This window comes from Electrona antarctica, assembly GCF_951216825.1.
Source record: "Electrona antarctica genome assembly, chromosome: 6".
NCBI lineage: Eukaryota > Metazoa > Chordata > Actinopteri > Myctophiformes > Myctophidae > Electrona > Electrona antarctica.
Window position 1 is genome coordinate 32,235,522 of NC_136811.1, and position 72,089 is coordinate 32,307,610.

The following is a 72,089-nucleotide window of genomic DNA, read 5'->3' on the forward strand; positions in this document are numbered from 1 at the left end:
ACCAGCCAGGTGAACTGAGCAGGAGCTTTGTACCGGGAAGCAAGGGATTCAAACGCTGGAGGTCAAGGCGCTCTGGTAATCCAGCCAGCTGTGTTACCAGGATTAAAGAAAGCAGAGGGCACTGTTCTCCACCTGACACAGGAGCTCCTGCTGCTATGACGACAATCTGGGGTGACAAGTACAACTGCTGCACCTGCTGATGTTTAGTAGAATTGATGTTGAACGGAAAATGTTCGAAAGACTAAAACCAGTGTTTCTTATACTTTATTATATTTTCATAGGTTGCGATAACCCCAGACGTCTTTAGTGAATAGTATAGGTGAAAGAAATGAAGGTGAGACGATATGGAGGACGGTAAAAATGAATGTGGGGATCATTGGGATGTAATGTAACCAAAGTTATCATCTAACATACAACTACATAACATTGTCACATTTTTGTAAATGACAACTGGGTTATTTTGGAACAAGGCATTTCATATCTGCCCTCTAAGCCAAAATACTATTATATCCAGCTTTCCAACATACACAGAGTAACTGCCGGGACAGACCTCTACAGCCCGCCCCCTCTCTCACTCACACACACAGTCACACAAGCACGCACACACGCACGCACGCACGCACGCACGCACGCACACACGCACGCACGCACGCACACACACACAAACATACACAGCTGATTTGACAGCCACTCTCCCCTGCTGCCAGATTGATGCAGTGTTACGCCCCCAGGCCCCCGGAGAGAGTTAATTGAATTGGTTTCCAGAATACTAATGGGCCATAATGTTGAGATAACTGATACCCAAAGAATAAGTGATCATTGACAGCATGTGTTTCTGAGCAGTAATAAACATGTCACAGCAACAGAGGGAGCCAGTTGGGCCATAATTAACCCCCTCTCCTCCTTACACACATAGACACACACACACACGCACACACGCACACACGCACACACACACACACACACACACACACACACACACACACACGCAATTACAATATGGTTATTTCATCCATTAGTCCATCAATTTTACAGTTTTGTAATCACTGTATCACAAAGAATTCATAACACAGACAATCCCACTGTCCCATGGTTTTTCCAAGCTTGCCGCCTGGCCAACCTGCTCTCCTCCCTCATCTGGGACTGGGAGATGTTTGTGCAGCAGATGCTTCAGTGCTCTGTAGCACAGAACATAATAAGCTGACACCTCAGTCATCATGCGCACTGACGTGTGCTAACACAGTCAAATCCTATGTTCATTTTCATTTAAACCATTTGGTTCCATTTGTTTACTCTGTGTGTGTGTGTGTGTGTGTGTGTGTGTGTGTGTGTGTGTGTGTGTGTGTGTGCGTGCGTGCGTGTGTGCGTGCGTCACGTGCATGCGTGCGTGCGTGCGTGCGTCCGTGCGTGCGTGCGTGCGTGAGCGTGTAATAATAAATAGATAAATAAATAAGCAAACAGTATTATATAAATAATTTTAAGTAAGTACACTACAATATACACATTTACATATACATAAAAATATTCTTGACTTAATTGTGTCTTATTTAATTGTTCATCTCATATTATCTGTTTTACACAATGTTGAGGTAAGCTCGGAGTGCAAGAACTTATTGTGACAATAAATAAAGCACTCCCTAGGCTACTAAACCTTGTGGGCAGGAAGTCTAGTAATAATAGTAGTAGTAGAAGTATCAGTAGTACTACTAGTAGTAGCAGTAGCAGTAGCACTATCAGTAGTGTCATCATCACTGCAAAATCTCTCTATTCCTCTCTCTCCCTCTCTGAGTATGCCTCCCTGCCAGTAAGTCTATCTTTTACTGTCTTCCTCCCAAGCCAAGCCAGCACTGGCGCTGTGCTCTGTTTAGTGAAAAAACAAATTCCCACAGTGTGGCAGCAAGCTGAGCTAACAGCACAGCACTTTTCAATGGCTCGTTCTTTGCCGACATCCCTGTGCGTGTGTGTGACCCTATGTATCTGACAGGCCTGGCCAACAACTCTGCCTTAGTTATTGTATTTAAGCTCAATCTAGCGGCCATGAATCAGCTGAGACATTGAGAAAATGCCACCCTGAGCTTGCCGGAGAAAGGAAGTGAAGGGTGGATTGGAAAGATGGGGTTGATGATGAGGGCTTGGCATGCAGGGTTTATGCCATGTGATGCACTTGTACTGCTGGCACATCATGTCTGGCTTCGGGCTAATGCACAGCAAAATCATTTTAATTTACCATGGGTGTAAAAAATGGACAACTCTATTTTTATACCCTCAGATTCAAATCGACATTCAGGATTTTACCAAGTGGGGAAAAATAGAGAAGGGTAACAGAGGGAGGTGATGTACAAAATGTGAGGCGCTCCAACATCAACTCCTCCCCGGTGGTATAACAATAAGCATCCTGTCAGATGTGTGTATGTGAACGTTGGAGAAAGAAAGTATTGGGCTGGTTATGGTTGCACTACTGCAATATAACCATATTATTACACAACATATGAAATCGCACAGTATGGAAACAGTAGTCCCATTTTATGAATACTTTGTTAAATTAAGGGAAATAACAGAACAATTGAGAGGCAAACCTTTTTTTCTGTAGCTGAGGGTTTTACACTATAGTATTAGATGAGCTCTTGTAAAAGACATGGGAGCCCAGAGAAAAGGTACAGTAGGAAGTAATTTATATTAAAGATGGAGTGCCGTGATTTTGTCTATGGAGAACATTACTCTAATAGACCCCCAGGTGTGGTTATAATATTCAAATATGTCTTCCCTGTGTATTTTCGGTTTCTTCCCGAAAGCTGAAAGCCTTTGGTCAAAAGGCCCAATCGAAATAACACCATTTTAGTGTCATCATAACAGCTGTGGGCGAGGCTTAAGTTCAGGTGGGTGGTGAAAGGTGAAAACCAGGTATACTTAATGAACTGGTGGGTGTGGCCACATAAAAACATAATTTTAACACTTTCTGTACCCTTTTTGGAAAGAAATCTTCCTCCTAGTATAATCATAGTACCTGATGATCATGTTTTAGGGGGGGGAAAAATCACGGCACTCCATCTTTAAATAAATGAAACACAGTAGGAAGCACTATCCTCTTCAACATCTGGCATTCAGACATGACATCATGTGGCAGCCAAATCTATATGGACTTTAATGTTTGTCTTATTTATGCCCCCAAAACTCTGAATGTTGTCTTTAAGCATGCCCCCCGTGACGTGCAAGATAAAACAAAGGCGCCCCTCACTTCACACAAGTGTGATTTTTTAAAAGCTTGTTTTATTTTATGAGAAAATAAGCCTCTATTTCATTTGACGGTAATCAAAATGAATGCAAATAATATCCTGAGAAAGAATGTGGTCCAAAATCTCTATGCACAGTCACCTGGACAGCCAGACCACAGCCCTGAAACCTAGGCCCCAAGTTCTTAATCGTACTCATCATCAAAGATTCCCATCAGAAACAAGCAGCTCTTGGCTCCCAGGACCAACTTGACGGAGAAAACAAACATACCATCCCCTAAAACCTCTCATTCTCTCATTTCCTCAATGCCACCACAACGCCCCTAAGCGGGAAACACTGTGCCGATTCCCCCATGGTGTTTGTTTGCAGAGATGGTGCGAAGCTGTCATGAGGTCACCGCTAGAAGTCCGCTTTTCTCCATTTTTAGTCAAACCCAAGTCAAACAGATGAGATCAGCTCATCTTTCCTGAGGTTCCTGTCTCTGTAATAGAGGATTTGACCACTGACCTGCAGTTATGGTAACCATGTCTTTGCCCAAAAGCACTGTCAAGGCAAAAGGCTAAAATAAGGTCATCCTCATAATCTGAGTAGCCATTTAAGACCATTTAATTTGTATGTTAAACCATAGGAAAATAAATGTTAAGATAATGAAGCAATATAGTCATTACTATAAAAACAGCATTGTAAAGTTGAAGTCATATGCTCACATTAAACAAATCGATACTAAATGCATTGTTATTATAGTCTGACTGACTCTGAGCTGTAATGTTGGATGAAAGAAATGTAAAAGGCAAACTAACTTATTATCACATATGGATCTTTAGTGACATCTACTGGTTACAATTATTTACCAGGATTTGACCAGGTGTTCTTGATTGCTTTTCAACGTTCTCAGCATGGTTTTAAGTATGTGGAAAATAAAGTGTAAAAATGTAAATAGGTGCCAAAAGGTGTGTAATAGGCCTACTGGCTCTCTTGTGGGAGACACTGTTGTCAATCATCTCATGTATGCTGATGATTTCGTCATATGCAGTCCATACAGTGCTGGGCTTCAACAATTAGTCCGGCAGCCGGGGTTATGGGGTGAGAAATTTGGTATATAGTCTTTTTTATTGGCCTAAAATATTGTCTATATACATACATTCATGAATCCACTTGCTGACCGGCTGTCACTATTGGGCAATCTTTTTTTATAGGGGTTTCTTGTGACCCTACCATTAACATCCTATGGCAGGCAAAAATGTCAAACTTTCCTTTTGCTTTAAGTAGCATGTGAATGTGATATGTCAAACTAGGGTGTTTTCATGATTCTGAATCCATTCCAAGCATTAGTTTTGCACAAAATGCACTCCTTGGGCTAAATACGGCCATATACGTCATGACAAATGTGATGAGGTCAGCACAGTGTTTTTTGTGCAAAACTTGGAATGGATGCAGAATCATGAATACCCCCTAGTTTTACATGTCACATGCTACTTAAAGCAAAAGGAAAGTTTTGACATTTTTGCCTGCCATAGGATGTTAATGGTAGGGTCACAAGAAACCCCTATAAAAACATTGCGCAATATTGACAGCCGGTCAGCAAGTGGATTCATGAATGTATGCAGATAGACAATAATTTAGGCCAATAAAAAAGACTATATGCCAAATTTCCCACTTTAAACAAAAGAAGCCTGTCGGCTGCCGGACTATATTGAAGATCTGCACTCAGTATGGTAAAGGTTTTGATATAAAATATAACATCATGATTGTCAGAAGCAGAGAGGACAGGAATGTATCTTTCCCTTCCTTTCAATTGTGATAGTCCTCTCATAATATGCTGCATGCAATGTCATGTCCTCACTGATGATTGGATGGATGACAGAGATGTCTACAGACGTCGTAACATTTTATATTGCTCCGTACATTTTGTGTTCTGTTGATGTTAAGTGTTCACGATGAGGAGTATGCAGTGGCTCAAAGTGGCCTATAATGATGCTATGAGGTTGTTGCTCCACATTCCTAGATGGCATAGTGCCAGTCAAATGTTTGTGACCGCTGGTGTACCCACCTGTGATGCACTGTTAAGACAGTTGATAACCAACCCCATGAAAAGCAGCTACAGATACTCATCCTATAGAGAGCATTGGCCTAACAGCCTCTATACTTTTTAGTTATTTAACTTGCCTGCCTGAATCTTGTGGAGTTGGCACTGGACAGCCACATTATGACATGTACTGGTGGTGTGAGGTACTGTAATGTTGATCTGACTTGATGTATTTTATATATTGTATATATTTATATACCGCTGTCTTTTTATATTTTGTGCTGTTTTCTTTATGGACCCATGGGTCTGAAATCAAGTGTATTATATTATTATTATTATTTAGAGACATACAAATATACACTTCTAGATATATATAAAAATAAAAATAAAACAGGAAATCATGAAAGGAGGTAAAGGAGGTGTATGTTTGGTTTCATTGTACAGGTATTCTTTTCTACTGTTAGACGGATGTTAGATTCTTATATCTAGCTTATGATCCTTGCTTACTGTAAGTCGCTCTGGAATGGATTAAGAGCGTCTGCTAAATGCTTAAATTGTAAATTGTAAATATGCAAGATAAATAGGTAGGCCTACAGGTCAGTGGGATAAATGGCTATAGCCTACAACCTAAAAGTAGGGAAAATATTGAAAATTGAAATACTGCATATTAATTGAATAGTCACTCATACATTGTTTTCCATTGAAGAAATACATTGCATGGATGCACCTGGTACGTATCCTCAGTGATGTATCCCAAGGTCATCGGGGTTTCGGGTCTCGCAAACATCATACCCCTCACTCAGCCGACCCAGCCGGGGTGATCAAGTCCCACCTAACGTCCCAGTATAGCTACCCTTGATCAGACCCACTAAGGAAAGACCAGGGCCACACAACTACTCTGCCGGGACTGGGAGGCACAATTCTGGCATGTGGAGGGACAAGGCTCTGTGGGTTGACTCCTGTCCGGGCCCCTCCTACGTCTCACCAGGTCCACTCCTGCTCTCACCAGGTGCAGCCAGGACCTGTGCGTACTGCGTTGCACCAGACTCCCAGCACCAGACACTTCATTCAGGAATGGTTCTGCAGGCTCCACCTCGGCAACGGTGGTACTGCAGGCTCCGCTTGCGGCTCGAATGGCACTCCTAAAGGCCTCACCGGTCACCAGACTATACCTGGTTGTCACATAGTCTATTCCTATGAGTCACTATAAAATGTATAAATAGAATACCTCAGAACGAAAATACATCGCATGGATGCACCTGGGACGTATCCTCAGTGATGTGTCCCAAGGTCATCAGGGTTTCGGGTCTCGCGAACATCATACCCCTCACTCGGGTGACCGGGTTAGGGTCACCCTAGGTGACGACCTGTGGCCATGAGTTCAGCTTGTTACCGGCTGTGCCACATACACTAATACTTGTTTACATCATGGATGACCCTGATGTAAACAAGTCTAGGTGCTTTTTCTGGTTTTATCCTCTTTTGACCTGTAGGCTACCTTACTTGAACTGTACCTATTCTGCAATCTGTTAATACACATTTCGAATCGATCAATCGATCAATCATACTGTATTTGTAGTAGCCTAGGTGACCACAAGTTCAGCTTGTTACGTTACCTCTGGTGATGCGAGGTGAATGTGCCATTCATTGCCATTTACTCTGTCTGTAGGTGACGAGCTGTGACCGCCAGTTCATCTTGTTACCATGGTTACTAACGCACGCGTATGTAGTCGTGCAGAAGCTCCAGTTGGGGGCGCAGTTTCATAACATCTGTAGTCAAGTGTGAAACGCACCAGTCAGGTAGCGTAGATACATAATCGAATCTGGCACACTTCATCACAACGGAGGGGTAACCCAGCAGAGCTGAACCACGCCGGCTGCACAACGGGTCCCACTGCCTAAGACGGTTTGGGCAAAGATGGTGGTTAAAAACAGAAAACAGACTGGGAAAACGCAAGCAACCCAGGCTGACCGAGAGAAGAGTGCGTTTGTTGTTCCTCTTTCTGGCAAAAGTAGACGAACAGGCAAAGATGGAAAAGGTTCCCATGGGTTTCTTCCAACGGGACTGTCGAGCATCAGGATCAAACTGGGACTGTCTCCCTCTGCTTTCATGAAGCTTGGAATCACTCTGCTTCTCGGTAAGTTCACGCAGAGAGAGGGAGCGAGAGACGTGGCTGGTTGTTAGCTTCCCAAGCTAGCCGACGCTTGGCTTGTCTGTCTTCAGATCTCCACTCCACCAGTAGCGTTAGCTGATTTGCTAAGTTAGATTCCGTGCCCACTGCCCAAATCTCAATGATTGCTAATAGCGCTAGCTAGACTAGTGTAGTGTAGTCATTTCAAAGCGGCACTGCTGTATAAACCTGCAATTACTCATTCGAATCTACACAAACTCGTTGGAGTTAATGCAAACGTCCTGAATCCTGATGTTGTCATCCCAAACTAAGTAAAACATAGCAGCCACATATCCGTGGACCAGGGTCCTACATTGGTAATCAACAGATTAAACCACCAATGTGTCCTGTACCAGGGCTAAGTAAGCAGCCAGACAACTTTTACACATTAAAATCATCACTGTTAATGTAATGGATGGATATAACTGCTTGGTACAGCAGAGCAGAGTAGAATGAATACAAGTAAAAGTGCACAATATAAAATGCAGGACCAAACCATACAACTTGAACAATAGTACAACATCAATATGACTTTACAGTACTTGCATACAAATATAACCAATTGGATTTTGTACATAGTTATAAATGTATACATTAACACTGAGGAATTTGTGTATAATCCTAGTCTTATTGAATCCAACCCTAAACTAATTTGGGTTTGATGGCTGTGACACTGATCTTCCATGACATCCAAGTTTATTTCAAGTTATCTCTGTCTTTATTCACAGCCGTTCTGGCTGGGTATCTCCATTGGTAAGCCATTATTTGTTTTCATTCTGTTGATATATTTCCATACCAGCAATGCATAATACTTCTACAATAAATCGTCCCCTCTCTTATGATTAGGTATCATCTCACGCTGCTCTTTGAGAATGACAGACACTTTTCACACTTGTCTAACCTGGAGAAGGAGATGGCTTTTCGGACTGAAATGGTACAATTGAAATCATTCCCTTGCCTTTTTTTTTTGTTCAGCATACTTTGTTTGTTTTCATATCGGTATTATGTGGAACATAGCCCCTGTATGTTCCCTCAGCACTACGCTCATTCTGTATCTCGGAGCTACAGAATGAGCGTAGGGAGAGGACGCATATGTGGCTATGTGGAACATAGCTCATAGTATTATACATTGTTTCCCTCTAGCCGCAACATGAATGAATCTAGAGTTGCAATACCCTCCATTGACAGCCCATTGATCCAAATTGAATTTCCGATCTGCTTGTATTAAAAACAACGTTAAACTAACCAACATTGCAGCTGTAGGGCAAGCTTGAATTATCCTCTTTCAATCTGCAAAGCGTTTGCTTCATAAAAATCCACCATAGACATGTTATGAGCTACTTTCTGCTAAGAAATTCTGTGCTGTAATATTTTTTTCTAAGTGTTTTTCTAAGAGTTTGGAAGCGCTCGTTTTTATGAATGGGTCATGCTGATGCTTCCTGCAGTATGTGCAAATTCGAAACAGGTGGTACGCAGGGCCGTTCAGTGACTTCAACGAGCACTTCCAAACTCCAACACAGAAAAATAATCACCTGCACAGAAAGTAGCTCATAACATGTCTATGGTGGATTTTTAAGAAACAAACACTTTGCAGATTGAAAGAGAATAATTCAAGCTTGCCCTACAGCTGTAATGTTGGTGAATTTAACATTGTTTAATACAAGCAGATCGAAAATTCGATTTGGATGAATGGGCTGATAATGAAGGGTATTACAACTCCGCAAATTGCGGCTAGTTTCCCTCGCAGTCACTAGAAAGTACCTGTGTGTTTTCATGCACAAAATTAAGTTGTCCTTTTGTCCTGGCGGTGGCATCATACTATGTAAATAAGATGTTTCTTCTTTCACTGGATTGTCTACTCTAGAACAAAATGGGCCATGAGCCACTGCCATCTGCTCAACTTGCCTCTCTTAAGGGCCGTTCACACTGAGCACTAACTATGACAATTAAAATGGTGAACGATATAGTTATCGTTATAGTGCTCAGTGTGAACAGTCCTTTATACCTGATTATTCGTAGTTGCGTGCCGATGTCGCACACAGAAAAAAGCAAATGGCAATATCAACAAGCTCACAATGCGGCGTGTTGTGAGCTTATAGATTGGCTATTTTTGGTTTGAGACACAATGTGCAAGCAAGTATAAATCAGGCTTTATTGTGCGTCTCTCTCTGTGTGACAACATGCCGTGTCTATGTATGCATGTCTTTCTTTTGTTCCAGGGCTTGTACTACTCTTACTACAAGACCATCATTGAGGCACCCACCTTCCTGACTGGCCTCCACATGGTCATGAATGATCACCTGACGGAGTACCCCCTGATTATTAACACATTGAAGAGATTCAATCTCTATCCTGAGGTAATATTAATCTTAGTATTCAACTAAAGCCAGCATTCTTGAAGACTCATACGCTGAGTTGTCTGTACTCTGATTTGAACCCATGACTTTGTGTCCCGAAGGCGAGAGCCCTACCTACTGAGCTAGAGCTATCCGGACACAATCAGTTGTTGTATTGTTAACAGCAAAATCATTCAAGAAGGCAATAAGCAAATATACTTTGAGTACCAACGCATAAGTACTCAAACAGATCTACATGTGTAACACCTGGGATTTGAACTCTGGCCTCCCGTGTGAAAGTCCAACATCTTAACCACTAGACCGAAGGGATATCAGACTTTTAAGGCCATCAGGCTGAGGCTCTGAGCCACTCTGCTACACTCACCTCCCTTTTGACCTCCTGTTTTTTTAAGGCTGGTTTCAGTGCTATTTGGCATGACCCTCTACCATACTGTAAAGTTGCAAAAGCATACAACGCTGCATGTATGTATTAGGGACAAAAGAAGAATTTTCACAAAACGGCAATTTTCATTGGCTCATAAAACCTTAATTTTTTCACTTAAAAAACGTACTAAACTTTCCCATGTCCGTATAGGTCCAAAGTTCACGTGTCAAACTATTCGTGCATTTTGATCAAAGATCCTGGGAGGAGATGCATTTGAATTGATTTTCATATAATTCAAAATGGTGGGTGATCTAGACTGATCTAGACTATATATATATATATATATATATATATACTGTATATATTATATACACATACATACACATATGTATGTATATGTATATAGATAGGCCTATACACCGTATATCTAGGTGTGCCCTGAGATTTTTAGGCTATGAAAAGTGTGCCCTGGGACAAAAAAGGTTGGGAAACACTGATCTAGAGGTCAGAGGTCAAAAGTAAGAGCACGATACTTGTTCGGCATGAGGAGACGCATATGTGTATCGAAGTTTCATTGCTGACGGTCAAACAGGCCCGCGGGAAGTACTTTACACTAGTAGGGGCTGAGCGGCCAGTAGGGGGTGCGCGTAAAAAGTGCATGTGCCTCGTACACGCGTGTTTTCACGCATTTTCACACGGAAAAGTGGCTTTTACTTTCCCTCTCTACACGCAAGTTATATGAACAAACTGACAAAATGCATCATAAAAAGGCATAGGCCTATTTAGGCTACACATGACATTGACAAGGTGCCAATATCAAAACAAAACATGTAAATTATAGCCCTATTATACAACAGACGAGCTGACAGCGCAGCGCGCTTGGGCTCGGCGACCCGGGTGTTGTATCGTCATCATTCATCATAGATCCCTCCCCGTCAGAATCTAATATCTAACATTAAATTGCAGCAGCATTCAGCAGTTCAGTTGGCACGGTGGCCATAGTAATTAGTAAATACTATATTATTTCTCACTGCATTAGTGACTATTAGAGAAATAATATAGTTAAATAGTAAATGCTTTACCTTAAACCCCAAATGTGCTCTTGCGCTTTGGGGTTGTTAATTTCCTCATCATGGCATTTACTGTATATCCAACGTGTGTTACGTGTCCAGAATGTCATTATGTACGTGAGGGTAATAACGGTAGTCGCCTGGCTCATGGCTGCAGGTGCAGGGGCCGGGGCCGCCCGGGCGTGCAGGTAGACTCGAGCTCGGCCCCGGCTGAACACTGCTGCTGGTGCTGCTGCTGCTGCTGCTGCTGCTGCTGCTGCTGCTGTTGTTGTTTTTATTATTGTCCTTCTCCGACGACGACAACTCCACGACAATGTCCTCTTCAAAGTTAGCACTCGTCCCCTGCTGAACACTGCTGCTGGTGCTCATGAAGGGTTCATGAACTAGACTTGATTTGGGCTTGGACCCACCGAAGAAATTACTCATTCTCTTCTGAGCCATGTTGACAACAACAACACACACAGTCAGGCTGACCGGAGAAATTCAAATCCGTGCGATCCGTGCGTAAAGGTAACCGGAAATAGCGTCAGCAGCAGAGCAGATACGATGATAAATACGATGATAAATATAAAAACAAACCAAAAAAGTCACACAAGTGTAGTTTAAGAATACTATTTATTTTATCCTCCAACCAGTCTACTTTTTATTTATATAAATAATAACATTTCTATTCATATATATATTTTTTAATTTCCTTTTTAATTTCCTGCTCCAGCCCCCAGAGCACCCCTACTTCCCTCAGCCATGCGGTCAAACGGTTCATGAGCTATGTGTGGTCAAGTTTGCATTTTCAATTGAGTGCTATAGCGCCACCCTTTGGCCAATGGTTGTGGGCTTCGCATCCTCATTGTTTGGCATGGCCCTCTAGAAGAAGGAAAAAAAATAGCAATAACAATAAAGGACTGCTTGGTCCTTTAATAATAATAATAATAAAATGTACTTTCTTACTAAATATTTGTATATAAATATTTTGCTTTCTTTGTCTTTATGGGGCAGTCAAGTACTCAAAATGACAATGCAAACAATGGAATGACGACTGGGATCAGAAGCATCATAAACAGTTTTAGTCATTTTGGCTTGTTGAAACAGCTGAAATGCAATGGCCACAAAGCCCAGTGACGGAAAAGGACTTGCCAATATACATACCGGTATGCTATCAGAATTGTTATTCATTTTTATCCCCCCCCCCCCCCCCCCCCTTACTACCTAGGTGGTCTTGGCCAGCTGGTACAGAATCTACACCAGTACAATGGATTATTTTGGGATTCCTACAAAGATGTGCTGGTCTATCAACAGGGGAGAGGGGCTGGCCCCTGTCGACAGCTGTGAAGGTACAGTCTGTCACCATGACACTCGGCAATCACACTCGTGCATGTGCCAGGGCATACACACACACAACCGCCCGCCCGCCCACACACAGACACAAATATTCACCGACCAATAACCTGGAACTACGCATACAGAACACATGCACTATACACACACTGATGACCCCCTCGAAAACGAGTTGCTGCAACTCAAGGGGCTTATGCTCTAGTGAAATTTAAAAATACAAATAAAAACACTGGCAATCTCATGCTGAGTGACTGGATGACTGTATAAACCTTTATGGGTTTCTTTGCCTCTGGCCAGATACCATAAATCCAGCCCTATGGTGAGACAGCAGTTCATACAAAATACATCATCATTGAACCAAATTTGTATTGTATATTCCAGACGTCGCTTTTCTTACAAGAAATGCGTTAAGGCTGAATTTACATTTTCTCAAAATATAATAATCATCTTATTAATATTGAAAATGAATTTGATTCACTCATGGCTTTACTTCTTCCATCAGTGCCCATTGAAGCACTTGTATTCTAATTTACAGCATCTGTTTATTTGTCGCAGTGATATATTAGAGTTTTAATCTGATTTGGATCAAACTTTGCAGATGATTCAGGGTATGGTCAGGAGCTTTGCTATTGATTTCATTTTATTTATTTTATCAGTAAAAGGTCAAAGTTACAATAAACTAGAAAAAGTGCCCTTCTGGGCACAGGTCTCCACCAGGAGGATAGGAGTGTGTGTGATGTTTGGCAAAATGTTTAGAAGGATGTTTTTTATTTGTTTTTGCAACAATTTTCTTCATTTTGTTGAGGAAATGCAGAGCCAGATCACTCATAGAATCTCTGAGGATAGAATTCTGGATGAGCCGGACATGTGCAGCATTTTGTACAAAACGGGCCACTCCTGAAAACTTTGGAAGGCAATCTTAGCCAATCAGTGTACAATCTGGGAAATCCAACAGACTCGTCTTGATCACATGACTACAGAGATCATGTGTACCGATTGCCATTTCTTCATACGCCTTTGATGGCAATTGGATGATTTGAGGCATTTTGTTCCAAAAATGTGTTTTGCAAAAATCAACCTGTTGGTGGCGCTATAACAGGCCAATGTGAAAAGGGTGGGATATATTCCTCAGCCTAGTAAGAAAATGTGTGAAAGATTTCACATAAATTGCATGCTGCGTTCATGATTTGAGGCTTTTGTTCAAAACGGGGCAATCTTGCAAACTGTGAAAGCCAATTATAGCCAATTAGGATGGAATATGAAATATCGGACAGATCCGACTTGAGCACATGACCATAGAGATACTGTGTAAAGATTTGTGAGATTTTTGGAAAGAATCTGGAGGAGTAATATCAAAAAATGTGTTTTACAAAAGTCGGCCTCCTGGTGGCGCTATAAAAGGCAGATGCGGAAAATGCAGGTCAAAGGTTTGTCCTTGGCCTCTAGGGAGTGTGCATGCAACGTTTCACGCAGATCGGTGCAGTTTTAGGTACAAAATGTGAAAAGCTGCCTCATGGTGGCGCTATAACAGGCCGTTCTGGAAAATGTGGGGCAGAGGTTCATCGTTGGCATCCAGGGAGTGTGTGCAAAGTTTGGCATCGACCAGGTTAACGGTGCCGGAGATTAGCTGTTCACAGACGGACGGAAGGACGGAAGGACGGACACACGGACGGAGTGCAAAACATACTCTCTCCCCATGCCTTCGGCCTGGTGGAGACAATAACTATTTGTATAGCACCTTTCATGACATGACGGTTAAGAGATCAAGGCAAGAAACCAAAATTTAGAAGGTCGTTCCACACACAAACGGCACACTCTTAGGATCTTATTTACAATATGCCACAGCCGTTGTTAAGAATTAGTGAAAGTATAGTAAAAGTAGCAGATCTACGAGCTCACAACGTTACGCGAATCGACGTGGTTGTGAGCTTGTAGATCTGCTGTTTTCACTAGTTTGGGTCCCGGGCAAACATCTGATTTCAGCAGCTTTGCAGCATCAACTGTTATGAAGGCCAGATTTGTTTAAAAACATTCAAGTTCAATTGAATTTTGTTCATCACTTGTTTGATGTTTGATGTTTGACAGGTTTGTGTCCAAAATGACTCCAAGGTACTTTATTCACATTGCGTCATTGGACATTGGACCCCTCAAGGGCAGGCAGGAACACGTTGGACCTATTCCATAATGTCCTGGTGGTAACCCTTCCATAATGTGCTTACAGATCAATTTCAATACTACTAGATAATTGTGGTTGCAGGATAATGGATAAGAAATTAATTAATAGTGATTCAAATAATGACCACTGTGACATTGCATGCTGGAGTTCCTCTTTACATTACCACTTTGTATATTTCATAATCTCTAGTCCCTTTTCAATTTATGAAATGAACACGCTCAAAGCAATGGTTGACCACATCATCAATTTACCACTATTTGGTAGGCATGTAACGATTCACTCAACTCTCGATACGATTCGAATCACGATATTAGGTTCACAATACGATTTTTCACGATTTCTTTATACATCATTTTCCAGACAAACGACGAAACATATATTTTTTACTGGTTTTGCAGGGAAAGACAGATCAATTATCTCGGGAAACTCGGGTTTATCAAGTGTACTTTTCATGTAAAAAACTTAATTTCTGTGCAACAACTGTAAACATGCTTTCTTCTTTAGAACCTAGCTAGGGTTAACGTGTAAAAAAAAAAAAAAAGGGCTGTGGCTTTGAGATCTTAAGGCGCTTTCACATTCACATCAGGACTGTTTGATTAGTTTAAAAGGGACCATGGTCGGTCTGAAAATGCAGAAGTTGTTTGTTACGGGTGTGAACGCAGTCGGACTATAGAGGACCAAATATAAGAAGTTAGCCAAAATAGCGTTCTAAAAGCATGTTTTTCTTATGGGAATCACTATTGATATAATGAAGAAAAAAGTGGAATGTCCGCACACGATATATCTGCTCCCCGTCTTTTTTTTATTACAACCTATAAATACAACAACGTTTCGCCCCTCCGGGCTTTCTCAAGTTGCGGACATTCCACTTTTTTCTTCATTCAGTAATTTTTTGGGTCCAGCACCATATTCTGAAACTTGGATGTGCATATCGTTTTCCTGCTTTACATAATCACTATTGATATCACAGCTTTCTTCATAATAGTAGACCATCTTCTCCCTGTATGAGCAAGCTGCATATGCATGTAGGAGGCGCAGCGCATTTTTAACGGCAGAGTACAAGGTTCACATGCGCAAAAAGAACAGATTTACAAGCTATCGACATGGTACAGGATGTTAGTGTGGACCTGTTCTTTTTAAGCACAAGCTTCTGTTGACGTTTTGTAGTGACGTAATTTTCAATAGAAATAGCTTATTGTGTAAGTAGAACAATTTGGCCTGTATGACCAGTGACCACGTGTCATTTGTTTACATATTTGGTTCACTTAACAAAGTCCTGTGTGAACGCTAAACAGACTAAAATAAAAAAGCAACAACTTTAAACATTTGGTCCCTGATCCGGACCTTCTAAATAAACAATCTTTGGGTGTGAAAGCGCCCTTAGAATAGACCTAGACCTATTTGACAGTGCAGATACATAATTGCCTTAGTGTATTCACTAGCCCCTCTCATTTAATCATAAACAAAAAGGATTATTAGATTTTTTTTAAAAATGCGATTTATTAATTAATTCGATTCATTTATTTATTAATTTATTTATTTATTTTTCTGTTTGAATCCATATATTACGATATATCATTACATGCCTACTATTTGCCTGTTTATTTGATTTCCTATTATGTACAGTAATTTGCATGTGTTGGTGATTGACCAAAAATCCAAAATTAAGTACATTGTTCTACTGCTACCATAGCAGTAGCAATCTTTTGGGGGATAATTTATTTGGGAAAATATGTCCTGGGGATCTTTTTCCTCCATCATATGATGTAAATTCGCCATCCTAGGTTACAATAATAGCATTGCATTTGCCTAACTGGTTTTGAGAAATAAACATATCCTCAAAAACAATTATTTGAATAATCGATTATTCCTGCCTATTAGGAATGGGCGATCCAGCATACTTCTACGTGACGATTGTATTCCTGCTGAACGGCCTGATGATGAGTTTGTTCTTCATTTATGGCACGTACCTCAGGTAAGTCTGTACCTCTGGTCACTTTGACCCTTATCTTGTTATGGTCAGATGTAGCCTGACACACAATTATTTTCGAACGACACTAACGCCACCGTAGGCAGAGACTCCAGACCTGAATCGCCAGTTTCTTAATGGGCGTGGCTAGCGATTCAGGGCTGGAGCCAGGCTAGGTCAGATGGGATGAGCCAATCATTGGCCAATCGTTACTGTTACTCAGATCATTGATTAATAACGTGCTGTACAAAAAAGAAAAGAAACATCATGGTTCTAATAAAAGTAAACACATTTGAAAGATGAGAGTTGAATTTCATCTCTCTGTACCTGTATGTCTTGTCTTCCCAGCGGCAGTCGGCTAGGAGGCTTGGTTACAACTCTGTGCTTTTTCTTTAACCACGGTGAGGTGAGTGTACATCTTATTTGTTAAATACAGAAAATGAATCAATAATTTGCTGAACTTGAGGCTGGTTAATGAGAACTCATTACAGTAGTCAAAAGTGTGTGTGTGTGTGTGTGTGTGTGTGTGTGTGTGTGTGTGTGTGTGTGTGTGTGTGTGTGTGTGTGTGTGTGTCTGTGTCTGTGTCTGTGTCTGTGTCTGTGTCTGTGTCTGTGTCTGTGTCTGTGTCTGTGTCTGTGTCTGTGTCTGTGTCCGTGTCCCAGAGCACTCGTGTGATGTGGACCCCACCCCTGAGGGAGAGCTTTAGCTACCCCTTCCTGGTGCTGCAAATGCTTCTGCTCACCTACATCTTGCGGTAACTCGTCTCCCCTTCTCTCTTCCATTGATACAATTTTAATTCCAGTTATTATGCAAGATGTTGTGATCATTTCATGACGATCACTAGCTTTGACCATTTCAAAACTGGGAATCTCTTTTTTTATTAAAAAAAAAAAAGAAAGTAATCATGACTTGTAGTAATAATTACAAAGAGGTCTGTCATTTTCTGCTAAAAAACAAAACAACACGACAACAGAGCAACAAAAAAAAACACACAAAGTGGTCTGTTTGACACATCTTATTTTTCTTTACTGGCATAATGCTATTTTAATGATTTGAAATTATTGTAGTCTTCTAAAGGGGTGCCTTGAATTATAGACGCTGAAACTAAAAGTGTACTTAGAAGAAGTATCTTTCTCTACGTTGACGGTGGCTGAGTCATTGCTGCATGCAGATAGGATACTGGCAGCAGAGGCTACTGAAGCCATAATGCTGTGTTGCTTACCGTGTATGTGAGTATGCATTTGCACACTCACTTGTAGTGTAAATCTGTTATGCAAATTGTTATCCAGTTTGGCACTTTTCTCATGAAAGTGAGTGCACATCCGTACCTGCGTGCACATGAAAAAATAAATAAAAATTGCTGTGGTGCATGTGTTTACTTTGACATAACAATCAGACACACCATGAGTCAAGACACCCTCCCCTTACCGTAACCTCACACAGGAAGCCACGGGTGGTTTTAGCCCGCAGCACGGATTAGTTTTAACCTGCCAGACATGTCGGGAGCCATGGGTGATTTTAGCCCGCAGCACGGATTAGTTTTAACCTGCCAGACATGTCTGGAGCCATGGGTGATTTTAGCCCGCAGCACGGATTAGTTTTAACCTGCCAGACATGTCTGGAGCCATGGGTGATTTTAGCCCGCAGCACGGATTAGTTTTAACCTGCCAGACATGTCTGGAGCCATGGGTGATTTTAGCCCGCAGCACGGATTAGTTTTAACCTGCCAGACATGTCTGGAGCCATGGGTGATTTTAGCCCGCAGCACGGATTAGTTTTAACCTGCCAGACATGTCGGGAGCCATGGGTGATTTTAGCCCGCAGCACGGATTAGTTTTAACCTGCCAGACATGTCGGGAGCCATGGGTGATTTTAGCCCGCAGCACGGATTAGTTTTAACCTGCCAGACATGTCGGGAGCCATGGGTGATTTTTAACCCACAGCATAGGTGATTTTTAACCCAAAGACGGGTTTGTCTGATATGACTGTAGGGCCGCTGGTATGTCCAACCAACGGCTGCACCCCGACTGAACAAGGCCCTGCCTTTGATCATAATTGAATGCAATCAATATAGTGTTGTTTCTCCCAAACATAGTTTTATAGGCGAAGACCTGGTTAGCACACTGCTCCAGGCAGCGCACCCCTCCCAGTTCTTCTGGCCCTTTTTCCATACAGTTGTCACGTTTTCATTTTACTTTATACCTGATGTAAAGAAGCCTTAGTGCTTTTCTGGTTTTATCCTCGTAACAGTTTTTGTATTGACCTATTTACAAATGTCAATCAAGCTTGTTTGTTAAATGTAGGCTATATAATTGTACATACATATGCGGTAGACTATATTAACGTCTGTAGTTATTAATGCCTGTAGTTATATGTACATAGCCTACTTTATATGCGGGATTCAGTGTTTTAGCCAAAGCTAAAAGATAATTTAAGCATAATAACAATATAATTTGAAAATGTATACTGTAGAGATGTCTCTTCAACAAATGGGAGCCTGCGGCAGGCTTTTTCCAATTGCGGTCCTTTTCATAATTCAGTGTTTTAGGCAAAGCGATGCAGGCCTAATTATTATATTATGTCTGTCGCATGCGCACAAGTGTGTGTGATTCTGATCTGTCATCTCTGCGTGTGTTGACACTATACACACACGCAGAAGAACTGGGAGGCACGGGGGGTGCGCTGCCTGGACCAGTGTGTTAACCAGGTCTTCGCGTTTTATAGTGCTTCAAGCTCCAAGTCTTAGCTGGTCATTGTGTAAGGGGAGTATGTTTTATATTCTGTCTCTGTCTGCAGTCTTAATTCATAATTTCCTTATCTGCCACCACCTCACCACCACCCTCTGTCTCACCACCACCAGGGCACGGAACCCAAGCAAGATGGCCATGGTTGGCCTGGGCATCTCCAATGTGTGCTTCATGCTGCCCTGGCAGTTCGCCCAGTTTGTGCTGCTCACTCAGGTAATAGAGGTCATAGTGAGAGGGGAGAGATTAGAGAGAAAATGGAGACGCAGAGTTGACTGGGCAACAGCAAGGAATGGGGACAAAGCACACGCCAGGGAATAAAGTGACAAGAGAAAGAGTTGGCACAAAGACCCAGAAACTGCACATGAGGAAATAAATGTAATTAATGCTGACATAATATCCATTATCTGATTATGTATAGAGGGTATGCGTGTGACATCATCATTATACCCGGATGTTATGTGGGAACGCCTACTGAGTGGCAAAAAACTACTTTCTTGCCACTCACTTTATGCATGTGCATACCCTCTTATTTATTTGTGTATGTATGTCACATTGCAATCTTTTTTTACTTAATTGTCTCCTTTGTTTGGTATTGTTGGAGGGAGAGATTGTTTCAAAGAAAAAAGCATATTGTGTGGAGGTTATAAAATTGAGACGGTGCAGGAGGAAGGAATGTGTGAGATGCAAAAAGAGACATTTGGAGATTACATATCAGAGGTCGGCAGGCAGAAGGTGACACCAAACCTTACATTGTAATGTAAGGTTTCATGTGTTGCTTGAAACAGTTTGATTCACATTGTGAAGATAGCCCTGTTAGGGTGGCCCTGCGGTTTCTACTGCACCATCTGAGCAGCTTAATGTGGTAAAGCTAATGCAAGACAAAGACTCATTAAATCACACTGATCCATTTCTCACTATTTTTAAACCGCTAATGAGCCCATTTCTCTACAGCTAAGCTTAGCGTTATGTGAGACTAAATGTGCTTGTACGGTAGGCATTGGGCCTCTATCAAAGCCTTGGTTTGTCGGTTGAGTCATATGGCTGTGCTCAATCTGTGTCAGAAAATGTCCCAGCGGTGCAATGCACCGACTACTGTGAGCAAATAATGTGCATGTTATAGGGAGTTGATGTGTGTATGCCCTCTGCGTATTATTGATCATATTTGTTTTTGTGTGTTTCAGGTGGCCTCTTTGTTTGCCTCATACATCCTGGGTTACCTCAGCCCCACCAAGATGCAGTCCATTCTGGTGACTCACATGGTAGACAACGTTACCAAACAAGACACGAATAAGAGTGACAATGTTGAGAAAAGTAAAGATTTGTCGATGTGTGGCAAGACAGAGCGGCTTACGCACTCGAACACTTTAGATGGACAGAAATGGAGTACTGTATGGAAGTACTGATTATAAAGTTTTAAATTAGAACAGTGGAGATCTTTCTGGACCACAACTCGCTTATTTACAAGGATGCCAATCATACCTCCCATTTTGTGAAAATGGAGAAATAGAAATGGCTGGTGTGAATTTAATGTAACGGAAGGAAATGTGACTAACTTGTACAGGTGGAAAGAAACCATTTGAAAGCATCTTGCTTTTTTTTTTAATATTTTTTATCCCACGATTTTGTAACCCATTTTTCACCCCTGTGTCAATTATCTAATGTGATCCTGGGCTCTACACACCCTCCGCCATCCCCATATATGGGGAACATGGGGAGAGCAACGGACTTGAACTCATGCTTCCTTCATGCCTGAGTGTCCAAGTTGCTCCTTTACACCTGACAGGGGGAGTTTCCCTGGTTGGACGTAGCGCGTGGAAGGAACACGTTATTCCAACCAGTTCCTTTCCCCTCCATCAGGTGCCCCGGCTGGCCAGGGGGAGGCAGTTTAGAGACCAGGATTACTGCATGTTTTTTGCGAGGGTACCTACTACCCTAGGGGACACGGGGAGAACATGCAAACTCCACACAGAAAGGCCCGTTCGCCAAAAGCATCTTGCTAAACTAAAGTTCTACTGATGGTGTTCACACACCACAAACCAGCGCATAACCATGTATAAATCAGGCTATACTTTGTGTTTGCAAACTCTGCTTTACCCTCAAAGTACTTAGGTCGGTGTGCCAAAAGAATCTTGTTTGTTCTGCCAAGGACAGAAGTGTGACTATGTTTATGTTGTCTGTGAGCAGCATTCTGTGGTCTGTAGGCATGCTTTTCCGTCCTCCACATTTTTCACATGTAATCGTCTCAGCAGGCCAGGTCTGTGTGCTCAACTGATAAGCAGACTGCAGCAGCCGTCCCTTTGTATTAGATGGTGGAGATTTGTTAGTGGGAGGACATATGGTTCTGCATAATTCAAAAGAATATTGTGGCGAGTGTGTCTGGGAGAGGAGAAAAAGAACATGTTCTACTTTACTGGACACATTCAAATATAGCCTTGTGTTTCCTGCATGACTTGGTTCTTCCATCCCCAGTGGGGTGGGGAAATGTGAATGTGGGATTAAGAGGATTAAGAGTCAAACTTGCCATTGAATACAGAGTGTTTGAAAATGTACATTCTAATTATTATACTAGTAAAACTACAGTACATATCCCTGACTGAGCGTGGATCCATCAGAAGCTATCTGATGCCAGTGTACACAACAATCCACATCCATATCAAAGAAGCAGGCTCATGATGAACGATGCCTTCTCAACTCTCCTGTCTCTTCCTGCAGGTCACGCTGGGTGTGTGCTTCCTCTTGATGTTTGGAAACTCTATGCTGTTGACCTCCTTCTACGCCTCCTCCCTCGTCTCCATCTGGGTGAGTTGGACCCGGCGTGAGATACCCTCATGGATTCCATGCATTTTCTGGGATTGACTGAATTCAGGTCTTATAAATAATACTGCCCATCATGACTTTTTTTTTCCAACACAACACAACACAACACAACACGACACACAAGAAACAAATAACACACACACACACACACAGCCATTTTGGTCACACCGTAGCTTCACCACTTGAAGTCCAATTGATATAACTCTGGATTTCTTTGCAGGCCATCATCGCATTAAGGGACAAATTTGCTGAAGCCTTCAAACCTGGCATTGTGACATGGGTATGGAGAAGCTGTGTGTACGTGTGTGTTATCCCGCCCTCCCCCACCCTTCCAAAGTTGGTAGGAAATCCCCATAAGCCAAACACTTGACTGGTTGGTATGTTTGTCTCCGTCACCAGCCATTTAACCAGCAATAGCATTTGGATGTGAAGACAGTCTGCCGACACCTTTAGATTAGCCTACAGTCCTGACATTTCGCTAGCTACTGTACTCCTGACAATTAAAATGTTAGATCAGTATCTCCAAAGGATGGTCGAATAGATCTGTGGCTTATAGAAGCCATACTTGCCAGATAATTCAAAAAAGCATTTTCTTGGTAGCTGTCGTTAATTTCCCATGTTGGTGCCATCTTGTTTCTTCCTTTAGATCATGCAGGGACTGGCTTGGTTCACCTCCACAGTTTTGTTCAAGTTCATGTTGTCGTCCATCCTCGGAGTCTCTGATGACGTAAGTGTGTGTGCGTGCGTGTGTGTGTGTGTGTGCGTGCGTGCGTATTTACAAAGTGATATAAATCGAAATACAAAAGGGCAAAATAAACTCCTTCAAACACATTGCTTTGTCTCCTCTTCTTCCTCTCTAGGCTCACATTAGTGGCCTGATCAAATCTAAGTTCACCAGTTACCAGGACTTCCACACCCTGATGTATACTTGCGCTGCTGAATTTGACTTCATGGAGATGGAGGTACTGTATGGCTGTGGTGTGGTCCTTAACCATTTCTATCTTTGAGCACTTTAATTCAAGTGAAAAGTCAAAATCATCTGTCATCACATGATCAAGAAACTGCATCACCTTAACATCCCTCCACTCCTCATCCACTGGACTCACAACTTCCTGAGTAACAGACCACAAACAGTTAAAGTAGGTACATCTTTCTCATCAACTGTCATCACCACCACAGGGACCCCCCAAGGTTGTGTCCTCAGTCCTTTCCTCTACAAATGACTGTATTAGCCCCTCACCCACTAACATCACATACTTTAAATACTCTGATGATACTGCCATTCTCGGACTACTCCACGACAATAACTCTATTACGGACTATTAGAACACCATTTCTCATTTTACACAGTGGTGCACTGACAACTATCTAGAGTTGAATGTGGACAAAACAAAAGAACTGGTCATTGAAACAACCCACACTGGACTTAACCCACTCCTCATTAATGGTAAAACAGTAGAACAGGTTGACAGTTTCACATATCTTGGACTCACACTGGACAATAGACTTAGGTTTGATCAACACATTACATCTATCCAGTCACGCTTTCAGCAAAGACTCCATGTAATCCAGAAGTTAAGATCATTATCTGTTGCTCCTTATCTTCTGCTATTATTGTACAAAAGCATTATTCAACCTGTTCTATTGTGCTGTTCTGCATGTTTCTACACCATACTGTCCATGCCGAACAGGAACAAACTTTTCAGTATTACCCTTACCCGTATTGCTTCCAAGATCAATCGGACTTCCTACACCCACACTTTCTGATATGAACAATAAGGCCATCACACAGCTAGCACTTTCTATATCAAATGAGACTGATCTTCTGGACAAAGATACAGAACCTTGCCTTGGAAAAAGGTCCGTTTTACTAAGAGTTTTGTTCCCTCAGCCATCGCGGCATTAAACAAACTGTATACTGTGGGGACCTCATGTTTTTGTATTGTCTTGGTGTTATGTGCTCTGTGTTGTTTTTGATGTGGGTGTTTGAACAGACTGTGAAGACGAATATCCTTCGGGACAATAAAGGTTATCTCAGTTATAGTATTTGACATTTAGCTCCATCCAAGCTGCAGTCAAGGAGTGATAACTGAGTGATGATAAGGTACAAGTGTGTCAGAGCATAAGGAACAGTGTGACAATCTCACAACCCTCCCTGTCGCTTGAAAAATGTCAACTGCTCTGCACTGAAAATAAAGGCCTGCTGTTTAGTATCAGTAATTACGGTATTATCTAAAACACAGATTTTTGGAAATTTCCATGCTCTCTGTACAAAGAAAAAGAGTGAGAGGCCAAATTCACAGCACTTACTGTACCAAGCCATAAAGCCTGATTCTATGTCACTTAATATGGTGACAAAAATATGATCTGTGTGTCTGTCTGTCTGTCTTTGTTTTTCTTCTCATCTCTCAGACTCCACTACGCTATACCAAGACATTACTGCTCCCTGTCAATGTGCTGGTGATTGCTCTCATTGCTAGACAGGTACGTTAACTACTGTAATCATCCTGTGGCTGTGAGAAGAACGGTTATCTTAAATGTTGTGACAGTTAATACAAATGACACACTGAGTGGGTACAAACAGATAATGTAAATTCACACGGCCGGGCTGTTTATCCCACACTTCTATTGGTCCAGACTGTCCAGGATATAGTGAAATTCCTAATGGAAGGCAAGAAAGCCTCAGAAGATGATGATATTAAGTCTGAGGATGAAGATGAGTCTGAAGGGTAAGTAACCTACAGTATAGGCTCCTCTTTCAGCCTGAATGCATTTACCTGAATGTCTGCGTTCTCATTCACTCATACCCATTTAATGTACTCACTCACTAATTGGATGCTTCATGGATCGTTGCTATGTCAAAATGGCCTACGGTGGCTCTTGACTGTGAACCGTTAGAAGGGTCATGACTCATGAGCCATGACTGGGCCAGGGCTCGAATAAACAATGGTGTTACAATATTATGTTACATCATAGATTGTAAACTAGCAGTAGTAGGAATTAACAGGTTGGGTGGTATTCAAGCCAATGGCAACCTCCCCCAAAAAAGGCACACCCAAATTTGCGGCCTGCAGGACCCCCGCCCCCCAAAAAAGGGCTAGATTTTACGGGTGTGCAAGTGGTACTCATGGCAATGGCCCCACTCACCTGGTTAAATAAACAAATCAGTTTAGCGTCCTTGTAAATGATTTTCTGTTAGACTTGTTGCTAAATCCGTGCTGGGAAATTACAGAACCATTTCCAATCTGCCCTTATTGGGAAAGTCCTATCAGTCCTATAGAAAAGTATTATCAACTAGATATGATTATACAGAACAACAAGGTGCACAACAAATTTCAATCGGACTTCAGAAAAGGTCACAGTACCGTAGTTTATGGATGTCCGCCAACAAGAAAAATGTGTCTGTCCTACTCCTGGATTTAACGGCTGCATTTGACACAATCTGGAGCACTGGATAGGCTTGTCGAACACAGCCCTGTCTTGGTTTTCCTCTTACCTGTCCTAACAGGCAGAAGCTACTTTGTCAATCTAGTAGCCAACTTTGAGTCTGACAAACACGACATCTGCTCTGGCATTCCACAGGGCTCAATTCTTGGTCCTCTATTGTTCTCTCTGTACATACTGCCACTGGGAGAACTTACTGTATTAGCGCTCACAGAGTGAATTTCAACTTCTGTGCTGACGACACCTAGCTTTATCTTTCTGTAGCTCCAGATGACCGCTGTGCTCTTGACCTGCTGTTTACCTGTTTATGGTCTTGCATGGTCTTTAAATGGTCTTGCACCCTCCTAGTCCTACCTCCATGACTGCCTGCCCAGACATGTCCCAAACTGCCCTTAGGTCCGCCACTGCTGGCCTTTTTAGAGGTGCCAAAAAAAGGCATCTAAAAAATATGGTGAAGCAGCTTTTTGCTTCATTGCCTTTTTTAATGTTTTTGTCTTATAGTATTATTGATTTGCTTTGATTTTGATGTTTGATGTTTTTTTTGCTTCTCTTTTCGTTATTTGTTCTGTAAAGCACGTTGGGCTGCATTCTATGTCATGAAAGGTGCTCTATAAAGTTTCTTCTTCTTCTTAAAAGAATTCTTTCCAAACTCGTGGTATGGTATTCCACATTTTATAGGCTCACATCACATTTATATAATTGTTATAGTGTACTAATGTTTTGCTTTGGTGTTTGTTATTTTTTCAGAACTGAAAATGAGTGCGAATCAAATGTGTTAGTCATGTTATGTTATCCCACACCTCACACCTTGTTATAATTAATTCTGTTTTATTTTTCAGGCTTGAAATGACCGCAAAAGCAGAGGTGAGAACTTAGTCTGTACACATGGCTGTTATTCTATTCAGTGGCTTTGTCACAACAATATGACTGTTTTGCACTCTTGTGCATTTAAAAGCTGAGAGTCCAATCTCTGAGCCTGGCACTGCACTCAACAAACCTAGCCAAGTTACAGTATCTTGTGATTTGTATTATTAAACTCATTGCTGGGGGTTCACAAGCAATGTTCCTCATGGTATTACAGTATGAAATCCCCTTTCATACCATGAGGGCCCATGCAGAGGCGTATCTACAATAAGGCGAGGGCAGGCTTCCGCCTGTCCAAATCCATTTCTGGCCTGGCCAAAATCCATACAATGAGAAAAAAAGAGGACAAAAACAAGACCTGAGAACTATTAAAATGGACAGCTGATTGGCCGTTGCGGTAGAGCTGACCCTCAATCACCCATTGGAATGTAAATGCATGCCTTTCAGCCTTTGTATCCCACTCGTCTGGCAGGTATATCTCTTTGAAAACCTTTAGTGCTACGATTGTGCGCGGGGAGACGACAAAGAATTGAGAAGAAATGTCGAGACGAAAATGGCTGCTTAATTTATGTACATGTATAATTTTTTTGGTTTTATCCAAGCAGCACAGCACCTGGACTGAGCTGCATTTTTGGTGTGGTGTACTGATGCAAAAGTTGAGAGGTTTTTTTAAGGCGCTAAGAATACTGCTTTTTCCACACACAAGAACAGCTGTGTGTACTGTGTACGCTACCTAGGCTACCCGTCATCTGAGTGGCTGGTAGATTAGAACGGGGGACACCACCCTCAGCCAAGATTTAACAGCAAGTTCTTCTGTATGTATGCATTCACACTCTCTTTCAGCTGGTGTACCACAGTCTCCAGCTGGTGTCGTTTACTGTGTTGGCCATACTAATCATGCGCCTGAAGCTTTTCCTCACACCCCACATGTGCATCATGGCCGCTTTGGTCTGTTCTAAACGGGTCAGTACTGTACCACTTCCACACTGGTTTTACTCAACAGGTATTAAACATTGCAGTACATCATTCATCATTAGTATCATTCATTTGTATAATTTCTTTTCGCCCTTCAACTCATCCTGAATCTACTGTATGCCCTTCATTAGAAATGTCCCGTGTTCACATTCATAGAGGCTATGCTGATGTGTTGAAAGGAAAGGTTATGTCCATGCCACGATTTGTCCCATAACATTTATTTTCTCAATGTGTAACTTTTCCCATTTCCATTTCTGTATGGTACTGATTTCTCGCTCTTTTTTTTCTCTTTCAATTGCCCACACCCGTGTGTGTTTGTTTGTGTGTGTGTGTTAGTTGTTTGGATGGATAGGCGAGAGGGTGAAGCTGCAGCTAGCGGTGTTTACCATCGTGTCCATCATGGCTGTGCAGGGAATAGCCAACCTTCAGGCCCAGTGGGGGATCATAGGTGAGTTCAGCAACATGCCCCAGGAGGAATTGCTGGACTGGATCCAAGGGAACACCCATCCAAGTGAGTGTGCTGCTGGTCATGATGCCATTTTAACCCCTTTGAGTTTAGTTGGATGGTGACGACATATTTTATGATTACTGGGCACAAACCGATACATTTTGTGTGTGTGTGTCTGTGTGTGTGTGTGTACTCTGCAGAGTCTGTATTTGCTGGTGCCATGCCCACCATGGCCAGTGTGAAACTGTCCGTTGGACGACCCATCGTCAACCATCCCCACTATGAAGACGCTGGTCTGAGGTCAGCACTGACATCTCACTGTACACAGCCGTTTTTTATGATGGCAAGATGAATAGTATGATAAACAATTGTGTAATGGCTGCACACCCCTTAACCCTTGTGAGAAAGAAATCCAGCATTCTAGTATAGATCAAAAGTATGGTAAATTTGAATTGCCCATTTCTAGGGCTTAAACTCTTGGGCAAAGGATGAGATACAAAAAAGTATTAACATTCAGTGCCACCTGGTGAACACCAGTTTTGGCCCTCGTTGCCACCGAAGCCCATTATAAATAAAAGAAAGAAAATGAAATTATATTGTGCATGTAATGTGCATGTCATCACCTGACATGCAGATTGGAGCAATTTTCAAAATATGGATAAAAAAAATAAAAAAATAATATTAAAAAAAATAAAAATTCAAAAAGGCGTCCAAAGGCGCCAATGGCACTCGCGGCCACCAGGGGCAGGCGTCCAAAGGCGTCCTGTGGCACTGAGACAGTTAAGAGGCAAATTTGAATATTTCCAAAATTATTATAATGTCAAAACCCACGTCAAAACTGTTCCTGTGTGTGGGGAAGAAGGGGAGAATGTTTAGGCCTGTCACAAAAATGCAAAATGATATTACATATTACATCTGATTGACATTTATACCCCTTAAATAGTGTAAAAGATCGGCTTCTCTAGATGGGGTAAATTGTCGATCAGTGGCCGCTTATCGGAGCATCGCTAATTCCCATGCCATAAGCACATCTAAAATACACATGCAATGTTTACATAGCAGGTCAACATCTTCATGCTGACACAACCTAACAACCTATTGAGCTTCTTCGTTTGTTTGTGATGTGATGTAATTTTCCCATTATATGAGCATCACCAAGATGGGAACCTAGCCTCGTATGGCCAGAGCCGCTAGAATGATAAGTTATCAGTCTAGCGGCTCTGGCCACACGAGGCTAGGTTATCAGTGATAACCTAGCCTCGTGTGGCCAGACTATATCACTGCATGGCCCAGGCCAATTTCTTTTGCACTGGCAGATTCGTGTCTTGCCACGCGAGGCTAAAGATAACCTTAGCTTCTCTGAGGACAACATAAAATGTATTTGAAATGTCTACCTGAAAAGTTCTTGGAGGAGAGATAGATTTTTGAACAAAATTCAAATATCCATGATTTATTAACCGATAGGAAAATAACATCGCCTGGTGTTATTTTCATTCAGTTAATACATTTATAAGTTAGATTTATTAACTAACTTTAATTATGTTTATTTAGCCAACATTGACCAAAATCTTCAGGTACATTTGGTGACTTGAGTGAAATCTGAAAATAAAGCCACTAATGGGAGCATATTATTGCAAAAGCTGTGCATGTATTGTATATGAGTGTAGTGCTGGCATGGTTAATTTGACCAAATATTCTGTTGTATCCTCTCAGGGAGAGGACCAAGCTGGTGTACTCCATGTACAGCCGCATGCCTGGAGAAACAGTTAAAAGGAACTTGATGAAGCTGGACGTGGACTACTTTGTCTTGGAGGACTCATGGTGTATCAGGCGAACCAGGTAAATGAACACCACAGGGTTCTTAGTTTAAAAAGGATCCCTAGTTTTTGCACTGCACATCACAATGTATTAGACATTTTGGGGATTTCTGTTGTCATCCAGACTGGCAGTTGCAAGTATCTGGTATTTCAGTTACAGGATGGTAGGCATTAGAATTAATCTTTTAGCAGGATGGTACCCAGCATGCACGGAATGACGAATTGTGCTGAACAAAATCAATCTGTTATTAACTACCCCTTTTGTCACTAGATCACATGTTTTTTCCCTTGGCTCCCTAACATAGTCTTCACTCCTTTCTGTCCTGTTGTCAGGCCAGGCTGCAGTATGCCAGAGATCTGGGATGTGGAAGACCCCCAGAATGCTGGCAACACCCCCCTCTGCAGCCTCATGTCAAAGAACTCACGGCCACACTTCACCACTGTCTTTGAAAACAGTGTTTATAAAGTTCTAAAAGTCCCTAAAGTTGCCAAAGAGGTCAGATAACAGTTGGATTGTTCTGTTATCTAATCAACACTATCTAGGATTTCTTTCCACACTGGTCTCCATGTGGAAGGGGCCTAAGCCTGTTGTGTCTTGGGGGTGAGGTTCCTTTGCCTGTAGGGCCAGTCTCTCTGTTGGAGCAACCACTGCCATTGCTGCTTTCTATTTCGCTCCCCTATGACTTCAGAAGACCCAGGGGTTCTCCATTATGTTGGTGACTTTAGAGAACCCCAATGCCCCCATAGTTCATTAATCATGCCAGTTGCTGTATTCCCGTTGACCCAAAACCTTCACATTTCAGTTGATTTGGTGCTCAACTATGCCAGACATGAGGCATTGCATTTATTTGTTTACATTTGTTGGTTCTTTTACACAAATTTGTTTTGTATTTGGCTTGAAATTGATTTATTATACTTGACCCTGAGGTCAGACATCAGTATTTTATTAATGATTTTCATTGGCTTTTGGATTTAACTTTTTTTCTGCCAGGACCAATCAAAGATGTCCACAAACTGTGAAGCAATACCCTTGCAAACATGATGACAACTTTATCCATTCAGTTGTTATAATGTTGAACTGTTCATTATGCCATTATTGATATTGAAAGATTTTCGGTAATACTATATTTTTTTATAATTTATTTGTGTTGGCATTTCTATATACAAATGTGTGCTGAAGCTTGTTGTGACATCTTTGTCAGTGGAAAGTGTTCAAAGAGTCACAGGGAAATTAAGTTTGGTTCTATAAGCCTTTTAATAATTCATCTGAATAATAATTCAGGATTGAGGTCCGTTCATTTTGAATTTTCATGTCCTAATTAAAATCTACTCCATAAATTGATTTATTTGAAAGTGGATTGACCCCAGTACAGACATCCGTTGAACATACTCCATGATACATACATTTTGCACATGGAGTCTCCATGTGCAAAATGTATGCTTTGTGCATACCCAAAACATATTTTAGAATATGCTAAACCTTTTTTTATTACGGTATTATTCTTGCCAAAGCCATTTTTAAGTGTGCCAGCTCATTACATATGTCAAATATTCTTACTTCCATACAGCTGGAAAGTGTTTTAATCCTGGATTCTTTAAAACAAACTAACCCAAATATTTGGTAGCGGTGAATTTTCTCAAAATAGCACTCTTTATTTTCTCATTAAATATTGTAACAATGATGTATTGCAAGCTGATTTCAAAGCTGTGATGCGCTCTCCAAAAGGTAGAGCTCTTATGTTATCTGTAGCCTTTACAATGCCAATGCAGTGAAAGTAAAGTGGCCTTTAAAGCAGTAAAATCTGGCACTGAACTTTGGGGCCACAACAGCAATTCTACATTGATGATAATGTAATACTTTTCAGTCACTGTTGTCACTGCTTTCTATGTTTCAATGTATTTTAAATGTGAATGATTATACAACAGACAGATCTTGCTCAGAAAATGCAGTTCTTTGACCCTTACTCAGCAAGTTTTGAAGTACAGTAAATGCAGTTCTTTGACCCTTACTCAGCAAGTGTTTGAAGTAAATGCAGTTCTTTGACTCTTACTCAGCAAGTGTTTGAAGTAGAATTGCACTGTTAGTTGTGAAAGGGTACATGCATGTCCCAAAAATGTATACAAAAGCTCTCACAATCCAATGTAAGAAATGAAAAGAATGGGCATTGGCTGCAATAGTGAATTTAATTATATAAATGCTGCAGGTTTCTTTTTAGGTTTGTGTTTAAATAGCATCAAGGTACAACATATTTTGATAATACAATAGCATTGATGCCTAAAAATAATACAAAATGTGCCAGAGCTTAAGAAAGCATACAGTATGAATGGCTTACATTTGATTTGTTTCACCATGTTATAGTTTGATTATGCACATTTCACATGTAAGAGTATTCTTCAAAGAGCCCATTTTAGGGAGTGGGCTATAACCACACATTGTTACATTTTGTTGTAAATAATAATTCCTATGGCAAGCCTAGCTTTGTTTCTTATGTCTTTTATATTATGTCTATTTTGTCTGTATTTAAAACAAAAATAATAAAACCTTTCTTATCTGTATTTGGCCATTTTTATTTTAAGTTTCTGCTCATGCTGTTTTTAAGTTCATGCAGTCACACTTGGGAGCTGGCCAGTACAGTCTGATCTGTTGGACACTCATGACTCGACCTGCTCACCACTACCGGTTCCAGAGGCCATATTACACCAGTCCTGGCCTGGGCGACCTTCACTGGCTCCCGGTCAAACAAAGAATCCATTTCAAAATACTACTAAACCCCTACATGGCACTAAACAATCTGGCTCCCCCTACCTCTTCTATCTCCTCAAACGTCATGTCCCCTCCCACTCGCTCAGGTCTGGTGACGCACACTTCCTTGAGGTCCCCAATACCAAATGGGCAAATACTGTACCTGGGGCAACAGAGCTTTTGCTTTCACTGCACCAACCCTGTGGAATTGATTGAGTGAATATTTTATTAGACAGAAATGCAAAACAGTACAAGTATAGTGAAACACTTTGTCTAAAAGGATTACACCAAAAACGTCATTGTGGTCTTGTTTCCATTGGGGTTCTACATGCATGCCCCAAAACTGTCAGAGATGCCCCCACCCTCAAAACCTACCTCTTAAATATTCCCCAGCTATCTCATTCCATTCCTTCTGTTTCCGCCCCCTAATGAAGTTGTTTTTACTTGTTTCCTCATGTAAAGTGTCTTTGGGTACTCAGGTAAGAAGAGATATCATTATTAACTAAGCTATGGTGAAAAATCAGACCCATCTGAACTGAGTGGTACTGTACTGTACTGTACTGTACTGTACTGTACTGTACTGTACTAGCTCTCCTCCCTGGCCTCTGTGTAAGACGCTGCCCAACAGTGCCATCCAGAGGTATTGGCGAGGTGTTTCAGCTTTCCGTGCTCTGACACATCTGACACATACACACATAGCTACGCAATGGAAGTCGCTGCACCACTAAAAACAATCTGACCAGTCTGAAGTGAGTGGTACTGTACTGTACTCGTGCTGTAGTACTGTACCGTACTGTACTGTACTGTACTGTACTGTACAAACCCTCGTGTGTGTGTGTGTGTGTGTGTGTGTGTGTGTGTGTGTGTGTGTGTGTGTGTGTGTGTGTGTGTGTGTGTGTGTGTGTGTGACAAAAAGTAATAAAAAAAAAGACGGGGTCATCCCTATGTTGGGATGCCTGACAATGATGTCACTGGTAGGGTAGAGTGTTCCCTTAATGATTAGGTAAGCAGAAAAGTCTCCTTTTATTGATTTCAGCTGTTACAATTCCAAACATGCAAACATGACCCACTTTAATTAACTTCCGTCTAAATTAGTAGCTTATAATCCTCATACATGGGAATGCCCCCGGCCCATATATGAATGAATATAGCCGAGAACACTGAGAAAATTGACAGAAAGAAAACAGGCAAAACCAACCTTTTGCATTTCAAAAGTTGTATTCTGATTAAATACTTTGGGGCATGTAAAAGAGGGTGACATTTATTTATATAAATATCGTCCATGTTAATGGAAAACAACTATCCGCAAAACATACTCTCCACATGCCTTCGGCCTGGTGGAGACAATAATGGACTCGGTGTTGCAAACCACTGCTCTAGTCTAGTCTATACCACCAAGATGGCCACCAGGGTGCCCTTAGGTCGCCCAAAGGGCAGTTTCTGATAGTAATTTCTCCCCAATATGTTCCGTTATGTGTGTTTAGAGATGATATTAATAATTTGAAATTCAAAATTAATATTTCCTGCATTTTTGGTTGAGCGGGGAACATAGAACCTTTTTTTAGAGGAAAATGGGGAACATAGAACCTTTTTTAGTTGAGTGGGGAACATAGAACCCTGGGAACATAGAACCTTTTTTGGGTAAGCGGGGAACATAGAACCTTTTTTGCGGGGGTAAGTGGGGAACATAGAACCTGGGGAACATAGAACCTGGGGAACATAGGTACGCTCCCCAAAAGACATAGTAGCGTAGTGTCTTTGAGCCGTCTTTGGGCTGGTGTATACCACAAATGCCAGGGCCGATTTTGTGTGTGTGTGCATAGGCGGATCTAGAAATGATGGGCCCCTGGGCCACCGTCATGCAAAAGCCCCCCCCCCCCCCCCCCCCCGTGCTTTTTTTCCCCTTCCCGACGTGGCGCATACTGTCTGCACACGTGTACGCATAACAATTATGACATATAGGCATGCAATATTCTGAATTTACAGCAAGGGATTGCTTAAAAATAATAATCAGCCAAAAACGAAGTCAAATAAATGCAAACTGAGGGTTTAAAGTACTTGCAGTAATGTACCGTATCATGATGGTTTAGGACTTTTGGGGTTATTTTATTGACACAAATGACCGTATGCATCATTGTTACCCCTTTTTGGGGGGGCCCCTGAGTTTGAGCCTCTTTGCGGTCATGCGGACCATAGATATATATATATCTATGATGCGGACGCTCAAACTGGGCCCAACAGGCCCGCTGGATAATCCTCCCCTGTGTGTGTGTGTGTGTGTGTGTGTGTGTGTGTGTGTGTGTGTGTGTGTGTGTGTGTGTGTGTGTGTGTGTGTGTGTGTGTGTGTGTGTGTGTGTGTGTGTGTGTGTGTGTGTGTGTGTGTGTGTGTGTGTGTGTGTGTGTGTGTGTGTGTGTGTGTGTGTGTGTGTGTGTGTGTGTGTGTGTGTGTGTGTGTGTGTGTGTGTGTGTGTGTGTGTGTGTGTGTGTGTGTGTGTGTGTGTGTGTGTGTGTGTGTGTGTGTGTGTGTGTGTGTGTGTGTGTGTTAGTTCATCTACTCTTGTCCTAATGTTAGAGGTAATTCCAGATAATCCCAGCCATCCAGCAGATGGCAGCAAGTGCGTACTGGAGCACTCATCACAGGTTCACAGCAGTTAAACACTAAACAGTGGGTGGAATTCGTTTTTGTGCAAGCTTCATATTCTATTCCAGTGGGTGACAATCTTTCTCATAAGCTCCCATGATCATTTGCAGTTTGAAGAAAGTGTTAAAACTAAAAGAATAGAGAAATAATGAAACAAGGAAAGGATAGTCAAATATTCTTTATATGAAAGAAATATGAATTCTTTGATATTTCTTCAAACTGCAAATGATCATGGGAGCTTATATATATGAGAAAGATTTTCACACAATTTATTTTAGTGATCTGTAGTGGTTCTCAAACTTTTTTTAATTTCAAGGACCCCCAGTTTGGTATTGCATATTAGGCCATGGAAAAAGTGGAACAAGATGAACCCATTTGGTTAAATTTGTATTTGATTCCTCAACAAATTAGTTAGGGGACCGGCCCTTAGAGTAAAAGGACCGGGACCGGCCGCAGGACACGTGCTATAGGTAATCTCGCGTTGCCAGACGTACGACTCCGCGATCGACATGTTTGCGGCTGCGCAGTACCATTCGAAAACTTGCACGGTGAGGGACGCCGTGGAGGAGAAAGACAACGCAGTGGACGAAACACAATGGCGACAACGGCAGCCACAGCAGGCGGAACGGGTTCGGGGGGACCGGCGGCCGGCCCACTCGGCGGCAGCACCGCGGTGGGACGAAAGAAAGACGGTGGCCCGTCCTCTAAATTCTGGGAGAGCTCGGAGACTGTGTCTCAGCTGGAGACCGTGCGGCTGTGGATCGGGAAGCACTACAAAAAGGTCTGCAGGCTTGCCTTGCACTAGCATTGATTTCAATGAAGGCCCGCGTCCCCCCGTGCACAATGGGATGCTAGCTTTTAGCTGGTCGTAGGATAGTCTGATCAGACGATTGCAGGTTGTTATTCATCCAGCCGGACGGGCAGGTGCTGTGTTGTTTTTTTGTACCAAGCACGTGTCCGCAACTCCGCACGCAGGCAAATACCTGCCACGGAATTGGACTTTTCGAAGATAGATCCGGCTGAACCCCGCTAGCATTTTGCTAACACATAGCTAAACAACGAGCCAGTCAGTAGATGAATATTCATTATGTGGGGCAATGTTTACAGCTAATTGAATGTATCTACACAGTGTCTGGCTGTTAAGCTAAATTTATTTGAACTTTCTTGTCAATAAACGATGAATTTGTATCTTCGTGGCAGCCAGTAGCATTGACTGAGTACCGAACAAAACTAATGGTGGTACTCGTGGTGGGACCCGAATGCATATAACTTTAAACAACTGTTGTTATCGGCGTTAAACAATTGGCTTACATGACTTGAACGAAGTGTAGAGAAAACACCTGTAGCTGGATTTCTCATGGAAGAAGCGTCTTGATCTTCAGGCGCTACTGTTATTGTCAACAAAGCTTCTCACATAGTGCGCGCAAGGCGGTGTTGCTGCCTTGTCAAACAAAGAATGCAATGTACCCTGCTTTGATAGTAAACTTCGCACACTCAAATACTTTATTTGAATGTAATAATGTTCAAGCGATGATGACTCAAGAATACTTTTGCATGATTGAAGAATGACACATTGTTCAAATACCGGTAGTTGACTTATCATTGGACATTCTAAGCATTATTTATAATCACAAGTAAAATTAGGCTGTAAATTAGCCAAGTAAAAAGCACAATGTGACTGTCGTTCCACAGAATGTGTGTGTGTCACTAGTTTCTAGTGTCATAGACAGATGGGAGAGCTCAGAGCTGTCATAGACAGGGCATTTCAACTCATTGTGTTCTGCAGTACAAGAGAAATGGATTATAACTGCTATGGTAGAAAAATACTGAGACTGAGAACATTTAACGTTTTAACCAGTCACCATCCAAGATTTGTCTGAATGAATGGTGATATAATGTGACTGCAGGCGTAATGCTTCCTGTGAAATTCACTCGTGGTCTTAACATCAGACCCTAAGAGAGAGTTTACATGCAACGACCAATATCTGGCAAGTAGGGCTGTCACAGTTGACGAATGTCACACAAATAATTGTGATTAACGATTTAATTGTGTTTTGGGCATTTAACATTGGAACATTATGAATAAAGAATACATTTCTGTGTAAATACCTGAAATATACAAAGAAATTACTGACATGTTCATTATTTTTATACTTGGTAAGCTTAGTAAGCTTGTAGATCAGCTATTTCAGCTTTTTTAATGTATGAAAATGTTTCAACATGGAAACGATTATGAAGATGATAATGAAATAATTGTGATTATCTCAAATAATTGCTTAGGTGGCCTTACACTAGCCGATTTTTTTCAATCTGAAATCTGATAGCACACACACTACAGGATAATCGGAGCGGGGCAGAGCAAATATCAAACATTCTTGATGTTGATCGGGCCGATCCCGATCGCACTTTGAGCGGCACCCCCTGAGCGTCAAAAATGCCTGGATTAACTAAATGCCTAAATTGTAGACTATTATGTAATAATTGTGACAGGCCTAACTTATCTGACCACTAGATCTGCATGATTGTATATCGTTTTTGAAACTTTAATTGCAATATGAACTCCACTGCAATCCAATCACACATGGTCATGTGACATGCCTCGTGGTGTAAACATAAATAGAGAGGATTGCCGAAGCTACATAATCAACACAAAATGAATAATGTGGACGAAAATGTGAATGGAAGTAGTGGTGCATTCAATTAATCGATATGGCAATTGGCAATATATCGATAGAACATCCGGACGATAGGTGAATCGATCAAGAGGCTGCTGTATCGATACGGCAATAAACGGCATGAATTATCTGGGTGACGCAGTGTTTCCAAACGTACCAGTTCATTGCAAGTTGCAATGAACTCCATTCCCAGACCCCTTGTTAGGATGTTTAGATCTCTGTGGGCCTGAAAGTGTTTTATTTGTGCAACATGGTCATTATTTTGAATAAACGTATAATCGATATATATCGTATCGTGGCCTCTGTATCGTGAATGATACATATCTATCGTGAGATTGCAAGTAATATCCACCACTAAATGGAAGACTTTCATACGGTGTGTGTTATGCCATACTACCATCACAACATCCAATAGGTCATTGTTATTATTGCCATATCGTGCCACCCTGCTGTCAACTAAACGGAAAAGACAGAAACATGCACTAAATAATCATTAACCCCATAACATCCTGAAACCCCCCCATGTGTAATATAACATGTCTGATGTTCCATCATACATCTCTATATCAGATTTCACCCTTAATATGACTGTGACTGCTCTGTCAACGCTGTGGTTTGTCTTGTTCCAGTATGTCCAGAATGACTCCCCCTCCAGTAAGTCCCTGGCTGGCCTGGTTGTGCAGCTGCTGCAGTTCCAGGAAGACTCCTTTGGGCGCAGAGTCAACAACCCTGCCCTCACCAAACTACCTGTGAGGACGGACACACACACACACACACACACACTAAATGTTAAACAGCTATCTCTAAAGCATCATGTTTCAGGCCAATCATTCCTTACTTGCCCCAAATCCTCCAGCCTTTCAAAGTTTTAAATTTGTGTTAAAATGTAGGCATTTAGCAGATGCTCTTATCCAGTGTGACTTACAAGTGCAAATCATAGTAAGCAGATTAAACACTATTAATGCAAGTGCATCCACTTAGTATCATAATGCCTTTGCCCCTCTCTTTATACAAGTGCATCCACATAGTATCATACTGCCTCTCTCTCGCTCTCTCTCTCTCTCTCTCTCTCTCTGTGTGTGTGTGTGTGTATTAGGTACACTGTCATACTTGGCCAAATGTCTCCCTCACTCTCCTCCTTTAGGCCAAGACTTTCCTGGATTTCAAAGCAGCTGGAGCTCTCTGTCACATCCTTGGCTCTGCCTACAAGTTCAAGAGCGAGCAGGGCTGGTGAGTCTGGTCTTTACACCAGCCGGTTCAATTTAAGTTGACAGAACCACCTGTCCCATTACCTTGCACCCGTATAGAGTCCTGACATGTAAACAAATGGGTTATCATTGCACAGTAGTAGCTGTCTTCCTACAAGATTCCCATGCTTGTGGAAGATCTGAAAGTCATTATAAATCACTGGAAATGTTGGTGTTTTGGAAGTTTCAGAGGAAATGTTCTACATCAAGCTTGGCTTCTGCTGGTCAAGGATGTAGCAATCTTTTAGAGGAGTAATAACACAGAATTTCAAAGATATATGAGATCATAGTCATTGATAGACAAAACAAGACCTAGTAACTTAAAATCAAATCACAATAATCATGTTAGGGGTTCCCCCACATCTAATATTTGTTATCTATTTATATGTAATCTTTTTGCTGTGTGTCCTCCTTGACCAGGCGCCGGTTTGATCTACAGAACCCTTCTCGGATGGACAGAAATGTGGAGATGTTCTTAAATGTAGAGAAGACTCTGGTCCAGGTACAGCTATGAACAATACAAAATAAATGTAATTTATTGTGTGTGTGTGTGTGTGTGTGTGTGTGTGTGTGTGTGTGTGTGTGTGTGTGTGTGTGTGTGTGTGTGTGTGTGTGTGTGTGTGTGTGTGTGTGTGTGTGTGTGTGTGTGTGTGTGTGTGTGTGTGTGTGTGTGTGTGTGTGTGTGTGTGTGTGTGTGTGTGTGTGTGTGTGTGTGTGTGTGTGTGTGTCCCATGCTAACCTAGTTGTTCTTGTCTGTAGAATAATTGTCTGACTCGGCCCACTGTGTACCTGTCAACGGACATTGAACAGAAACAGGCCAATAAGCTCAAAGATATCATCAAGAGACACCAGGTGAGTGCTTCCTAACTGAATCCAACCAACCCAGGAGAGGACTGTCTGGACTGCTGCTCTATTTACATTGGCTTTTCACCAGTCATTTATTTTTCTCCAATGCCTCCCTTCTGTTTTCTCTTTTTTCAGGGCTCCATCACCGATGATAAATCCAAGGCCACCCACCATATCTACCCCTCTCCCTCCCAGCAAGAAGATGGTAAATTATCATGTTCTTTTAGTACTTATGCTCTGTTAGCCCTGGATTACAAGTAGTCATTATGTGGCTGAATTTGTAACTGTGTTCCTGTTTGTGTGTGTTGCAGACGAGTGGTTGCGCCCAGTCATGCGAAAGGACAAGCAGGTGCTGGTCCACTGGGGCATGTACCCAGACAGGTGAGCATGGACTGTCCTTAAATGTGCTAAACAGTTGTGTAGTGTTGAGTAGGAAAAACAATGCTGTAGCATTTAATTTTCTATTTTAAAGGTGTTGGCCTCCAAAGAGTCATGAGAAGAGTGAAAGAGCAGCCGCAGACTCTGCGATGGAAAATAAATGCGTTTACTTTTGAATGAGAGCTGCGAGTGTGCGGCTGTACATTTTGACACATTTCACTTACTGTATGTGTCAGAAGAAAGTGAAATGGCTGGAATGAAATCTTGTAATGCACAAATACTGTATTAGTGAAAAGGCACAGGTCCCATCAGATCGCTTTTGTTAATCTGAAGATAGTGGGCTTTTTTGCTGTGCCTGTTCAGTCTACTACTTTTTCTGTACATTGATTCACTCTGTGCTCAGTACTAAACTGTGACTGTTATTCTGTCTTGCTAGTTATGACACCTGGGTGTCCGCCAGCGAAGTGGACGCCGATATAGAAGATTCACCCAGCTCAGAGAAGCCCTGGAAAGTAAGCCCACACCAGTTATACTGCAAGATGGGGAACCCTGTTTACATTTAGGGCAGATGTAGTGCTGACTGTAATACCCTGCTTTGAAAGCATATTATTTGACACACAAATAAATACTCTTGAGCCACCCAGTAAAACATATTTTATGTCTTACTCTCAGCCACTTTAGTAGCCAACTCAACATTAAGACACATCAGAGGCTATAGAACTACAGAGGCCATTACATACCATATCACCAAAGATGTGGCACACATAAAACACAATTGGCAAGAGCATCATGATCAATAATTGTACAGTATGAAGTGAAATGATCATGATTATCCTGTCAGCCATTATTGTGCAGCCCTAATATAAGCTAATGGTTAATTTATACTTGGTCATACCACGTCTGTCACTGAAAATCTGTTATTGGTGAGTGACACAGTCATACAGCAAAGTATAAATTGGGCTTAATTCTCACGGGTACCCAGTTGGACATCATCACGGATGATTGAGCTCCTCTCTCTGCCTTCTTCCATTCTGCCTGTCTCCTCCTGTCCTGTCTACTCTCTCACAGGTACATGCTAAGTGGGTCCAGGATACAGATGCCTTCAACGAGTGGGTGAATGAAGAAGATTACGAAGTGGATGAGAACAAGAAACCAGTCAGCTTCCGCCAGAGAATCTTCCCTCGGGAGGAAGAGGTAGGATGCGTGCCGTGTGTGTGTTTGAAGTTTCTGTCCACAAGGCTTGAGTATGCCTTGTAGATTGGACGCTGTCTGTATGTCTTTCCACATGTCCGTTTGTCACCCATCCTTTCCTCGCTCTCGCTTTCCTACCTCCCGTCTTCTCCCCACCACCGCATCCCTCCTGCTCTCCTTCTCTCCCCCTCAATCCCCACCTCGTGTGTGCAACCGTTCCATTCTCTCATTCTCTGGCTCTTTCTCTCTCTCTCCCATCCTCCATCCCTCGCTCTCTGTGCCACGTGGGGTTTGTCTGATCAGTCTTCCCGTACACCCGATCGCAAGGAGCGCAAGGCCAACTCGGCTGGCAAGAAGAGGAGGCGATCACCCTCGCCACCCAGCACCCCCGTTGAGTCCCGCAAAAAGGGAGGAAAGAAGGGGTAAGGGTGTCACTTTCTTATTTGGCAAGTGATTAAACACACATATGATGGTATAAAACACACGAGGGGATAAATAATATCTTTATAAATATGTGGATGGGATTCCTTCCCCCAAAATAAATATAATTCACTATGAGTGAATTATGTTACGTACATTTATTACTGTTTAATAAACTGGATTGATTATTGTATTTTGTCTCAAAGTAATTACCATTCATGTCATACAACTGGATTATCTAAAAAATATATTTCTCTGATCTGTATTTTTCACTGACTGTTGAATCTCTTGGAGTTGACATTTATCCCTCTCGTTTTCTCTTTTTCTGTGTTATAGGAACCCATCGCCGCACTGGAAGCGCCGCGGCCACCGAGGTGAGGATGACGACACAGAGGAGGACCTGACTAAAGACATGGATGACCCTTCCTCTGTCCCAGGCATGGAGGAGGTCACACTGGGCAAAAACGGTAAAACACCAATAGGACTTTGTCATTATTTTCTTGTCTGTGTCATTGTATCTTTCATATGCTGGGATAAGGACACATAAAAATCCACTCGGCTTGAGAAACAGCAGTCCACACACACACACACACACACATACGTCACCTCTATGTTCCTCTCTAGAAATCATGAAAATGGCCACCAGGGATGTTCAATCAGAGTTCAGTACTAGGCTCTAGCTTGATATACCCTGAAAGAGGTCTCAAATCAAAAAGTGAAAACGCTTTCTAGATCACGTCCCATCTGTTATGTCCCACTTTCCGTCCAATCTATCCCCACGTCCTTAACTTGTAATTTGCTGTCTTCCTTGAAACCCCGGAGTGCAAGATAATGCTTCCCTGCCAAACAAAACCGTGTTGGTTCATTCTTTTCCCCGTGCTCTGTTGTGTCTGTGCCTGCTCACCTAATTATTTTATTTTCTTCTCATCTGCAGTGAATTCAAAGAAAGACAGTGAACACACTCCAGTGAAAGGAGGGAATGTGGCTGATTTGGGTAAATGCCTTTTGATTTGGATTCAGGCTTAAGTTCCAGATATTGGTTCTGAACCATGTCATATAACGTTAACAACAATGGAAATGTTTTGTTCCAGATATTGGTTCTGAACCATGTCATATAACGTTAACAACAATGGAAATGTTTTGTTTTTTACCAGATGATATGGAGGACGACTCTGTGCTGTCAGGTGGCAAGGTAAAAGATTTAATTTTTATTATTATTATTTTTCTTCTGTTTTCATCTTAAATGTTTTTGTTGTTTTACCCCTCAGCAAGGTAAGATTTCAATACACACAGAACTGTCAGGTCTTAAGTGAAGCACCAAAACGTCATGAATATTTAACGGCATATAACATAGCTGATATTTCACAAAGCAAGTCCACGATGGGCTTTCTAAAAGTGAGTAAAGCATCACTTTTTAATCAGAAGTCGTTTGGTACCTTCCAGAATGTCCCTGACTCAGTTTTGTCTCTGGCAGGAGGATGAGGAGCAGAGCAAGGCAGAGGTCAACCGGCTCATTGACTCTGGAGAGGACAACGTGACGGAACAAACCCACCACATCATCATTCCCAGCTACGCTGCCTGGTTCGACTACAACTGGTGGGTGGAGACCTATAACAACTCATGTGACACAGACCCCTTATAAATATAACTTCCTTATTCTTCAGCCAAAGGCTATAATGATCTTAACCTGCCAAATCGCTTTTGTTTTGTGTGAGAATTTGTTTTTTATTCATTTTATTCTTCCCTCTAGTATCCATGAGATTGAGAGGCGAGCCCTACCCGAGTTTTTCAACGGAAAGAATAAGTCAAAATCTCCAGAAATGTGAGTCTAGTGCAGTTGCGCGCACACACATCCATGCAAACAAACACGACCTCATGGACACACACAAACACACACAAGCCATTTTAAGCAGCAGTGGCTCAGGAGGTAGAGTGGCCATCTTGGAATCGGAAGGTTCCCGGTTCGATCCCCAGCTCCCCTAGATGCTCCTGATGAGCAGGTTGGTACATCGCATGGATTCCTCTGCCGTCGGTGTGAATGTGAAACATATTAAGTGCTATGGACAAAGTCGCTATATAAATGCAGTCCATTTAAAAATGGGTCATTTAAATTCATTTTCAATATTTACTTTGATATCTACGTTGGTTTGTTATTACCGTCACCATGATGACCCCCCTGTGTTGTTTTACTCTGTTCCATAACAGCTACCTGGCCTATCGGAACTTCATGATAGACACCTACCGTCTGAACCCACAAGAGTACCTCACCTCCACCTCCTGCCGAAGGAACCTGACTGGAGATGTGTGTGCAGTCATGAGGTGAGCTGGTGGAACAGAGTTTAAATCCCTTACCTCGCCCAATGTACCCTATAGGTTCTGAGGTCACTAATGTTAAAGGAATACTTTGCCAAAATGAAAATCTAGTCATCCTCATACCATTTGATCTGTGGATGAAGTTTTGTCCACACAACTCATACATGTTGCTGTCAAAAGTTTGCAATTTTCGATGACGTCCCACAGACGCTCCCAGCCTGTGGAGCGATGTGATCAGTTTTGATATCAATAATCTCCGTCCTTTTGATCAATATCTCTCTTGAGCACTGCTCGTTACTAATTGATAGGGCGGAGAACTCCGCCCTGTGCGCTCAGGGTGTAAGCACATGCATTCCATAGGGGTGGACCACACAGGACAAATGGCATCATCAACTTGCGATGAGAGTTGTCCCTCGTAAGATTAAAAGATGACTATTTCTAAAAAGAAAATGTGTTTTTAATACTTCATTTTAGTTAGAGGGAAATAATAATGTTTTAAGTCATATCAGGCTTATTAGCCAGGAATCCTTTTTAACTATTCCTTAAGCGTGTATAATTATCATTATTGTCACAATGCCTGGACAATGATGCCACTACATTGTTAAAGACAAACACTGTAACCTCTGTCAGGGTCCATGCCTTCCTGGAGCAGTGGGGTCTTGTGAACTACCAGGTGGACTCTGAGAGCCGGCCTTTGCCCATGGGACCCCCGCCCACCCCCCACTTCAATGTGCTGGCCGACACTCCCTCCGGCCTTATGCCCATGCACCACCGACCACCACAGGTAAGAACATAAGTAGACAGAGCCACAGTACGATGGCAGGTCTGTAAAGGAATACGGATGGAGTGAGGGAGAGAAGACTACCTCAGAATAGACTGTGACAGAAATGGAACAAGGAATAGGAGAGAAGAGATGGAGAACTATGGGCTGATTATGACATTTGTCTTTTGTTTAGATCCCCCCTAACCAGCAGATGCTCACCTTCCCAGAGAAAGGCAAAGACAAGCCCACTGACCTGCAGAACTTTGGCTTGCGCGTAGATCTTTATGCAAAGAAAAATTCCAAGGTAAAGATTTGCTTTTAAATATTTTCCCACTATTTTGTGTGTGTGTGTGTGTGTGTGTGTGTGTGTGACGGGAATTTGGGGATTCATCGGATGAATAATGGAATGTAAAAATGTCATACATCCCTTTTTGAGGCAATCGTATTTAGAGCCTTTATACATCTTTGAATGAATGAATAATTGTTTAACTCCTTTTCTGCGAGCGATATTGATTTATGGTCACAGATCGCCTAGGACGAGTTCGAACGAGACCTTAGTTTATAATGTTTATAATGACGTCATCGTCGCCAGGCAACGCTTCGCTTCGCTTGGTGACGTCATTGATTATTTTCCTTCATCTATGAAGGAAAGGCCGGTAAAATCATTATTAAACATTATAAACTAAGGACTCGTTCCATTTCGTCCTAGGCGATCATACAAAACATCCATGTTTTAGGAGGTCGAAAACATCTGCCATGTGCCCCGGATATGATTCCATGCTACCGGAAGCACTCCAAACCAGCTGGTTTCACATCAAAATAGGGCCGTGCGGCTTGAATACTGTGCCGCTCTGAGCCAACAGCACCATCTAGTGGTCGGCACGGAAAGAGTTAACATGGGGTGATGTTGAACAGAGGTGTGATGTGTTTTAATGTCCGTCTCCACAGAGTAAAGGTTCAAACAACACAAGGGAATGGACTGAGCAGGAAACTCTACTGCTGCTGGAGGTAAGTCCCACAACCCTACTACTGACTTAACACTGGCCCAGTGAGCTCTGAAACCAAGTCTATTCCTGCACTTCTACATACATATCTATAACCACACAAGGTGGTTGCCACTGCTCTTCCTCCTTACATATGTCTTGTTTCTCCCTTTCTGCCAACTTCCTTTCCCTTTTATTCTCTTTCACCTCACCCCTATTATTGCTTCATCCCCCATGCATTAATACAATATACTGTATATCTCTACATGGTTAGTGACTTGCTTCGCACAAGGGCCACCCAAGCTAAACACATTGTTGGTATCCTTTTTATAGAAAAGTGCCCACCACATCACATAATGTCGTGGTTATCTTCACTCCCTTCAGGCGCTGGAGATGTACAAGGACGACTGGAACAAAGTGTCGGAGCACGTGGGGTCTCGAACCCAAGACGAGTGCATCCTGCACTTCTTGCGGCTGCCCATCGAGGACCCCTACCTGGAGAGCACGGAGGCCTCACTGGGACCACTGGCCTACCAGCCGGTTCCATTCAGTCAGTCTGGCAACCCTGTCATGAGCACTGTGGCCTTCCTGGCCTCTGTGGTGGATCCCAGAGTGGCCTCTGCTGCAGCTAAGGCAGCGCTAGGTGAGGATATGGAGAATCAGTCAGTGTGTTGTACTAGGGGTGAAAAGATGAATCCATCCAGACAACATGGTTTAATTATTGTAGAAAAAAATCCTATGTCCTATTTATGACATTCCAGTCATAGCATATTATAGAATTAAACGAACAAATTAAAAAATAATTAAACGATTGCCGATAAAGGCAGTGAGTGATGAGTGTGATGAGCATGTGCCATCATTTTGTTGTTTATCTGGTGGTGGTACTCGGAGGACTCACCCAAAAAAGAAAGACAAAACTGGAATGAAATATTTATATTAATACAGGTATAGTTCTTCTGACCAAGCAATTGGTTGAAATAGGCTATCCAGCCACGCTGAAATGGGCATGACAGCACACCTTCCCGTTAAAAGAAGATTTGAGGACAGATTAATCACATTAGAATTATCAGTTGTGCTAATTAGTGATTAGACAGAGTTTTGTCAGAGCAGCAGCATTATTGGCTTAGGAATGGAACAAAAAGGGCAGGTACGGTCCTGTATTTTAACAAAATAAACAAATAATAAATGTTATTTATTATGGTGGTACATGCGAGAGCCAAACATTTTCTGAGGTGGTACTTAGTATAAAAAGGTTGGGAACCAATGTTTTAAATTAATCACATAATCATTTGCAAATTGTTTTGACGGATTAATTGATTCTCAAAATAATGGTTACTGTAATCATAGTTGCATACAGTATGATTGCGGTTAGCATGCACTGTGGGAAAGTCCATTAAGTAGAAGTTTCAAAGGTTTGATCGATCAATCTCATCCCTCTTTCAGAGGAGTTCTCTCGTGTACGTGAGGAGGTGCCAGCAGAGCTGGTGGAGGCGCATGTGAAAAAGGTGCAGGAGGCTGCCAGGAGCACTGGCAAGGTGGACCCTGCCTATGGCCTGGAGAGCAGTGGCATTGCGGGTACTGCCCCCGAGGAGCCTGAAAAGACCGGTCAGTCATTTAATTTATAATTCACTGATCAATACTGGGCGTGCTATTATAGAGTACTAAATTTACCCCCCATATAACACATTCCACCATTCCATCCAACATTTTGTATTCATAGCAGAAACTGAGAAGACACAAGAGCAGGTTAAAAAAGAACGAAGGCAATGCATGCATGTACAACTGGTTTGGATCGCATGAAGCAGAATTTAGAACAATCAGGCCTACAATGAGTTTTGACACCCCTGGTAAGGGAATACAGATTATACAAGACTTGTGAGCTTCTATTATCTGTATTCTTGGATCTGGCCCCTGGAAGGCAGTAAAGAGCTATATTACTGCCTTTTATAGTGAACATTCTGGATGTTTTCAGACAGCAGGCAAAAGTCACCTTCATTTACTCATTTTTGATCGACATTTTGCTGATTTTAAGTCTTCTCTGCTGATGTTTATCACCCTAGTTTTTGTTAATTAGTTTGTTTCTTTTGGACGCAAATAAGGTTTTACTGTGCATGTATGTCTCAGTTTGGCCACTGGGAGCTATACATGGCCTTGAGTTACTGTGCATGTGTATGTGTGTGCATGTGTACGTTAACCATGGCTGGCTGCCGTGGTAACCGGTGGATTAAAACGGCAGTGGCAGATGGGGCGAGAGGAGAGGAGGGGCTCAAAACTGGGTCAGCTCTCTCTCTCTTTCTCACCCCCTTTTTAGTTTCTCTCTCTAGCATCTGCCTACACCTGAATTACTGCATTCTGTAAACACATTCACAATCAATAAGCTGCTTTAAATGCTTTCACTGCCCACTTCAGCACTCACCCAACACATGAGGTGATCAATATTAAAACACTCTGTGAATGCACAAGTGCACCCATGACACGATTTAACACTCATGGACTGTTAGGCATGCGTGCACGCACGCACGCACGCACGCACGCACGCACGCGGACACAACACACAGGTTGAGACGCTGGTTTTACATGATGCACGCACGCACGCGGACACAACACAAAGGGGTTGAGACACTGGTTTTACATGATTTCCCTCCCTTATAGACTTTTTGACTGTATTTTTAAGCCATCAGCTGGTAAATGAAGGGGTTATGGTATGTCTATGTAATAACACCAGCAACTATCCTTGCTCTAATGTTATATAGTATATATTATGTTACATATTACTGCCAAAGCCTTGTAATGTAGCAAGTATCTTGTGCGCTGATCATAATTGTCTGACTTATTTTGCCTTGGGCAGCCTCACGCCAAGTAAGCATTTCATCATACCTCACTGCATGTGGCAATTAAGTTGAACACGACCCCACACATGCACACCGTTTTCATCGTGTGAGACGGGGAGTTGTTGTGTTTTCTGATTACCTTCTTTGTCCTTCCAGAGACCCCAGAAGTCGAGAAGGCGGACACAGACTCCGACTCACAGCAGGGCGATAAGGTGAGGCCACACAAGAGACTGTTCCATCTGAGTTCCACTGAGCCATCTGTCACTATCAGGGACCTGTCAAAAACCCAGAATTTCAAATCCAGTTATACAATATCAGACTTGTTTGGTCAACGTTTTCCACAATACAGTTCTCTTGAATCTAAGAAAATATCTTAATTGAGCTATCATAATTCTACTCTCATGTGTCCTAAATATAAGGGCTTTATTGTGGGTCACCAGATTATGACACGTTGTTTTGTGTTCCTTTGAGTTGACACCACTACATTGATTGATTGCAATGATAAGAAGTGAGTTGCTCCTAATGCAGTTTGATTTTAGTGTCCTGAGACATGACTGGGAATCCTGCCCTAGCCTTTTCCCCCTTTCTCTTTTACATTTACCTCTCTTATCTCTGGCCTTACCTCTCCATTTGTCTTTCTTCAAATATTCCTTGCTTCCTTTCCCCTGTCCACATTAATTTTCCACTCATTCACATAGGGGTTGTGTTCCATTGTTTAGGAGACCTGGGGGGTAATGTAAAAACATTAGCTAACATTAACATTAACTATGCTCCACTGGGTTGTTGTGGTAGCTTATAGCGCCATCATTAGTACCCATTAGCAATGTCCACACATTGATACTCCTCCCGGGACTTGACCAAAAAGTGACTCATTGAATGCAAGCCGGTCAGTAAACTTTGACTATAGAGGGTATGCGCGTGACATCATCATCAAACCAGGAAGTTATGCAGGAACGCCTACTGAGTGGCAAAAACTACTTTCTGGCCTTGACAGCCCATACATCCTCACAGAAAAGTCATATCTGATTGCATTAAACAACATTAAACGATGTTAAACTCACTTTGCCTGTTGCTTTGCCACTCGATTTGCCACTCGATGTGCCATTCACCTTAAGCATGCGCATACTCTCTATAGGTCACAATGCCCTAAACTTCCCTGGCCACATTATCTATTTTAAAAGAGATCAAGAGATCCAATCTATAGTCCAGGTCCTGGATAAACGACAGATCAACATTAGATATAAATCTGAACACTGGTTCTCAACTCTTTATTGATGCTTTCAATGTTTCAATCTCTGTCGATCTTCATCAAGAAATTCCTGATGAAGATCATCTGAGATCAAAATGTTGAAAGCGGCAATAAAAAGAAAGTGGAGCTGAGAACTGAAGATTTTATATTTAAACTTTCTCTATTTTACCAAATTGATCCTATACATGATGATTATGATCATGATAATAATTAATAATATTATTATTTTGTGTTGCACTGTATTGCGCTTCATTTTGTGTGCTCTAGTATGGTTACTATTACATATTTAATGTCTCCCATTCTCTACTCTGGCTTTTATGCCCCTCATTTCTCATCATAACACATCAGCTTGACACAAATGTCTGTCGCTCTCTCTCTCTCTCTCTCTCTCTCTCTCTCTCTCTCTCTCTCTCTCTCTCTCTCTCTCTTGTTTTCTGTCAAACTCTAATGCCTCCTCATCTACAACCATGATCCTTCCTACAACTATTAAAGTGCATCAGTCTCATCCGTCTGTGTGTGGATGTGTGCTTGTCCTTCAGGCGGAGTCTAAGGATGAGGCAGAGAAGCCCAGTGAATCAGCAGAGAAGGCAGATAAGGTGGAGGGAGGAGAGAAGGTGAAGAAAGAGAGCACTGAGGCCTCTGAGCGCGAGGAGGGAGACAATGAGGGAGGAGACAAGACTGCAGCAGCAGGTACACCGGAGCCAACAGCATACATATAGGAGAACAGCAGAATTGTCATATAAATCACACAGTCATTCATATGTATTCCCCAACCTTAAAATAAAATCAGTTCATTACGGGACACGTATTTTAGTTTCCAAATACGGGACGAGTGGTATCCCCGCTGTTTGGAAGATCCTGGTGACGCAAAGGTTATAGATTCCCGACCGTCTGGGAAATCTTGGAATTCCTGGACTCTTTTCTTGCGTACCGGTGGCACATGTCCCGCGGCCCAGCAACAGTCCACATACCGGTTACTAGGGCTGACCTCGATTAGTTGAATAGTCGACTAATCGATCGGAACGGGTCTCAGTCGACTGACAACCTCTCAGTCGATGTTCACCAAAAAAAAAAAAAAAAAAAACAGTCGGGACGATTTTTTTCTTTTGGGCCGGGTGGAAAACCCCTCCGTTATAATGGTATGCTCCCAGTCCCCGCACCGCAGCATCGGGGAACACTCTGGCAGCCAGAGTAAAGGCTGGGAGGGACCAAGCCGAGGGAGGCTACTGTACTGTAGCCTACATGTTGTTTATGCTCCGGAGTCCAGACCCATGCAGTTTAATAATATACAGTCACAACAGAATGCACACTGCTGTCTCGTGTCTCATCACAATCCCAATGCGCCACCCGTGAAGTCGGGGGGAAAATAAAAAACAGGCTGCTAGTGTTAGTGTAGGGTCGGGGATCGTTAGCTTAGCGCGTAGCTACTGATTCAACCCACTGATTGAACTTCATCTCCGCCTGTAATCTAGGTTATTTTTTTATTGACAACGTGAACGAACCCCGACACCAGCGCTGCAAAAATAGACAGATCTACAAGCTCTCAACGCGTAGCAAACGGCGCTGCAAAAACAGGCAGGACGCGATGCCTTGAGAGCTTGTGGATCAGCCTCCCCGACGGTGCGGGGAGGCAAGAGTTCTCCGGGGAGGAGGAGAAGTTACCAGGGCAGGCTACATGTTGCTGCGGCTAACAACACTGTCACCAGCCAGTGGTTGTGATGTTAGCTCTTGGCTTGCAGCTGCTTGTCCGTTCCAACTTCACTTCATCTCCACCTGTAACTTATTTTTTATTTTGTTACCCTGGCTGCGCAGCTGCGCTGCAAAAATAGACGGATCTACAAGCTCTCAACGCGTAGCGAACGGCGCTGCAAAAACAGGCAGGACGCGGTGCCTTGAGAGCTTATCGCCCAACCTTAATGCAAATGTGTTGTTTTTTTTTGGGGGGGGGGGTGCAGGGGGGTGTTCAGTCGACTATCAGTCGACTAACAGCAAATTTATTCATATTAATTTCGACTATACAAATCCTTAGTCGGGGACAGCCCTACCGGTTACACATGTCCCACGGACGGACCAGCAACCGTCTACGTACCGCTGGCACATGTCCCACGGACGGACCAGCAACCGTCTACGTACCGCTGGCACATGTCCCACGGACGGACCAGCAACCGTCTGCGTACCGCTGGCACATGTCCCACGGACGGACCAGCAACCGTCTGTGTACCGCTGACGGTACCGGTTGTACATGTCCCATGGACCAGAAACTGTCCATGTACCGGTTGTACATGTCTCATGGACCAGCAACCGTCCACGTACCGGTTGTACATGTCCCATGGACCAGCAACCGTCCACGTACCGGTTGTACATGTCCCACGGACCAGCAACTGTCCACGTATCGGTTGTACATGTCCCATGGACCAGCAACTGTCCACAAACCGGGTGTACATGTCCCATGGACCAGCAACTGTCCACGTATCTGTTGTACATGTCCCATGGACCAGCAACCGCCCACGTACCGGTTGTACATGTCCCATGGACCAGCAACTGTCCACAAACCGGGTGTACATGTTCCGCGGCCCAGCAACCGTCCGTGTACCAGTGTTTGGGAACCTCTGCTCTATCACACATACTCTATGATGCGAATGCTTACCTCCCTGCTCCTCTTCCCGTCAGATAAAGACAAGGAGGAAGCAATGGAGACGTCGACGTCAGATCAGGAGAAGGAGGAGAAAGGAGCGGCAGAGGAGGTAGACGACAAGAGGAAAAAGCTGGAACTCGATGTCGCTGGCGAGGGCAACATCGCCACTGCTGCTGCTGCTGCCCTGGCATCTGCCGCCACCAAGGCCAAGGTGAGGTCCCACCCACCCTGGACAGCACTATGCCCACCAGTGTTAACCACTTAAACCCTCTATACTTAGTGAAACGAACCCGAGTTGCAGCTGTACCTTTTTCTTTTTTCACTCTACAGCAAAGCTCTTTGCCAAAATTAGCCGATTTACAAGCTTGTAGATCTGCTATTTTGACTGACCAAAAATTGTGGTATTATATTAGTGAGGACCGTTTATATGAAGATATGTTGAAAAGTGGTGAAGTGGTGATAATAAATATGTACAAAGTAAATCCCTCAGTGTTAATTTAACTCGCTTTGTACAAATGGATAAATGAACCACTTGACCATTAGCATCCCTATTCTGGGGGGAACATTTACCAAAATTATCAGATCTAAAAGGACAAGCTTGTAGATCAGCTATTTTTGGCACAGAGATTTGGTGTAGACTGGAGGAGGGCAACGGTCCAAGTACAGTTGTAACTCTGGTTTGTTTTACAAAGTCTATAGGAAGTGGTTTACACTTTTACTGTGTGGAGGTTATAGTGACTTTGTTTTCATGTGTGCACCTCTGAGAGTTTGGGTGGTGTGCAGGACACACCTGTTTAAATAGATTTATGTAGACATGGATGGAACCCTAATGACATCTCAAGGAGTCTGCCAAACTTTGTTTGTAGTTTATATGCCTTCCTCAATCTGATGCAGCTGATTGATGCACGAGGTGCGCACGCTTATCCGACACACCAAAGGTGAGGAAATCCCCCTTGATGCCGACGTGTGTTGGTCCGAAATGCGTTGCGTCGTGCTGGCTTAGGGTTAGGGTTTGGGGTAGCTTGTCAGTCTAATGACTGTCGGACCATGGTGTGTCGGAACTAAAGCCTGTACCCTGATGCACAGTTTGCACACCAACCTTCTTATGGAGGGGAGGCATAAATAAACACTCATTAACATCCCTGGGAATAAGAATGTTACAAAAAGATTTCAGTCTTTACAGCGTCTGAATCAAACTCACATTTGGATTCAAATCCAGATTGAAACATAGATTATAAATGTCTGCCTCTCTACAGCATCTGGCAGCAGTGGAGGAGAGAAAGATCAAGTCCCTGGTGGCTCTGCTGGTGGAGACCCAGATGAAGAAGCTGGAGATCAAGCTGAGGCACTTTGAGGAGCTGGAGACCATCATGGACCGGGAGAAAGAGGCTGTAAGTCTTTGGGAGGTTTTGTGAAATGGAAAACGGTGCACATCGTTACCTCTAGTAAAGACCTAATGAATACAAACTGATTAATTTAGTTTTTTATAAAATTAGGGTCTGGAAAAGATCCCCACATTTGAAATTTGGGAGGAGGCTGCGTTTTCCCTGTTCCATGCTAATTCTGGAGAAGTGGGACATATTGCTACTTTTCTAGAAAAGAAAAAAAAGCTGCAAATTAAGTGTGTGTGTGTGTGTGTGTGTGTGTGTGTGTGTGTGTGTGTGTGTGTGTGTGTGTGTGTGTGTGTGTGTGTGTGTGTGTGTGTGTGTGTGTGTGTGTGTGTGTGTGTGTGTGTGTGTGTGTGTGTGTGTGTGTGTGTGTGTGTGTGTGTGTGTGTGTGTGTGTGTCCTTGGAGACAGAAGCGAGAGTGTAAAACTCTGTTCATGGTGGAGGCAGCGGGAGTGTAGCCCAGTTTAGCAGCTGTAAATAGTGCATGAAAAACAGGCCCTGCTTTACATAAACCCTCTGTAACACTAGAGAGAGGTGGAAAGAGAGGCCAGGCTTGCTATGCTACCACGGGCTGTAAAACACTATCCTCCTTAGCACTTGAACACACACGTCGCCTTTGTCAAGCACACAAACTTACATACCTTTTACAAACGGGGGGAAATATGTTTCCCCTTTCTCATATATACACATTCTCTTTTCTCACACATAACGGCAAACTCCCTCTCCTGCTGTTTTGGAATCAGCCTTGGGTTGCTCTCCTTGATGTTCCCTCTTTCTGATGTCTTATTCTACTGCTCCTGTTGTGATAGCTGTTTTATTTGGCTTGTTTGACTGAAGAATCCATATTCGGATGGAATGAACAAGAAAGTATATTATTTCTCCACATGTATATTTGTGCAGCAATAAAGCCAGGTAAAGAAAATGCAGTCAAAACAGTTAATCAGGGGGGAAAAGAATCACATGGCTGTTAGATCTCATCCTATATTTAAATCTATATTTATCTCCCTTCTCATTCACTGGATCCTAGTTGGAGCTGCAGAGGCAGCAGCTGCTGACTGAGCGCCAAGCTTTCCACATGGAGCAGCTGAAGTATGCTGAGATGAAGGCCCGTCAGCAGATGGAGCAGCAGGCCGCTGCTGCTGCTGCTGCTGCCCAGGGGCAGCCTGCCGGTCCTGGTCCCCACCATGGACCACCTCCTCCGGGCTTCAGCGGACCCCCGCCCGTTGCTGCAATGCATGCTGGTTTCCCTGCGATGGGGCACCACAACATGACACCACACCACACGGGACAGACAGGTGAGAGGCACCAAAGAAAAAGTAAAGTGTGTACTATGTGCACATGGCTTGATCATATGCACTGCCCTGTGGAAGGGATCATTTAAAAAGACTCATGCTCATTGGCCCCTTTTCCACCAAAATAACTTCTAGAACTGGTCCCGTTCTTTAGTTTTTTATGGTTTATATCACATCTGCATCTTCCAATCTGAATAGTGACACAGCCACTTTCGTTCCTACTTCAAGGCAAGAAGAAGTATTTTTTTGGTTCCAGTTCCGAACTGACTTTTAGTGAGCTGAACCAATTAATTTGGTTCAAAATTAGGCGGGGGAAAAAAGAACGGAACCGGTTCAACCCCGGTGGAAAAGGGGTTATTGTGTCCTGCTCTCCTCAACCCTGGTGTCTGAATTACAATAACATGTTTCTCTGGTATGCAGGACCACTGGGACCAGGGCAGACCATACTTGGGCGAATGATGCCTGGGCCACCCCCTGGTGGCCCCCCGCCTGGCAGCATGCCTCCCATGATGGGTCCTCGCCACCCTGGAGCTCCAAACGGCATGTGTTAGTACAACGCTTCCTGTGTGTGTGTGTGTGTGTGTGTGTGTGTGTGTGTGTGTGTGTGTGTGTGTGTGTGTGTGTGTGTGTGTGTGTGTGTGTGTGTGTGTGTGTGTGTGTGTGTGTGTGTGTGTGTGTGTGTGTGTGTGTGTGTGTGTGTGTGTGTGTGTGTGTGTGTGTGTGTGTGTGTGTGTGTGTGTGTGTGTGTGTGTGTGTGTCATTTAAAGACAAACTCGTATTGTAATTTGATTATTTCATTTACGTATAGCATTTCCTAGTGCAATATCTATGAAATCTGTATGCGCCAGACGCTAAGTTCTCTAACAGCAGCATATTTTCTTTCTTAGACCCTGCCCCAGCACCTGCACAGCCTGATGCCATGCCTCCTGCTCCTGTGGGCCCTCCCGCTCCCCCTGTTGGACGAGTGGCTGACAACTAACCCTCTCCCCCCCCCCCCCCCCACATCCAATGCTATGTTTCTGCAGTACAGGAGGCTGCAGTTTCAGGACTACATTTCTAGGCCAACGTTTCTAGGTCCCTAGATGACGGCAATAGTAAACGAGGCAGGCACAGGTCCGCGCTGTCCGAGTTGCATACCAGAGAGAATCAGTTATCTATTTTGAAATAGCATTTGTTTTAGTTCCATATAGGGTCCTAGAAATGCGGTTCTGAACCTGCAGAATCTTATACTACAGTACAAGACGTTGCGCGCACACACACACACACACACACACACACACAAGCTCAGATCTCTTAACTTCAGACCCAATGATGGCCTTTGCTATTGGCTTGGTATTTTCTACCCCAACTCTCAAAGAACTCCCACAGACACACAAAACATACACTCAGGACTCATTTGGCAAGGGTCATCCAAACTGCTCACACACACACACACACACACACACACACACACACTTCCTCAGGGCACACCGGCGAGGTTGCTGTAACTGCTTTCCTCGTCTATTCTAGTAAAGAACACTGTTATTTCCCCAGTTAAGGTCAGATACACGCTGATATACTGGCTAGTAAATGACTATTTAGTGTTTTAGGAAACAAGATAAGGGGATTGAATAAGACCCTTTCTCACCTTTCCCCTATAGATGATGTATCTTATGTCAAATTACACTGTAGCTCTTTCCTCATGTACACACACACTCACACACACACACACAGAGCGCTTCTTCCCTATCCAAACACTAGGTGGAGCTAGTCAGGTCTTAAGGCCAGTTAGAAGATGAGGTGTATGGTCTGTAACTGACTGTGACACATGCATGCCCACTCTTATCTGAGGGGATGTAGACTGCCCTCAATCTCTGGTCTTATTGAGTATCTACCTCTTGCTCCTCTTAAAATGATACACTGTGTGTGTGTGTGTGTGTGTGTGTGTGTGTGTGTGTGTGTGTGTGTGTGTGTGTGTGTGTGTGTGTGTGTGTGTGTGTGTGTGTGTGTGTGTGTGTGTGTGTGTGACACACAGTGTGCGTGTGCGTGCGTGCGTGCGCGCGAGCGTGTACGAGAGAAAGAGCGCCAGAGGGGTGTTTGATGACTGTTCCCTGGCCTCTGTCTCATGGGTCAGGCCACCGATGGATGGGGAGCACCCAGAAACCTCACAAGTTCTCCCCACGCCTAGCCTCCGCTAGCCAGGCGTGTCACTATAAAACACACGCACACACTCTCATGCAAGTGCAGTATACTAAACTGGATGCTCACACTGAAGACGGCCTACACACCAACCTAGCCAGACCCTGCCGCAATGCACTGAAGAAGTACACAAAAAACAAACAGGCATAATCCCCCCACACCCTGACCTTCATAAAGCTCTTTTTTACCAAGAGTGAGATGTGATTGAAAAGCTCAGTGGCCTGGGCTTCTAGCTGTTTTTAGGTGCTGATGATGTAGCCACTAGCTGCCACCCTTCCTTTTTAATGCCTAGCGCCCGCTAACCTACCTCGCTTTCACCCCACTCCAACCATTCACAGCACCATGTTCACATTGCTTTTTAAACACTAACTACTTGCCCTGTTCGCTAACACTGTTAGTCAAGGTGGGAAATTAAATGCTGCCCAGCATGTTGTGTCTGTTCTCACAAACCACATTGGCCGGTAACCAACCAACATCTAAGAAATGCCATTTTCTTCTGAACATCTTAGATGTGTCGGCTGCCTTGTTAGTATCTGTTGGCTACCTCTTCCTCTTCTTGTCTGCTAGCTACCTCTACTAGAATTCTTCCTCTTGCTATCTGCTACCTCTTGGCACACCCCTTTGCTACCTCTAGTAACCCCCTTTCCTTTTTTGTCTGCCCACATGACTGTTGCATCACTGACTGGACCATCACAATTCTTTCAATTAGAAAAAATACATTGGACCCCCCGCCCCACCACCTACACACACACACATACATTCTCATCCACCCAATCTCATCCTCTCACTCATGTCCCCCATTCCACATATTTTGAGGCTGTTTATATATCATACAGAAATGACGAGAATCCACTTAACATATATTATCTTTTATTGCTACTTTTGTGTTCTGGTTAATGTATTTTTAAGAATAAACTTTGTGTAGATTGAGTTCTTTGGAAGTTTGTAGCAATTGTTTTTGTTTTGTTTTTTGTCTGTTTTTTTAATCAGGTCTGTTGGGACTTGGACACACTGTCGAATAAACTTTTTTTTGTATGAGATTGATGTCTGGGTTTGAGCTTATTTCCTCAGTTAAGTGTCCAACCAATGTACGTGAGGACTATTATAGTTTATATCTCCGAGGAGAGAAGTCTAATTCAGGCATGAAGAAGGTCCGGAGGGACCGAAACGTTGCATTAAAAAGAAAAATACTCTTGTAATGAGCAAATATACAGTGTGCGGGTGCATTCTATTCCTTTCATTGGTGTCCACTGGCCTACGCACCTGTGCAGACGCCTGACTTCTAGGTGTGCAAAGGTTTTTTCCTAATCTTGTCTAATATACATTATAATACAAGTGAGTCCTTGTACATGTGGATTTTTTTTTATTGTATTCATGGTGTGTTATATTAGCCTTGACAGAAGTTCTATGATGTCTCTCATTTCCATATTTCAGCATCGTTTTGGCCCATGGATGTCCAACCTCCATTGACTGATATAGAATTAAAGTTTAAAATTTTTAAAGTACAAAACATGTGGAATATATAAATTCAGATCTACTCCTTTGACATACTGGCAGCATGTACCATACATTTGGAAGTCTCAAACCACCGGACTGAGCGCCACATTTTTGTCTCCACCAGGCCAAAGGCATGGGGAGAGAGTATGTTTTGCACTCCGTCCGTGTGTGTGTGTGTGTGTCCTTCCTTCCTTCCGTCCGTCCGTGAACAGCTAATCTCCGGTACCGTTGGCCCGATCCATGCCAAACTTTGCACACACACTCCATGGATGCCAACGATGAACCTCTGCCCCAAATATTCCTCAACGGCCTGTTATAGTGCCACCATGAGGCCGATTTAGGCAAAACTAATTTCTGTAGATTACTCGTACACATTTTATCCATACATCACACAATTCGGTATACACTATCTCCATAGTCATGTGATCAACACCGATCTGCACAATTTCCCATCTTCCATCCTGATTGGCTAATATTGGCTTCCAAAGCTCACATGATTGGTCCGTTTCGAACAAAATGCCACAAATCACAAACTGTGCAATTTCCGTGAAATTATACACGCACATTTCCACTAGGCCGAGGACGACATGCCACTCATTCTTTTCCAAATCAGCCTCATGGTGGCGCTATAACAGGCCAATTCCTGTTTTTAGCTATAACTTCATCAATCTGTATACAACTTATGTATGCGCACTCCCTAGAGGCCATGGAAAAACATTGTCCCTGCATCCCTCCACATCTGCCGGTTATAGCGCCACCATGAGGCTGATTTCTGCTAAACACATTGCTTATGTTAGTCGCACAGATTTCATCCAAATCTCACGCAAATCGGTACACATGACCTCTAGTCATGTGATCAAGACGAGTCTGTTGGATTTATCAGATTCTACACTGATTGGCTAACATTGCCTTCTAAATTTTTCAGGAGTGGCCCGTTTCGTTCAAAATGCTGCACATGTCCTGCTCATCCACAATTCTATCCTCAGAGATTCTATGAGTGATCTGGCTCTGCATTTCCTCAACAAAATGAAGAAAATTGTTGCAAAAAACAAACAAACAAAAAAACATGTTTATATTACTCCTAAACATTTTGCCAAACATCACACACACTCCTATCCTCCTGGTGGAGACCTGTGCCCAGAAGGGCACTTTTTCTAGTTTGTTTTGTGCACGCTGCAAGTAGGCCATGGAAGTAACCCTGAAATGTTCTGTGAACTTCCATTTCCTTTTTAGAATTCTTTTATATTGGAAGTCTCAATGGAGGTGGGATTGGGCTGAAATCTTGCCCAAATATGGAGGTTATTGACCTATTACTGATAATAGAATTAATAGAATGTTCACATTACGTACAAGACCCACATAAAAACCATGCCATTATTAAGGTTAAAAATGGAAATGCCAAAGTTTATAGACCAGTGGTGGGCAACTTTGAAGATGGAGGTCCACTATAGTTCCACACTCACTCCAGAGGGCCACATTGCATACAGTATTACTGTCGTATAGTTCCACACTCACTCCAGAGGGCCACATTGCATACAGTATTACTGTCGTATAGTTCCACACTCACTCCAGAGGGCCACATTGCATACAGTATTACTGTCATATAGTTCCACACTCACTCCAGAGGGCCACATTGCATACAGTATTACTGTCGTACCCAGAGGGCCACATTGCATACAGTATTACTGTCGTATAGTTCCACACTCACTCCAGAGGGCCACATTGCATACAGTATTACTGTCATATAGTTCCACACTCACTCCAGAGGGCCACATTGCATACAGTATTACTGTCATATAGTTCCACACTCACTCCAGAGGGCCACATTGCATACAGTATTACTGTCGTACCCAGAGGGCCACATTGCATACAGTATTACTGTCGTATAGTTCCACACTCACTCCAGAGGGCCACATTGCATACAGTATTACTGTCGTATAGTTCCACACTCACTCCAGAGGGCCACATTGCATACAGTATTACTGTCGTAGCAAAAAATATCCGATCAAGCAACACGTTTTGAGCTTGTAGATCTGCTATTTTTGCTATTTGAATTGAAATCCTGAATTAGTTTTGCTATTTTTGAGTTGGAATCCTGAAAAGTAACTTTTTATTTCAAATGCCATTTTTGTTATGTTAACTTCATGAACTAAATACAAAAACATTGGATAAAAAAAGACAATAACATTTTAATACTACTCATTAAGCTACTAATTTAGACTAAGTACTTCAAGCGGGTCATGTTTGCATGTTCAATAATATCAGTATTCTGATATTAAGGCCGCCAGTTGCCCATGTATGTTGTGTAGAGTCTGTAGACCATGTGGCTCTGCAAGAGGTTAGTCGTCTATGACGGGGTCTGCAAAGGTCATTTGAGGCAGAATTGTAACATCATACATGTTTTATTTTTTCTCATAAATTACACCTCCAAGAGAGAACATGGATTATCTCTTTGTTAAAATCTGTGTTTTTGTTTTGGGATTAATTATGTTGACATGAAATGACAGCCAATGTATTATGTACAAGATGGCTATTTATTTGTAACAGTGCTACACTAGAGAGTTTAGTTAATCGAAATTTGAGCTGATATGACACGAACTGTTGCCCGATCTGGAAGGCATGTGTCGTGGGGGCAAGATATTCCAGTTACAGTACATTCACTCATTCACACGCCAATGACGGAGCACCCTGAAGAAATACAGCATTATATAAATTAACAATTTACCATTTTATGTTCTGCTGTTATTGTTTTCTTTGTTGTTTCGCACCTATAGCTTGTAGCATATCTATGGGCAAACGAAGGGAAAATTAGTTTAGCAATGGCCATCATTTAAATCCTAATCCCGGTCAACCAGTGCTACTCTATAATCTGGTGAGATTCTGCCTGTGGATGTTGGCCATGGGCATGTTTTGAGAGGGATGAGCACCAGGTGGGTGATTATTCCTTGGTGTGATGGCATGGGGGGTGTGCCAGATGAGTGGGGCCAGGGCATGGTGATGGAGAAAATTATGACTTGCCTTCAGCCTTTTTGTCTGGGCTCAACCTAACGCTAATAGTTGTGCCTGTCTGGCCCCCTTACTCCGCTCTTCTTCTGTAGCTACCTGATTTAGGAGAGTATGCTGATAGAAACCAAAATAGCCCAACCTCAAGGTTCTAGTGAGCAGATTGAAGCAGACCCTGGCCTGGACAACCTTTTCCCCTTTTCAACCACACAGTTCTTGAACATCTTGATTCCTATTTGTGACAGACAGCCCTTCACCACTCTGTGAGCGTTTGTCTCTTAAAGGAACACTTCACCACTTTTGAACCTTTTGAAAATCTTCATATTGGTCCTCACTAATGTTCATGATAAAATATCACACATTTTTGTCTCCACCAGGCCGAAGGCATGGGGAGAGAGTATGTTTTGCACTCCGTCCGTCCGTGTGTCCGTGTGTGTGTGTGTGTGTCCGTCCGTCCATCCGTCCTTCCGTCTGTGTACAGCTAATCTCCGGCACCGTTAACCCGGTCGATGCCACATTTTGCACACACACTCCCTGGATGCCAACGATGAACCTCTGCCCCAACATTTCCAGAACGGCCTGTTATAGCACCACCAGGAGGCCGCTTTGTGCAAAACAAGTTTTTGGACAGTACACCTACAGATTTGGTCCAAACATCACGCAAATTGGTACACAGTCTCTCTAGAGCCATTCAACGAAACGGGTGTTTCAGATTTCTCAGACTCCATCCTGATTGGCTAAGATTGGCTTCCAAAGTTCGCAGGAGTGCTCAGTTTCAAACAAAATGCTGCAAATCATGAACACATTGTGTGATATCCGTGAAATTGTGCACGCACATTCCCACTAGGCTGAGGAAGAAATGCCACATGAACATTTTCAACTCAGCCTCATGGTGGCGCTATAACTGGCCAAAAAGTGTTTTTACCTCTAACTGCACGGATCTGTGGATAACTTTGTATGCCAACTCCCTAGAAGCCAAGGAAAAACCTTTGCCTGGAATTTTTCACATCTGCTCTTTATAGCGCCACCAGGAGGCCGACATATGTTAAACACATTTTCTAATATTACTCCTTCAGATTTTATCCAAATTTCACGCAAATCGGTACACATGCTCTCCATAGTCATGTGATCAAGACGGGTTTGTTTGATTTCTCATAATCCACCCTCATTGGCTACAATTGGCTTCTAAACTTTTCAGGAGTAGCCCGCCTTGTACCTGTTTTGTACAAATCGCCACAACTACTAAACGCAGCGTCCGATTGTGGTGAAACTGTGCATGCATATTCCCACTAGGCTTTGGAAGAAATGCCCCTTGACAGTTTTCAAATCAGCCTCATGGTGGCGCTACTACAGGCCAAGCCGCGTCACACACACACACACACACACACACACACACACACACACACACACACACACACACACACACACACACACACACGTTTATATTGCTCCTAAACATTTTGCCAAGCATCACACACACACTCCTATCCTCCTGGTGGAGACCTGTGCCCAGAAGGGCACTTTTTCTAGTTTTCTACTCTGTCTGTACCTCATAGGAGGGCTGTGGGCAGTTCAGAAACCCGTCCACCAGTGACATCATCGTTAGGCAGATTTGTTTCAAACAAGATATTTTATTTTTTATTATTGTGAGAATGATGGCTTCCATTTTCGCATTGCAACTTTTCAGGAATAGAAAGCCTGCAGTTACTATTAGCTTGGATTCCCCATAGATGATGTCACTGGTGGACGGGTTTCTGAACTGCCCACAGCCCTCCTATGAGACACACTGTCACACAGACTGAGTAGAAAAAGTGAGGGGTCCCCAGGGGGTCCCCGGTTCTGGCGAGCCGCCCCGCGTCTGAAACGGTTGAGAAATGACAGAGTTACCGTGTGGGGGTCTAATGTACTGTACTGTACTGTACTGTCACACATATACAGTTAATGTGTGTGTGTGTGTGTGTGTGTGTGTGTGTGTGTGTGTGTGTGTATTAGGCTGCACAACAGTGACACTTGGTGATGAAAACCAACCAAACGCTATTTTCGTGCTCGGACACAGCCAGGGACACAGGGACCCAGAGACACACAAAGCTCCATATAGGAGTGGTTGCACCACTCAAATAATTGTGCTATTTTATCATGAACATTATTGAGAACCAAATTACCAATTATATGAAGATAGGTTCAAAAGTGGTGAAGTGGTCCTTTAAGTCTTTGTTCACTTCACAGACAGCTGGTAGGTGGAATTTGAAAGTTCATCAGTCCAAAATCTCCAAATAGACCTAGCTGGGCTATTCAGGCTTTTCACTCTATCTTCCATTATCCATTTCATTTGTTTGACTTTGTTTGTTAATTTTGCTACCATAATACAACACCCCCAGACGCCACACCATACTCTGCACTTATTCCAACACTGCAAACACTATGTGAAGTTTATTTTGGTTAAGTTATTAAGTTATAATTGTTGAATTATTGTGGTGCATTTGGCCGAACCTCGTCAAATCATACAGTAACATTGGATATGGAAAGTTACACTTGAATGGTAGAAAGACAGTGGTAAACCTTGTTTATGAGTTGGAGGACATGGACAACAATGGAGGACAACTGGCAAACAATGTACCAAGTTAATGGTTATGTTTTATATAACTACTGATCCACTGCTCTAAAATGTGATGTCATCACTCATCAGTCAAAATGGGTCGATTTGTGGATGAATCTTTTTTTTTTCTTCTTTTTTGCAATAACACTCACTCAGGATTTTACGGTGGGCCACATCGTCACACTCATGTCACTATGAGTCGGCCATAACCCAATGCAGCTACGGACAAATAATGTGTGATCAGGCCAAACAAATCAGTCAGCTCCATATATGGAAACAAAAGGGACATGCCCTGATGCCCATATATGGGCATATATACTGATGACATCAGGGATCTCCATATATGGGCCTAAAAGGACACAAACTGACAGATACAGAGATCTCCTATATGGAAATATCGGTCGGAAAATGACAGTTCTATCATGAGCTCCTCCTTGCCTTCACTTTAACTCTAGCTCAACCTGGAAATTATTGTGAAAGGAGTAATGTGTGTGTTTGCATAGTACAGGACATGCATGTGTTATGATGTGTATGTTGGAATGCATGTGGGAAGGGAAGGGTTCAGATCTTTTATAAATAATGAACATGGTGCCCCCCCTCTGGCCTCCCACATCTGTGCTGATTCTGTCTCTACCAGTGAGCTTTATACTTCACAACTCAAGCATCTCTCTCTCTCTCTCTCTCTGTGACCACACTTTGTCACGAAAAGGAACCAGTTGCCAACTGATTTGTGCTGTACATGCTCATCAAGAGTGCACACTTGGTGGATCTCTCTCACTGTACCTCTGCTCTGGAGCGTAACATTGTAATTTGTTTGCCAGGAAATACACCTGAAAAAGCAATTCCTTGTGGACAAGGATTTCACTGTCCACTGTCAAAGAGGGACAGTGGAGTTTTATGACTGAAAATCAAATCATCTGACTTTAAATTAAATGTACATCATGTATTTTTGTGCCGTTTTATTTGAATAGAAGTGACATTGTATATCATGATTATTTGGTCTTTGGCAATGGGGGTATATAAGGGCCGAACTGCCCGAACACCTTTGCCATGTTGTCAGTCTGCTGTCTGTCTACAGAGGTGATCAGGAGCTGTCACTGACTCCAAGGAACAGTTCACATCTTGTGCCTGTATTTAGGCCAGGTGCTGGATAACAAGGCATCAAGGCAAACATCACAGAGGAAGAAGAAACATCCGCACACTTGTTTCTATAGCTCACATGCCTTACTTTATTTGATTGTTTAGACTAGTCATTGGTTAGACCAGTCATTAGTCCTACAAACTATCTCAAACCCTCACCCTAACCTCCCACGGGGCAGCACACCTAAACCTAACCCTCTCCCAACCCTTAACGCACCCCTCACCAACCTTAATCCGGTCGTCTTAACGCACCCCTCACCAACCTTAGTCCGGTCGTCTTAACGCACCCCTCACCAACCTTAATCCACATGCTATGTCTAACCAATGCTATGTCTAACCAAAGTTTGGGTCTTCATCAGGCAAATGTCTCCAAGGAAGCACTGTGATGCAGTTTCTGTTATATTGAAATGAGGTAGACCTCATTTCAGTATACATGCTTTTGATTTTCCAATAGGTTAGTTAGACTAATAGTTAGACTAATAGTCTATTCTGAGGCTTTCTAGGAACAAAGGCTGAACACCAGTTCATAGATCTCTGCACTGGTTAGATTGGATAAAATTGATTTTAATATATTGATGCTCGTCTTTTAATCATAAAATGGTTTAAGGCCCAAATTAACTACAGACTTGCATTTATATAACTCTCAAAAAGTCTGTTCCCAGATTTTTTTAAAACCCAAAAGAAAACATGGGAGGCATTTAGTTATAGTCTCCTGAATCTTTCTCCAACTCCACTTTTAAATTCAGGCTAAAGAAATCTTTTTTCTCCAGTATCATTTATTTTTGAGTGGTGTAAACCACTCCTACAACTGGCTTTTGTGTGCAGAAAAAAATGAGCATGGTTGCTATGTTCAAAATAATTTCTGACGTAATTAAATCACCCGGGTGAACTGGATGACCGTAGCAACCATGGTCATTTTCTCTGCACAGAAAAAGCCAGTTGTGAAATCACATCCGGGTGTGATTTCATTACGTCAGATCAGAGCTGATCAGGCTACATAATACCTTACCTTATTTCATTACGTCAGACATTACGTCAGACCACAGCTGATCATGCTATATAAAACCTTACACCACTCAGTTCACACGGGTGTGATTTTTATTTAATACAATCAACACTTTGTCAAAATAGGCCTGCTGCCCAAATACTTGTTGATGCAAAATGGTGAATTTGGAAGTTGTAAACAAGTTTGTATTGTGTTATAGCCATAGTGAAACTCACTGAAATGCGTTCATAGAAATAAGGATGTGGGACTCCACTCCAATATGTACATAGTGTTCACGTGAACACTGGAACAAGTGTCTTGCAAACAAATTAACCCAGCAAGCCAAATTACGTCATAACGTAATGACGTCCTCCAGTGACTCCGGTGACGTTCAGGACAAGGCCAGATCACAGCCCATATGGGGATGATATTTACGTCATTTCCAGGACGTCTTCACCAGATTAAATAATATAGCTTATTCTGGGCCAGATCTGACTAGTTATGATGACTTAAGTTGATCTGGCCTCGATCACTCTCTCCGATTCTTCCAGGGACGTCCGTCTTAGTGGGTAAAATGTATGTTGGTTGAAATCAGGTGATATTCTGGGCCAGATCTGACTAGTCTTGGTTTGACTTGATCTGGCCCCAATCGAGACGTCACTGATTCGTCCAGGTCCTGACAGTGCTTGCTGGGAAGGGTTAGGAAACCCTGGCGTCTGGGACCTCAGGGTAGGAGCATTTGCAATTATGCTCAGTCCTGACAACTACATGTTTATTGCTGATTGTGTGAAAATGAGTGAAACAATAGTTGCACTTTGACATTGAATTTTCCTACGCTTTTATTTTATTGTGCTTTTCTTACATTAATGCCTTTTCATGTGTTGTGTAATTGTAAAGCACTTTGAAATTCCTTGTAATGTGCTAATCAACTTGTTTTGCCTTGTCTACACAAGACATTATAGGTCACCGTTACTTGTAATACAGTCATCACCCATCAGTATATAGTTACGAAAAAGAAAAGGAAACTAGTAACATGAATGTATGTAACATGAATTCAGAGGCAATGTTCATTAATGAGCGTCCATGCAGCTCCTTGTACAGAACACTGTGATAGTGGGAATGGGAAGAGAGAGATTATAATGACGGAGGAGCAGAGAGGAACAGAGAGTGCTCATACAATGAGGTTACTGGTCTAATGCTATAACCTTCCTTAGCGGCAGGGTTCTAACTAAGTTGGCAATGTTGGTCTGGCAGTCGGTCAGTCTGTCCGTGATAGTTTGGTTCCAAATTACATACAGGTATATCAAAGCCTGCTGTCTGGATTGCCATGGAACTTGTAGTATCACTATAAAATACATTAGGCCTATATACAAAAACATGTGTTAATTTCTCTCTCAGTTGGAATGGAGACACATCTGAAATGGTAACCAGAGAATTGGCCATTTGAGATGCATGATCTGAGTAGGAAAGAGAGAACACATCTTGTGATGTCAAAGTGCAATGTCAAATATAAAATACAAAAATGAAAATCAGTAGAAAAATCAAAAAATTAATTAAAAGTAATAATCACTCACCCTCACACATTATGACAATCAGTCACCAGAATACGGGTGTTTTCAATTAATCTGATGAAAGGAGATGTAGTTCGCACACCGGCCTTGAGCTCCACATTTTTATTTCATGGAGAAGAGGATACAACGTTTCGACCCCCTTCGGGTCAGGATATGTTCAATTAATCTAACATGGTTAAATGGTGTTTGAAAATACACTGGGAAGCTTGTATATGGACTTCTGTTAATATCTCCTTTCATATATTTGACCAATGGCTGTAGCCATAACATTTAAGAACAGACACAATATGTATTTTGTAACACGTTTTATTTCATCCATACTTACAACACGTGTACAAAATGTCATTATGTGCTAATTTCTTCCCTGTCACAGACAATGTGTCTAATTTAAAAAAAAAATGCCCAATAAGAAAGTCCATTAACAAGTTAAACAAAATCGATCTATACATACAGCTGTATGGTCACAAAAAAGATATATACCAAAGGTTTTCCCACACACATCAATCATTTGGGTTTCTCTCCAGTGTGAATTCTCTGGTGGCTTTTAAGGTGTGCCATTTGAGAGAAGTGTTGTCCACAATCATCACATGCATATGGTTTCTCTCCAGTGTGAATTCTCTGGTGTGTTTTAAGGGTGTCCATTCGAGAGAAGCGTTTACCACAATGATCACATCCATAAGGTTTCTCTCCAGTGTGAATTCTCTGGTGGCTTTTAAGGTTGTTCATTTGAGAGAAACGTTGTCCACACTGATCACATCCATATGGTTTCTCTCCAGTGTGAATTCTCTGGTGTGTTTTAAGGCTTACCATGTGGGAGAAGTGTTGTCCACACTGATTACACCCATAGGGTTTCTCACCAGTATGAATTCTCTGGTGTGATTTAAGGTGTCCCATTGTAGAGAAGTGTTGTCCACACTGATCACACCCATAGGGTTTCTCTCCAGTGTGACTCCTCTGGTGTGATTTAAGGTGTCCCATTGTAGGAAAGTGTTGTCCACACTGATCACATCCATAGGGTTTCTCTCCAGTGTGAATTCTCTGGTGTTTTTTCAGGGTGGACTTTTCAGAGAAGTGTTGTCCACACTGATCACATCCATAGGGTTTCTCTCCAGTGTGAATTCTCTGGTGGCTTTTAAGGCTGGGCATTTGAGAGAAGTGTTGTCCACACAGATCACAACCATATGGTTTCTCACCAGTATGAATTCTATGGTGTGTTTTAAGGTTTCCCATTGTAGAGAAGTGTTGTCCACACTGATCACATCCATAGGGTTTCTCTCCGGTGTGAATTCTCTGGTGTTTTTTCAGGGTGGCTTTCTCAGAGAAGTGTTGTCCACACTGATCACATCCATAGGGTTTCTCACCAGTATGAATTCTCTGGTGGCTTTTAAGGCTGGACATGTGAGAGAAGTGTTGTCCACACTGATCACATCCATAGGGTTTCTCTCCAGTGTGAATCCTCTGGTGTATTTTAAGGCTGGACAATGCAGGGAAGTGTTGTCCACACTGATCACATCCATAGGGTTTCTCTCCAGTGTGAATTCTCTGGTGTGTTTTAAGGTGTGCCATTTGAGAGAAGTGTTGTCCACACTGATCACATCCATAGGGGTTCTCTCCAGTGTGAATCCTCTGGTGTGTTTTAAGGCTTACCATGTGGGAGAAGTGTTGTCCACACTGATTACACCCATAGGGTTTCTCACCAGTATGAATTCTCTGGTGTGATTTAAGGTGTCCCATTGTAGAGAAGTGTTGTCCACACTGATCACACCCATAGGGTTTCTCTCCAGTGTGACTCCTCTGGTGTGATTTAAGGTGTCCCATTGTAGGAAAGTGTTGTCCACACTGATCACATCCATAGGGTTTCTCTCCAGTGTGAATTCTCTGGTGTTTTTTCAGGGTGGACTTTTCAGAGAAGTGTTGTCCACACTGATCACATCCATAGGGTTTCTCTCCAGTGTGAATTCTCTGGTGGCTTTTAAGGCTGGGCATTTGAGAGAAGTGTTGTCCACACAGATCACAACCATATGGTTTCTCACCAGTATGAATTCTATGGTGTGTTTTAAGGTTTCCCATTGTAGAGAAGTGTTGTCCACACTGATCACATCCATAGGGTTTCTCTCCGGTGTGAATTCTCTGGTGTTTTTTCAGGGTGGCTTTCTCAGAGAAGTGTTGTCCACACTGATCACATCCATAGGGTTTCTCACCAGTATGAATTCTCTGGTGGCTTTTAAGGCTGGACATGTGAGAGAAGTGTTGTCCACACTGATCACATCCATAGGGTTTCTCTCCAGTGTGAATCCTCTGGTGTATTTTAAGGCTGGACAATGCAGGGAAGTGTTGTCCACACTGATCACATCCATAGGGTTTCTCTCCAGTGTGAATTCTCTGGTGTGTTTTAAGGTGTGCCATTTGAGAGAAGTGTTGTCCACACTGATCACATCCATAGGGGTTCTCTCCAGTGTGAATCCTCTGGTGTATTTTAAGTCTGGACATAGTAGGGAAGCGTTTTCCACACTGATCACAGCCGTGGTGTTTTTGCTTAGCCAAGCTTATTTGTTCATTCACCTCTGGTAGAACAGGGAAGCCAGACTGATGATGCAACACTGCATTGGAAATAAAGAGAAAGGAAATGTTTAGAGGCATTCCTATTTCGATTACACAATAGTTTTATATTTTAGAAAAGACACAAAACAGTTAGTCAATGCTAAAATAGATGAAAACAAACAAATGACTAGATTTCTTACAGTAAGTAACTTACAGAGGTCTTGGTGATCATTGGGTCCTCCCTGTTGAGCAGAATCGTTTGAGGTGGCATTGAAAGAGTCCATCTTCACTTCAAGCCTGGAGTCCACAGTCAGATGTGATCAGAAGGTATTGATATCCTGGAGGAGTTGTGGAGAACTGACAACTACAAACTCTTCTTATACTAGAGAGCCTGAGGTGGAACCACTAACTGCTTGGTGTTGATTGGCCAAAGAGGGGAACAATAGAATCATCAGCCACCAATCACAACCTAAAAAACTGCTGCATGTGCTCCACCCCTATCTATCCGACTGGTGGGTGGGTCGAGAAGCCGCCCTGAAATCACAGTAAAAACAGTTAGTGAAACCTCATGACTACAGCGTGCATGCGTGAATGTGTGCGATTGACTCTATACTATACTTTATTTTAAATACATGTTTGGAAAATAGCTGATCTACAACCTTGTACTGAACATCTGCTGTATTGAAATAGCCAATGTGTAGGGTTAAATTGGTTAAACTGTGATTCTTCCTCCAATGCCAAGGAATACTTAAGTCAGGCAAAACATTGAGCTTGTAGATTGGCTAACATATAGCCAATCTAGGACCAGAGTTCAAAAGAATACCTGTGTGACTGAACCACTCCAGTCCAGCTAGCTGCAGTGGACGTGCTAGCTGGCTGGCTGGCTGGGTCGAGAAGCCGCCCTGAAATCACAGTAAAAACAGTTAGTGAAACCTCATGACTACAGCGTGCGTGCGTGAATGTGTGCGATTGACTCTATACTTTAAATATATGTTTGGAAGATCTACAACCTTGTACTGAACATCTGCTGTATTGAAATAGCCAATGTGTAGGGTTAAATTGGTTAAACTGTGATTCTTCCTCCAATGACAAGGAATACTTCCAAGCATAGAAGTCAGGCAAAACATTGAGCTTGTAGATTGGCTAACATATAGCCAATCTAGGACCAGA

At 42.6% G+C, this 72,089-nt stretch overlaps 2 protein-coding genes and 1 long non-coding RNA gene across 3 annotated transcripts in view; 2 read left to right on the forward strand and 1 right to left on the reverse strand.

The window, feature by feature from the left end:
* Positions 1-7,028: 7,028 nt before the first annotated feature.
* On the forward strand, positions 7,029-32,368 carry dpy19l1l (dpy-19-like 1, like (H. sapiens)). Its single transcript, XM_079503294.1, has 22 exons — positions 7,029-7,395; positions 8,157-8,181; positions 8,275-8,362; positions 9,648-9,785; positions 12,430-12,550; positions 16,612-16,705; positions 17,048-17,105; positions 17,363-17,454; positions 19,561-19,660; positions 20,629-20,706; positions 22,160-22,246; positions 22,485-22,544; positions 22,911-22,991; positions 23,125-23,226; positions 24,677-24,748; positions 24,902-24,993; positions 26,548-26,572; positions 27,416-27,535; positions 27,884-28,058; positions 28,196-28,295; positions 29,709-29,834; positions 30,146-32,368. Exons 1-22 carry the CDS (start codon positions 7,176-7,178, stop codon positions 30,315-30,317), a joined length of 2,226 nt encoding a protein of 741 aa, XP_079359420.1. The 5' UTR covers positions 7,029-7,175; the 3' UTR covers positions 30,318-32,368.
* A 3,345-nt stretch (positions 32,369-35,713) lies between these two features.
* Positions 35,714-58,624, forward strand: smarcc1a (SWI/SNF related BAF chromatin remodeling complex subunit C1a). Its single transcript, XM_079502514.1, has 28 exons — positions 35,714-35,977; positions 38,501-38,620; positions 39,016-39,101; positions 39,539-39,620; positions 39,878-39,970; positions 40,100-40,169; positions 40,276-40,345; positions 40,779-40,854; positions 41,411-41,536; positions 41,837-41,955; positions 42,290-42,420; positions 42,888-42,947; positions 43,108-43,145; positions 43,428-43,549; positions 43,704-43,775; positions 44,159-44,272; positions 44,897-45,050; positions 45,223-45,333; positions 45,978-46,037; positions 46,397-46,655; positions 47,456-47,617; positions 49,000-49,055; positions 50,632-50,782; positions 52,763-52,938; positions 53,984-54,118; positions 55,144-55,411; positions 55,829-55,954; positions 56,296-58,624. Exons 1-28 carry the CDS (start codon positions 35,792-35,794, stop codon positions 56,385-56,387), a joined length of 3,315 nt encoding a protein of 1,104 aa, XP_079358640.1. The 5' UTR covers positions 35,714-35,791; the 3' UTR covers positions 56,388-58,624.
* Positions 58,625-68,698: 10,074 nt separating this feature from the next.
* The window catches only part of LOC306925417, a 3,486-nt gene continuing 95 nt past the window's right edge, over positions 68,699-72,089 (reverse strand). The window contains exons 2-4 of the long non-coding RNA XR_013790247.1: positions 71,743-71,821; positions 71,134-71,453; positions 68,699-70,978 (exon numbers count right to left, since the gene is read on the reverse strand). This is a non-coding gene — a long non-coding RNA (uncharacterized lncRNA). The remainder of the gene's footprint in view (positions 70,979-71,133; positions 71,454-71,742; positions 71,822-72,089) is intronic.

Excerpts from the sequence above, each read along its gene's own strand:
- dpy19l1l (XM_079503294.1), top strand. The coding sequence starts at position 7,176 with ATGGTGGTTAAAAACAGAAAACAGACTGGGAAAACGCAAGCAACCCAG. Across the intron at positions 22,992-23,124 it reads TCCTCGGAGTCTCTGATGAC|GCTCACATTAGTGGCCTGAT; the intron begins GTAAGTGTGTGT and ends CTTCCTCTCTAG. Across the intron at positions 27,536-27,883 it reads CTTTGGTCTGTTCTAAACGG|TTGTTTGGATGGATAGGCGA; the intron begins GTCAGTACTGTA and ends TGTGTGTGTTAG.
- smarcc1a (XM_079502514.1), top strand. The coding sequence starts at position 35,792 with ATGGCGACAACGGCAGCCACAGCAGGCGGAACGGGTTCGGGGGGACCG. Across the intron at positions 40,346-40,778 it reads TGGGGCATGTACCCAGACAG|TTATGACACCTGGGTGTCCG; the intron begins GTGAGCATGGAC and ends CTGTCTTGCTAG. Across the intron at positions 52,939-53,983 it reads CTGCCGCCACCAAGGCCAAG|CATCTGGCAGCAGTGGAGGA; the intron begins GTGAGGTCCCAC and ends GCCTCTCTACAG.